Source organism: Setaria viridis, chromosome 3, assembly GCF_005286985.2.
Source record: "Setaria viridis chromosome 3, Setaria_viridis_v4.0, whole genome shotgun sequence".
Taxonomy (NCBI): Eukaryota; Viridiplantae; Streptophyta; class Magnoliopsida; order Poales; family Poaceae; genus Setaria; species Setaria viridis.
In genome coordinates, this window is record NC_048265.2 from 24440543 (window position 1) to 24501490 (window position 60948).

Here is a 60948-nt window from a genome sequence, read left to right on the forward strand (position 1 = left end):
GTCACTGGTGAGTCCCTTGTCACCCTCGTGACCTTATCCTATGGCCCCGCGGCCCCACATCGCCGGAATCGAGCTCCTCGAGCCGCCGGTCGGCCAACGACCCAATTGCAATCTAAGTTTTAGTTTCAGGGACCTTAAGTGCAAAAGTCAGGGGTTAGTTCGTAAAATGAAGGGTCTATCTGTTGGGAAAAAAGTGTTTCAGAGGGTTTTCTTGCAAAAAGTGTTTTTCCTTTTTTGGGTTTAGTTTTAGTTGAAATGGCTGAAACATTGGAAATCCGTATAAAATCATAGAAAAATGATAAAAATGCGAAATAATTTTTGTTAGCTTCTTGATGCTCATATCTGACTAGTAAAAATACTTGTTCTTGTGAAATATGTGTTTTTGTTGCTTATCAAAATGCATGTTGTTTAATCTCCTTATTGTGGAATAAATAGTTTTCGTACTCTTAAAATCCTGATAAATTCACAGTAGTATATTTTTGTGCTGAAAACCATTATGTTAAGTTTGTAGAACTAAGCTGATAATAGAACTCTAGTTATAAATCATTCTTCATATCTGCAGTGTAACCATGTTTGGTTTTTAGTAATTTCTGTAGTTGTCAAATCGATCTGAAATTTTGACAGTAGATTTCTTGTGTAGGGGGAAAGCTCCTGTAAATCATTCATATTCATATACTAGCAAATGCTTCCTGAACATTTATTCATGTTGAAAGCTAGTTTATTTAGTAAAGATAATTGCTACTAGGATTTGTAGGCTCACAAATGATTGTTTATGCTCTTCATCAGTAGCATGATCATCCCTAAAAAGTTTGCTAAACAGTTCCAAAATAGCACAACCTGTTGTCTTTTGAATAATAAATTTCTAAGAATTTTATATGTGTATACAATCACCATCAATATAAAATCTATGTTTTATTTCCAACCAATCGTCTTTTGTGAACAAAAGAAATGTTTATAAACTTGTCTAAGTGAATGTGGCCAAAAGAAAAGAAATGTTTATAAACTTATCTAGGTGAATGTGGCCAAAAGAAAAGAAATGGTTATAAATTTGTCTAGGTGAATGTGGCCAGAGGAAAAGAAATATTTATAAACTTGTCTAGGTGAATGTGGCCAAAATAAAATACACCCCATGTTTCTATAAAGGTTAACGAATTAAAACGAATGTCACTAAAAAATTATAAAAGAAATCTTATGCATATGCATCTCGTGTAGAAGCTAACCTCGCCAACGGAACGTACGAGCTCGTCCTGGAACACAAAGAAGGACAGTAGGAGGGTGAGCTAAATATGATCGAGGCAAACCAAGGCTCGAACCAAAGTTCGGAAGATCCCAAGGCTGATTCAGGGTAGGAAGGCAAGCCCCGGAGCATAACCCTCGTTTCCAAATTTTTACAATATTGTTGTTACTTATGTGTGTGCATTAAGTCCATATGAGTTGTACTAAAACCCTAGTTGCATGCTCCTAGTACCCATGTTTTGAATACTAGCATGTTAGGTTTCTTAGTTGCTATGCTAAATAGGGACACGATAAAAGTCGAGTGATTCCTGTCACTCACGAGATATAGGAGTTGCCTATTTACTTATGTTGGAATCATAAGGTCGATGGGCGGGGCTTTGTGCAATGTTTCTGAATTTGTTGATGCCCCGTCTGTATAGAGAAAATTGCTAGTGTCGAAATGTGTCAGTGTTCGTGGTCAAATTTTTGAACGTACTAAACACATGCTGAGAATATGGTAATCGGTAAGCCTAGTACCTGTTTGAACCAGGGCGTGGAATTTTCCCCCGCTCTCTCTGGAAACGATTCTCTTGATGCATCATGTGGGTACAAGTACGGCCACGGCACGACATCGTTTCGGGGACTGGTGAGGCCTTGTATCCAAGGGAAGTGGATCCTGGACACACATCGAGGATCAATGGGAATCATTGATAATGTGTGGATCCGTGCGGTATGCACATGTCGTGTGTTTAGGTCCACCTTGCAAGGTTAAGAAATTCGATTCAAATCGTCTGTTTCTCGCAGTTATTGAGACTGCTTGACCACTATGCTGCATTGAGTAAAAAGATGAACAAGGATGATGCTTAATATTGAGGCTTGATTAAGTGGATTGTTCTACGATACGTGCTTAGAATAGATGCTTATCTAGAATGGTTAATCAACTAGAATTTGATGCTAAAACTTGAAAGCAAGGACCCACTTTAGAAGCTTTTGGCAAAAATAACCCCTCAGCCAAAAAGCCTTGCATGTCTACGAGTCGGTGGATTAGATACCACCTGTCGGGTGAGCCTTGCGAAGTATTAATATAATCAGCCTTGTTTGTGGCTTTGTTTTCAGGTAATGAAATTGATGAATGGTTGCTATCGACGTTAGATTATTGTTTCTTTCCGCTGCACTTGAACTCTGAACCACTTTATGAATTTGAACTCGGTTTGTAATAAATAAATATGGACCTCTGTGATGTTTTCATCTAGATTGTTGTAATCTCAAATATATGGTTGTACGAGTATTTGTATGCTTCTTTCAATCTCAAATATATGGTTGTATCGGGTGAAACCCGACAGACAGCCATCTTGATCCGATTTAAGTGTCTGATTGCATTTATGGTGATGTTTAGCACACTTAAGCCGGATTTAATTTGGGTGGTTCTCCCACAATATTTTTCCCAAAAAATTATAACAAATTCTAATTTGTACCCGAGGATTAACATGGCAACCGTCCACGTTCCAGCACCGTGTAATGTCACATCCTCCACAACCATGCAGCCAATTTTCCTTGGTTCTCATGTAAGCATGGTTTTACTTGAAACCAATTTATGCTATTCCCTCATTTAGTGCACCCCCAATTTGCTGTAGCTTCGCCACTTATTGTAGTTGGAATAGTGCATTGGAGTTTGGATAGGTTGAAAAATCAATATGGAATGATTATTAACAAATAATGTGATCTTATTTCACTCTCTCTCAAAAGCTATGAAATCCTTGCTCACCATGCCCGAATTCAAACCAAGCATCTTTTTTCCAACAAAGGATCGAAAATATTAGTCCAGCCTATTCACTTTTCCTAAATCGTAAAATACATTCTCACCTCGCCAAGAAACGCAAGTGTCTCTACTATTCCGGTAAGACATGACCGAAAAAATCCAGTCTCATACAAAATATATTCACAGAAAATCCGGTTTCTTAACACATTCTTATTTTTACCTAAAAATCAATGTGGCAGCTGTCCATGTTCCAGCGACGGTTGGTTTGGGAGACTTGTCCGGCGAAGTAGCGGTGGTTTTGTTATAAATGCGATGGCCCTCCACTTCTTCTTCAGCCGGCCTCAAGCATAGGAAAACCTTACATCTCCTCCTCTCGACGCAAGAAAACCCTTCTGCATCTCTTCCTCTCAGCGCAAGTACAATGCTCTCTCCCTAGTCTCTGTATCAATTTGTGCGTGCATTCGACTTTGCCCCCTCTTTGATCAAACTAATTTCTATGTGCATTTCAGGATCGTCGGCATAGATGCTCCAACTCTAGTGCTAGAACTCACCGTCACCAAGGCCGTGCTGCTCCACCTTGGTATTTGGAATAGTGTTGCCAACCGGGTGGTGGTGGCTTATGTCACCGAGTAGCACCACCAAGCTCCTTGGCTCACCGTGTTGGTCTGCATCGGCACTTCGCTAGGCCATCACAACTTCAGGATGGCGCATGACACCTCCTCCAAGCTTATCTTTGTCGTGCTTCCATCCTCCCAGGATGTGGACTGCCTTCACGGTCACACCCGGCAGTGGTGGAAGGAGTTCGTCATCTTCCACCGCGTCAGTCACTTCAACATCTTAGAGGGCGACTGGGAGTCCTTAAGCAACCCTAGGGAGATTATGTAGATCATTTATCTTTGCAATGTTATCGATTGTTTATCTCTGCATGTTCTAGTACTTGCAAATTAAGTATAGTTCTTTATTTCTCTACCAGAATTCACTGAGATTTCATTGTTATTCACTTGCAAAAGACCGTTACATTATTAGAGATCGACGCACCTCTTGCCATTTTCCGTCCCCCGACTTTTGATGTGACCCTTCAGCTTTCCCTTGGCAGTTGAGAGCTATTAATATACTGGTACCCTCCTCCTGTGCTAACTAACCCCTCCATTGCCTTGCCTCCAATCTCTTCCTCTAGAAAACTACCATGGTTTCTTCTCCGATTGCTTCTTCTCTTCCTTCCAACTACTGCTCCGACGAGGATGGTGGCCCTGTCGAGGATCGTGGGCCACCGTATGATGAGTCTGACCCCTCATACGAGCCCTCCATTGAACTTGAGTCTCCCAGGTACTCCTATGATGAGGAGACTGAGTACGAGAAGGAGGAGGAGGAGGACGATGATGAGACCTATGTTGAGGAGAACTCGAATGAGGAGGACGAGGAAGCGGTGGCGGAGGTGGTGGAGGAGCAAGCGATGGTGGCGGCCTACCACGTGGAAAGGGAGGCCAAGAAGAGGAAATGGGTGGAGGCGGCTATGGCGTGGGCGGTGGAAGCAACGTTGGCAAAGGTTGTGGTTGAGGAGAGGTCCAAGAAGCGGGCTGCTAAGAAGAGAAGGGAGGAGGAGAGGACCAAGAAGCAGGTTGCCAAGAAGAGAACAGGGGAGGAGGAGGTGGACTCAGAGATGGCCAAGAAGAGGAGGTAGGTGGACTTCGACGTTGACGCTGGTCCCTCCAATGCTGGTCCCATGACTCCCGCCATTGTCGGTCCTGCGCCAGAGTGATCGAGGAACTCCTCGGAGGGGTCGTCGTAGATTACTCCGATTTGGTCTTTTCTTCTGCATGTACATAGATGTTCTTTTGGATGGAAAGATTAATGGACTGTTTCCTTTTGGATGGAAAGATCGATCCCCTATTTTCCTGCTCTGTGAATCTAGTAGGGAAATCCCCTATTTTCTAGTCCGAAGATCAATCCCCTATTTTCCTACTCTATTTGCTCTATGATGGGACATCGGCAAAAATCTATTCATCTTCCTTGGTGCTTTGGTTTTCCCTGGTCATGATGCTGCGTCATAGCCTGCCATGCCATGTCTTGTCATGTGATTTTTTTTATTCTTATCCCACCGCACCACATTACAGCAAAAAAGTCAATGTTTCCCATTGAATGTCCCCTGAGATGAGTTCCAAGCTTTTCCTAGGGAGATTAATTAGATCATTAACCTTTGTTATGCTATTCTCCTACTCACATAGCTCAAGAGGCTAAGATGGATCAAATTTTATGTTTCATTTGATGTGATTGTAGTTGGAATAGTGCATTAGTTTTTTTGAAGGTTGAGAATCAATATGACACAAACATTAACCAATAATGTAATCCTATTTGGCTCTCTCTCAAAACTAAGGAAATCATTACTCACCTTGCAAAGATTCAAACCATTTTTCTGACAAAGGATCAAATATTTTGGTCCATCCTATTCTCTTTTCCTCTTATGGATCATACGTCTGTACATATTTTTCCCAAAAATTGTAACGAATTCTAATTTGTACCTGAGGATTAACGTGGCAACCGTCCACGTTCCAACGCCATGTAATGTCACATCCTCCACATCCACGCAGCTGGTCTTCCTTGGTTCTCATGTAGGCATGGTTATTTAAAACCAATTTATGCTATCCCTCATTTAATTATATGGGTCGTTCTCCTACTCGCATGCCCCTAGAAACAAAGATGGATCAAATTTTATATTTCATTTAATGAGAATGTAGTTGGAATAATGCATCCATTTTTTGAGAGATTGAAAATCAACATGGGATGATTATTAATAAATAATGTGATCCTATTTGGCTATCTCTCAAAAGCAAGGAAATCCTTGCTCACCTTGCCAAAATATCAAACAAGCATCTTTTTCTAAATAAAGGAACACAAATGTTAGTCCGGCCTACTCAATTTTCTGAGAATGAATCATACGTCTGATTGATGCTAATGTAATGCATAAGAAGAACCTACAAATCTTTCTTGCATGGATTACAAAAGGATTAAGGTACCATACAAGTTCAAATAACATCTTCATGATTTATCTTGCAGTGAGAGCACTAACAGAAAAGGATTAAGGTTGCATCTTCTCCTTCCAGGATGATTCCATTGCATCGAGGTGGTGTTGGATGTCGGTCCTTAGCACCTCCAACGCCCTGACGAACATCGGCAACTCGTCCGCCTCGAGAGCTTCCATGACCACCTCCCACCAGTTATGTTTCCCCATGCTTGTTTGAGCTGCCAAGATCTTCGATCATACGGCAGCCTAACACGTCCTTTCCACCTCGACCAAGAAAGTGGTCTCCTCCACCTCCCACTTCATTCCATCAACCCTGGCGGTGGCCTCCCCTGCTATTTCAGAACAAGCTGGAGACGACGAGCTATGGATCTTAGGGAAATAGGTGCGGAGGATGGAGTCGGTGGCGGGTGCTCCGTAGGCTTGGATTGCTAGTGGGGAGAATGCGACGATGACGATGTGGGCGCCGAACTCCTAGGAGAGGTCTTTTGCCATGGAGAAGAGTGTGTTGGTGCGCTCTGAGAAGCTTGTCTGGCTCTGAGCCATGTTGGTGGATTTAGTCACCAAGGATGAGCAGCTCGTCGGGCGGCGGTGGACATTAGAAAGATGCGGGAAGAGAGAAAGGGCAGAGAACAACAGGGAATTTCTTTTGTGCCTTAAATAGGTAGCAGAGTATGGAGGACTATCAGCTCATATAAAAAGATACACAATGTAAGTTCCACTGTTCTGAAATAGTAATGAACAAACTATGACCGTTCTTATTAGATCTCATTCTTAAGTATACATACATGATACATTCCCACAGATCCACACTCGTACAGTGGCACAGGCGCAGACACACACAACAATGAAATCATACAAATTTTAAATACTAAACTGGTGCACTGTCACCAAGCACCGATAGGCTAAAACCACTGATCCAAACGATACAAATAAAGTCATCTCTATTACTCGAAAGTGTCACAACATGTAGATGCAATGCATCGGACACGAACATGGCAACGAGGACACAACGAACATGGTCATGGAAATGGATATGGCATAAGCTTATTTCAGCATACCTGCGGCAACACGTAATGCAGCAAAATGAGCGTCTTCCAATGCACGATGCCTAGCCCTCGAGTCCATGGTAACATGACCTGAGTCACCAATGCCAGATACAGGTTGCACGATGTCACGAATACCACAAACCTGCTGACCAAGATGGTAGAAAGGGTAGACAAAGTGACCATAGCGACGCACATGAGTGTGACTGTGGTCCTGCAGCCAAGCGAACACAGATTTCTTCACCTCCTATGTTTCATCCTCGTTCGCTTCTTCCATTTCGTACAGATCATATGGATCAATGAAGCCTGGCTGCTGCGGAGGTGGCACTGCATCGAAGTTGCCTGCTCCGTTTGCTTGACTAGCCATCCTCCTTCAGACTGATCATCAACACAGTGCACCTTCTCGCAGCTCACGCCTCACGGGATTACAGTAGCCATGAAAATACATGGGATTTTTGGAATATGCAGGCCTATACTGATCAGGAATCCTGCCACAAGTATAGGACGGAATATGCAGGCCTTCATTCATGGGTAGGCATGCAAAATATTTGGTGGGTACATGAGTGCGCTTTGGTTAGGATAAAAAGAAGGAAAATCTTGACATCCACATGAGTTAAAAAAACAGACCCGTAGGCATTATAGTTGGAGAAAGTAGTTATTCCCCTTTGTGGTCAGCGATCGGAAATGCACCCAGGTTCACTGAAGCATGGGCCTCTTCCAGATATTTGTCTTTTGTCTATGTTGTATGCAAGATAAAACGCACCCAGCTTCGCTGACAAATGGGTCCGATAGCAAGAGCACAATCTTGTGAGTGACCTCGCAGCAAGTGCAGCTTACCAAATTTTCATTTCACGCCTAGGAACTTGAAAGTGGGATCTTCAAATTCTGTATTCCCTCGCCTCCCCCCAAATAATAAAAACATGGATACAGCAGTGCCCCTCCAAACTCCCGCCTTGTATTTCCAAAATCAGCACTCTCCTCTCTGCTGGCTGTAAAGTCCAACTAGATCTGCGGTAGTGGCTGACCTTGGCGGTCGCGGGGTACCTCAGCGATGGCGGCAAGCTCCACGGGCGGCAGGCATCAAGGTGCGGCGTGGTCGGCGGCACTCGTGGAGGAATGTCTCAGCGTCCTTGTAGCGGCTGCGCCACTGCATCTTCGAGCTCCACAAGTGAGAATCTCATTTCTTTTCTCTGTTGTCCCCTCCAATTTTATGAATCTACATCTGCTTCACTGGAGAGCACTCTGCTCAAGTTTATTTCTATCTAGAGCAGAGATTAGTTACACCTAGATGTGGCCACGTCCCCCATGCTCCTGGAGTATTTCTTTAGCAAACAGTAAATTTCATGATGTATTGTGTTAGATTTGAGATCCTTCTCCTTCCTTGGCTACTCTAGATCTATTTGCAAGGCCGGCATTTGCATTTCTATAGTCATGGTACATTTTGTTCCTTATATCTAAGACAACTGACCAAATACATATTGTGCAGGGCCTAGTAGCACGTTCCTACATTGCTGAAATTCAATCACATGTCGTGGTATGTAACTGAATAAGTGATTATCCTACTCCTATATTCTTTACTTTATTCAGTTGCTTTGTTTAAGATTGAAGTTTGAGTTCTGCTCCTTTCATTTGTAGGCTGAAATATTGAAAACAATCCTTGGGGTGCAGTACCAAATTCTGGTTCTCATGATTTGCATTCAAGTCCCTTCCTTGATTATGTGGTCGTGCAGCCAGCCTTAGCTACAAGCTCAATATCTAAAGTTGCTTCGGGAGGGCTACAAGAAGCTGCAAAACTAAGACAACAAGTTGTTGAACAAGAGCAAATGTTGAGTGACTTGAAGATGAAGGCATAAGCTTCAGATGCAGCAATGAAAATTCAGTCTCAGAAGATTGAGAGTTTGAAGAAAGCAGTAATAGAAACTGAGTACCTCCTTCGTCAACTGCTAAACTTCATAGGGTAAGGTCAATATATTTCTTAGGCATCTGCTCATGTCCTCGCAGCTGCTTGTGCTGGTTTGTGAGTATTGTGGTTTGTGCTCAATGCGTTTCTAGGCCAGGTTTGTTCTTGGTCAGAGAGATATCATGTGTAGTGGTTTGTGATCTCTTAGGGACAATATGCTTGTGCTTGTTCTTTGGTCATGAATAATAATGTGTGAAGTGTGATGAGAAATATTTATTTGTATGTGCGGTATGGAAAGATTATTTGTGTAGTCAATTACCGAATTGATTTGTATGTAATATTAAATTAGATTATATTTTAATTAAGCGCTACCTGGGCTACACCCAAAAATAACTTGGCCCAAAATTTTGTGGGCTCACCCCCTCGGCCCATTATTTCGTGGGTCTAGACAAAGTTATGACGTTAGAAATGTTTGGCAAAATCCATTAAGAAATGGGACTAAACAAAGTTATGACGTTAGCATATGTTGCGCTTGATCCAACAAGAATTGGTTGCGCTTGATCCAACAAGAATTGGGCCTAAACCAAGTTATGGTGTCAGCAATTATTGGGCTTGGTCCAAGAAGAATTGGGCCTAAATCAATCTATGATGACAACAATTATTGGGCTTGGCACAACAGGTTGGGCCTAAATCAATCTATGACAACAACAATTATTGGGCTCGGTCCAACAAAAACTGGGCCTAATTCAATCTATGATGAAACAGTTCATCACAATCATCATGCCATGTCAGACTGTGGTCCGACGTGGCGTGGCATGCTACGCAGGAGCTAGTTTATGAGGACTTGTGGGACGAACTTTCATTCTGTTGGGGATCGGTAAAAAACTAAACACCCTCGAGCACCCTTCATGGGTAAAAACTCTTTAACCTCGCAAGTTCTTAACCAAGGAATAAAACTTAGTTAACCTCACAACTTGTTATGGAAGCCACTATGGCAGTAAAACTCTTACCATCTCATCTTCTTTGTTATTTTAGGGACTCGAAGCTGGCGACTGTTGGCTGATGACTAAACTCCTATGGAGCTAACCCTCGAGTGCTCGAAGTGCACGAGGTTGGAGGTATGGTCTGGTGTGAAGATGAAGTCCTGAGGTTGGAGGAGTGAACGTGTGGGAAACATGACTATATGGAGGCTTGAGAAACATGACTATGTGGAGGAATTCAATTTGTTCACATTACTCCCAATGACCTTTATTTACGGTATATCCTAGAAATGTAGTGATTGAGGAAGGATATTTTCGGGATGTAAAGTGGCTCATGGGTCACTATAAAGGGGATCCCTACCCCGTTGTAAAGGGAGACCCATTGTTTTCTGAAACTTCCAAGTGTTATCTCATTCCATTTACAAATCTATTTGGTATCAAATTTCCTTTGAGACCAACACATTCGTTATTATCGTAGTGACGCACCGAAATAAGGAACGTCACTAGTCGCGGTTTATGACGCTCGACTAATGACGAAGGGTTTTTGTCACTCCCACATCATAAATCATGGTTTATGACGCAAAAAATGTGTTTATGATATTTTTTTGGTTCGTCATAGGTCGGAAGATTTCTTGCAGTGGATGTTCATTTCTTTTTTGCTATGCCAAAAAATGGTATTGATTTTTTGTTTGTGTGTGTGATACAATATAGAAGCATATATGCTCACATGATTCACGCACACACACTAACTTCTATAGATGCACGCATGCACACACTGGCTCTATGAAAGCATATGGGAGACAAGGTCGACAAATCTTATGAGTGATGAAATCATCATATGTGCCTCATAGGCTCACAAAACTAAAAGAAGACTAACTAGCTATCACTACTAGAGAAAATACCATCACCGCTGGCTCCAAAACCCTCTTCACGGCCAGTTTAGGATCCGTCATATGAAATTCGGTAGTGATAGGGGTACCGGCAGTGATGCCGTTTTGGAATTGGTGATGAAGCCTAATTAAAAAAACAAGAAAAAATCCCCCGCCGCCACTCCATCATCGGATCCGGCCGCCGCCAGATCCCAGAGTGTCACGGCGGGCTGGATCCGGCTGCCGCCGAGCCCGGAGTGCAACGGTGGCCGTGCCTGATGAGGATATTGCCATGCTCGACACGCACGAGTCATGGTCTTCCCTAAGTTACAGTTCGTCACCAACTCGGTCATCGCGTTCGTTTCGGATTCAGCTGACACCCCTGCACGGTTTTGGCCATATCTCCCTCATACGACACCAAAATGAGGTGTTCTTTGATGCGTTGGAACGGGGATGACGACGCCATTCTTTTGGTTCTAGTCCTAGCTCTAGAAAGTTCGTGGATCATTCTGTGTGACCACGACAATGTGCTGCATCACCAGTTTGGGCTAACTTGGCCTTGTATCGTGTCGGGCCTTAAGCCCAAGTTGTGGGTGCCCCCTTCCTGGTCGCCCCCAACCCTAGTTCGCCCCTTTTGATATAAACTCAGTAGCTGCCACCTTAGAAACTTGGGTTTTGTTTAGTTCTAGTTTTTCCATTGAGAAACTAAGATTGATTTGTTGTAACCGTGGCGACAAGTCCTTTTACAGTGATCCAGGGCCCCTATTCTTGTTCTCCTCGACTGTGTCGATTAGTCCTTTCGAATTGAGAGCTTGAACCCTTCTTTACATCATTCATGTTTGCAATATCAGATTGCGTGTTTACACTTTCTTGCTTGTGTCCTTAAATTCGCTTGCAGGGAAAGCCTTCTCAGCGAGGTCAATCAAGTTGTGCTTGGTTGATAACCAACGGAGCAGCGGTGTAGCGGTTGCAGGGATTTGAATCGTGTCTGATTAGAAGCCCAAATCATCAATGTCGAGTCTCCACAAATCGAATTTATCATTACCTTTCGGAAGATCGGACCGGTGCTACGTCAAGTGGTATCAGGATTCCAGGTTACCCGTGAGGTATACTATTGTGTTTCCCCTTTAGATTCAGTTCGTGTCCAACACGTCCACAAAAAGCCCAAAAATATTTACACTTTCTAATGTCCTATCACCTTTTTAGCCTTTGCAATTTCCATTTCATATTTGCTTTGTTAAGTTTGTGTTCGTAGTCGAGTCTTGTTGCTGGTTTAGTGTGTTCGTGATTGTAGTTTCAACCGCTTGTCGCTGTTTGATTGTTTCCGCCACTATCCCATCCACCTTTACCCAAACAACAAGTCAAGACCCCATATTACTTGACTTGTGCCGCTAGCCGCCTTGTGTGAACTCTCTCCACGATATCCCTAGATAGGTTGCAAGCCGCATTGTGTCGCCTTTGCATCGTAGCCCTTCTTGATTCATCTGGTGAATACCTAATTGCTGCATACCAGGGACGTTCGTGCCCCTATATTGCTTGCTGAGAAGCTTTGCTCAGCCGTGATCAGTGTTGGATGGATAGGGACACTTTGCCCTAGCCGTCGCCGCCCTACCAGCCGCGTTGTGCCTCTCCGAAAACCCTATTTCAAGCGACCTTCCTTAAAATAGGCATAACTTTTTGCTCAGAACTCTGATTGAGGCAAAAAAAATTTCAATGGACCTTCCTTAAAATAGGCATACCAAGGAGCTTCAGTGTTTTTGTGATTCTTACCTTTCCCAAAAAAAATCAGGAAGTGGGAGTTTTTAAGCCTCTAAGTTGTTGCACGATTTTCAGCAAACGTGCCTGTTTTTCTGTAGACCACATCACACCTCTGTTTAAGGTGCAAATTTTTGTGGTTCCATCTTGTGTGATTCCTATTCAGAGAAAAATATAAAAAAATAGTTGAGAAAAATAAAAAAGTGGATTCCTACTAGTCCTAGAGGGAAAATTAGGGAAAAGAATTAAAACAATTGTATGAGTTGTTGGTTGCTTGTTCTTTGAGTTCTATCCACCATCGCTCATTCCATCTTGTTGTGCTACGTCTAGGGACATGTCTTAGCTAGCAACTGTGACTTGTACTTTGGATATTTATTGAACTTTGCTAATCTACTTCGGCTATTATTTTTCCTTGCTACCATATTGTGCCTGCCCAAAACTCCACATATACTTCTGTCAGCACAGGTTCACCTTGCAACTGTTACACCCAAGCTTGACAACAGATTGTACCACCCTGTTGGCTTTGGTAAGAACACTTGCAAGACGGTAGTAAGCCGTTTGAGATATTGCTTTCCACTTTCGCCACCACCCATTAGTTGCTAGTTGATAGGGATAATACTTTTGTGTTGTCTTTTGCTGTCTTCTAACCATGTCAGGGAAAGGGAAAGGAGTAGAGTCCCCTTCGAACTTCAATGAGTGTGTCCAAGGATGAGCTTACGAAGCTTCTTGCTGACCAGGGCACCTACATCAATGGGAAGTTTGATGACTTGATGCGCAACATTAACATTTTGGTTACCCAGATTGAACATGTTGAGCAACGACCTACCCCAGTGCCGCCACGCCGACCAACCCCTCATGTTGATGGTCTGGAAGATGATGATGACGCTGATCTTAATAATTATGCACGTGACATGGACTGTCTTTGGCGTAATCATCGTGGTAATAATAATTCTTTTGCTAAAACTAAATTTACCATGATTCCTTTTGCTAGTAATGTTGATCCTGAGGCTTATTTAGATTTGAAACTTGCTATTGAACAAAAATTTAATTCTCATTTAGTTCCTTCTAAGCATAGAGTTAGGCTTGCTACTAGTGAGTTTACTGGTTTTGCTCTCTTTTAGTGGAATGATCTTTGCAATAATAATAATGCCAATGCTGTACCTCAGACTTGGAATGTTTTAAAATAACATATGAAATCTCATTTTGTTCCTCCTTATTACCAACATGATTTGCATATGAAACTGCAAACTTTAAAACAAAATGAAAAAGGAGTAGAAGAATATTATCAGGAATTGCTCATTGGTCTAGCACGTTCTGATATACATGAGGATGATGAAGATACTTGTGCTAGATTCTTTGGTGGTTTGAATTGTGATATACAGGATATTCTTAATTATAGAGATTGGAATAGGTTCAACCAATTATATCATCTTGCTCTTAAAGCTGAAAGAGAAGTACAGGGACGTCATCAGCAACACACTTTCAGGTCCAACCCTGGAAGACCTTTTCTGCTGCCCAGCCGCCAGCAACACCGTCTGCTACTACACATGCTTCCAAGGTGAGCAATTTGTCTCCTGTGCAATTCCAACCGCAGAAGAAAGCTATGGCCCCTGGTGCGTCATCGAATAGCTCCAACAAAATTGTGTGCCACCGCTGCAAGGGCATTGGACATGTCATGAAGGATTGCACAAATCGTCGTGCTTACATAACCACCACTGCTGGAATAGGATATGTAAGTGCTAGTGATGTTGAAGATGAATTGGTTCTTGCTACTAACATTGTTGCAGATGAAGCGAATAACGAGGAGGAGGTTGCCACATGAGGAAGAGAAGCTCCAACGCCGCAATTTGTTTCACATGTTTCTCATCATCAAGGATCATCGTGTTCTCACCATTATTGATAGAGGGAGTTGCAACAACTTGATGAGTTCAGATCTGGTCGAGAAACTTGGTTTGCCCACACATGCGCACCCGCATCCGTACCATCTACAATGGTTCAACAATAGTGTTGACGTCGGCTTTTGACACGTGTCAGGGTCGGCGTCAAAAGGAAAAGAAAGTGGCTTATGCGACTAAATAAGAAGTTATGGCTAGAGAAATCGGCCGGTAAAGCTACAGTGGTTCGGCCGATTAGCCGATGAGATTGATAGGGTCTGGCTGATGAGAAGCCAGAACAGCTCGACCGACGCGTTGATATGGGCCTAAATGGGCCAAGGCGGTAATGAGGTGAAGATAAGATTGGCCCATAGAGGCTTGGATGGTGTCCGACTCCAGTGCGGGTTGTATCTGTGTGTAAATATTTGTTACTTTGAATAAGATATAGAATACTGAGTCGTAGTTGATTAGGAAACGAGTTGTAACAGGGTATAAATAGGTACCTCGTGAGGCTGGCGAAGATTATCAACAAACATCAATACAAATCTACTTTTTCACGCAATTTTACTTTCAAGTTGGCAACTTCGCCAAATTCTTTTTCTTTTCACGAGTTTGTGCGAGTTGGCAGGACTGCATCAACATGATCTCCGACCAATTTGTAAGTTTCGCATTTTGAGTAACATCTAAGCTTTAACTTCAGGCGCATCGCTATTTTTTTTTAGATTTATTCACCAGTTATCGATATTTGCTAGAATTATAGGTTTTATCTGTTATTTTAGTTTTTATCATCAGTTATCCAGCTTGAGGCACGAACTATCGGCTATATTAATACATTACTTATTATCATACAACTGATGAGATCCATTTCAAGTGTTGTCTCAGTAGCATTGTTTAGGTTACTCTAGCAGTTCCCTTTACATTTGTTATGCGATTATCGGCTACTTCATTGCTGGTCATCCTTGCATTACATCGGCCAATCCCCCGATACGTTTTGTAGAGTAGATCGGAACTCCAGCCGATCGAATCTCTTAAATCTGACATCAGTTATTCCTTGTCAATCAACAGGTCGGATTCACTAGCACGTCGCGTGAACCGCACTAGGGCTATAACCCGAATAGGAGTTAAGTAGATTCTCCCAGGTCGTGTGCTCGACACAAGAGTCGGGTCCACTGTCTGATTTTTTGTGCCAACGCACTTTTGGCACGTCTAGTGGGACCAAAGAAAGATCCAACATGTCAAAACAGAAGGCTACTGAAATCTCGGAAGAAACATCATTGAAGTCACTGAGGCAGATGTCAAAGACGACCAGAATGATGAGATGGCAAAGGATGTTGAAGAGTTCAAGAAGGCATTCTTGCAATCCTACAGTCGTACCAGGAACGGGGAACCCGTCAAGAAGACCGCCCTCCCGACTGCTTGCCAGATCACCATCCCTGAAGACTCAGGGAAGATGTCCGAGATGATCCAGCAGTCTGTTTATCAGGCTATGATTGATCAATCCAAGGTGATGACTCACACTATGTACAACGCCGTCATCAGCTCTATGGCCAATGGCGTGGCGCAGGGGTATCATGGGCCAGCCAATGCCCCTCCTATCAGCACACCGGTCAGAAACTTCTCGGCGACACCCAACATGTTCCAATCAGCTCCTCAGTCGATGCAGATGCAAAATGGGAGATACAGTGCTACATCACCCATGGGCTATAGTGGTGCACCGCCTTCCCCAACACGAGTACCGCTTCAGCCTACATCTGTTCCTCCTGTGCAATCGCTGTTGACGACATCGGTGCCATGGGGAACAGCAGGAATACCTGCCAGTTTGGATCCACCCACTGGTTACGGAGTACCTCCAGGATCTTACATTCCAAGATCTCCATTGTAGACATCATTTCCATCGGCTTCCCGGCCGACAGCCCCGCAGTATCAACAGACTTCACCGGAAATTGGTAGGGGGCAGGCGTTCCGGATCCTTTCAGAGATGCAGTGCCAATAGTATTGTATGACAAGGCAGCAGATGCGCTATGACACATTGACCATGTTCATCAGCAGCCGTTCGCTCCTCAGCCGACTGTCCAGCTGCAAGCTCTGCAGCACGCACCAATCTTCTACCCGATCACTGTGCCGCAAGTTCAACAGTATATGCCGATGGCTCAGCCGATCGTCCATCAGCAGCAGCAGCAGCAGTAGGTGCATTGGATCGCAAGAATAGCCGACATAATACAAGATCAGTTTGGGCTGAAGCCAAAGGTGCAAACCTACACGTACAGGACGCCATACCCACCCACCTACGACCTGTTGCTGTTCCCTCATCGGTACAAGTTACCTGACTTCACCAAATTTTCAGGTCAAGATGACACGTCTATGGTGGAGCACGTCAACAGATTCATTATTCAGTGCGGAGAAGCTGCTGCACAAGATGCTCTAAGGGTACGGTTGCTCTTATCGTCCCTGCCCGGATCGGCCTTTCAGTGGTTTATGATGCTGCCGCCCAACTCCATCATTACTTGGGCCGATTTGGAGAAATAACTCCATAAGTACTTCTTTGCGGGTGTCCACGAGATGAAGCTGTCAGATCTAACTAGTCTCAAGCAAAGAAGCGATGAGTCAGTGGCCAGCTATATACACAGGTTCAGAGAGGTCAGGAACAAGTGCTTCAGTCTGGTCCTGACTGATGGCCAGTTGGCCGATACTGTTTTTCAAGGGCTCCTACCGCACATCAAAGAAAAATATGCTTCTCAAGAGTTCAAGAGTCTGAGCTAGATAGTACACCGGTTGTTAGTCAAGAAGTGCGCCCCTTTGACCAACGAAGAAATTTCCAGAAAAAGGTAGCGTACGTGGGAGGATCTGATTCAGAAGAGGAGGCGGAAATCGGCTTGGCGGAATGGGTCAAGGGAAAAAAGACAATCTCATGTTTTGATACGTCTAAGGCCGATAAGATCTTTGACTTGCTGCTACAGGAAGGACAGATCAAGCTCTCACCATACCATACAATCCCATCGGCCAAACAGCTTAAGAAGATGAAGTACTGCAAGTGGCACAATGCCACATCTCACGATACCAATGAGTGCAAAGTCTTCCGTCAGCAAATACAGTCGGCCTTTGAGCAAGGGAGACTTAAATTCGAAGTCCCCACAAAGCTAGCAAAACCGATGAAAATTGACCAACATCCCTTCCCAACCAATATGGTCAACGTCGGCGGTAGGAACGCGCTCCAGACCAAGGTACTGACGTCAGAATCGGCCAAAAGGAACGGGGTGGCGGACCCAGGAACCAAGTCTCGGCCGATGACGTTAAAGGAAAAGGCCGACTAGAAACAGAGGACGGGATCTTGGTAAAGCCGCGTTGGCCTATCACATCTCGGGAGCTACTCAACAAGTTCCAAAGGCAACAGGAAGACGCAAGGTGCCGAGAAGAAATGATGCACCGGCATGAAGACCATTGGAGGTGTCTGTTCTTCATCCACTATTGGGAGAGCAACCTCAGATTGTCGTCGGTCGATAACTGTCCTGAATGCAATGGCTAGTACCGCGGCAGCCGACCATTCAAGAGGTCATGCTCCGGAGATAGAGGACAAGAGCCGATCAGCAGAAATAGGCTTGAGCGAGATGACAAGCGCGTTTCAGTGCGTGATCAGCTGGGGGGCAAAGCTAATACACTCAATCAGCTGGGAGAAATATACGATGTAAGGCTCTCTAACAAAAGTCCGTTGGGCCGAAAGCTGGACTGGGAGCGTACGAAACTGCCGGGTAAACCAGCGAACCCCAGAAAGTTTGACCAAATCCTAGAAGAGATCCAGTGCTTGCGCCAATGGGAACATCAAGAGGAAGAACAAAGGCAAGCATTGGACAAAAAAGGAGTCAGGTCTCAAGTTTGGCACCCTAGAGGAAAAGTCGATGACGAAGATGATGATCAGGATTCGGCTGTCGACGTTAACATGGTATTCATCTTGCCGATAGAGTTCATGACCCCCACTGACCATGACGACACGACAGAGGCAGAGGAGCGGATGGCAAAATTGGCTTTGCAGCCAATGACCGCCACTTTTGAAAAACCCGAGGATGAAAAATGCCAGCATCTCAAAGCTCTGTTCCTCAAGGGGCAGGTCGACAGAAGACCACTCACCAAGCTGTTGGTAGATGCCGACACAGCTGTGAACATCATGCCATATGCCATATTCCGAAAACTTGGCAAAGGTGAAGAAGACTTGATGAAGACAGACATGATGCTCAAGGCCTTCGAAGGCAACATCTCTCCAGCCCGGGGGGCACTCTGCGTCGACCTCACCATTGGCAGTAAGACCCTACCTACCACCTTCTTTGTCATTAACGGTAAAGGGTCCTACAATATGCTGCTCGGACGAGATTGGATCCACGCAAATTGCTGCATCCCATCTACAATGCAACAGTGCCTCGTCCAGTGGATCGGTGACACAATTGAAGTGGTCACCGCCGATTCCTCCTACAGCATTGCCACAGCCGACACGCAACAGTGAAGCTACGAACACGTTAGATGCATATCTGGCAAGACCTGGGACACTGACTTATTGAAGGTGTCCGATTTTGGTCTACAGCCGATCCAAGCAGTCGGCTCAGAAGAATCGTCTTGATGGACGAGTTCATCCAAGAAGATGGGAAGCTTGGGCACGGGTTTACGTCGGCCGATCTGTTAGAGATGGTAGACCTTGGAGACGGTAGTAAGCCAAGGCCAACGTATATTAGTGCTAAGTTAGATCCTGAATATAAGAGTGAGTTAGTGGATTTGTTAAGAGAGTTTAAAGATTGCTTTGCTTGGGAGTATCATGAAATGCCTGGTATAGACCGATCAATTGTCAAACATCGGTTGCCAATAAAACCAGGGTATCAGCCATATCAACTACCTACACGATGTTGTAATCCAAAAATTTTACCTGATATAAAGGCTGAAATCACAAGATTGATTGAAGAAGGGTTCATTCGGCAATGTCGATATGCTGATTGGATTTCTAATATTGTTCCTGTGTATAAGAAAAATGAAAAACTACGTGTTTGCATTGATTTCAGAAATCTTAACCAAGCTACGCCGATGGATGGATACCCTATACCGACGGCCGATGTGTTGATAGATGCTGCTGCGGGACACAAGGTTATCAGCTTCATGGACGGTAACATCAGATATAATAAGGTATTAATGGCCAAAGAAGATATCTCCAAAACGTCCTTCAGGTGTCCTGGGCATCTCGGTTTGTTTGAATGGGTAGTGATGACTTTTGGTTTGAAAAATGCTGGAGCTACATATTAGAGGGACATGAATTATATATTCCACAAGGTTATCGGTGTCCTGGTTGAGATTTACACTAATGATGTTGTTGTCAAGTCAAAGGGGTATCGAAAGTATCTGGCCGATTTATGCAAGGTACTGGAGTGCACAAGGAAACATGGGTTGAAGATGAATCCGAACAAGTGCGCTTTTGTTGTATCGGCTAGTCAGTTTCTGGGTTTCATGGTCCACGAGCGTGGTATCGAGATCAACCAAAAGATTATTACCGCCATCAACAAAGTTGTAGCCCCACAAAACAAGACTAAGTTGCAATCCTTAATTGGCAAGATCAACTTCATCCGAAGATTCATATCAAACCTGTCCGGATGAATTCAAGCGTTCAGTCCATTGTTAAAGTTGAAGCCCGACCAAGAATTTGTTTGGGGTGAGGAACAACAAAAATTGTTAGAGGACATCAAACAATATCTAGTGTCCCCTCCCGTATTGGTTCCTCCTCAGGCCGATAAGCCTTTCAGATTGTTCCTATCGGCCGATGAGTGAGCTATCGACTCGGCGTTGGTCCAGGAGTTCGCAGGAAAAGAAAGGGTGAATTATTACGTTAGCAGAAGACTCTTGGACGCTGAAACCAGATATTCTCTAGTGGAAAGATTGTGCCTTTGCCTTTATTTCTCTTGTACTAAACTCAGGCACTATTTATTATCGGTGGAATGTGTAGTCGTGTGCAAAGATGATGTTGTCAAGTACATGTTGTCACTGTCGATCTTGAAAGGAAGGATTGGAAAATGGATTCTGTCCTTGTCAGAATTCGATCTAAGGTACGAATTAGCCAAGGCCGTCAAGGGTCAGGTAATGGCCGACTTCATCGCCCAACATCGTGGACCAGAAATTACTGTCGTTGAGCCAGCTCCGTGGACTCTGTATTTTGATGGATCTTTATGTGGGGTTGGATCAGGAATCGGCATAATCCTTATATCACCTCGGGGGGCAAGTTATGAGTTCTCTCTGTCGATTGAGGCTTCCGCTACTAATAACCAAGTAGAGTATCAGGCTGTCTTAAAGGGCGTCTAGTTGTTGAGGGAGATCAAGGCTGACGCGGTGGAAATATTTGGAGATTCCATGCTTATCGTAGATCAGTTGACTGGAAGGTGTGAGTGCAAGGATGATATTTTGAGGATTTATTATGAGGAATGCCTCCAATTGCTCAAAGAATTCAAAGCCGTAACTATCGAACATATCCCTAGAGATTACAACGAGGAGGCCAATAGACTTGCTCAGCACACTTCTGGTTACCGGCCGATTCATGGTGCCTTGGCTCTGGAGCTGGCGGCTGATGACTAGGGGAAGGAGATTGCCGACTATTTGAAAGATCCATCCAAGAAGGTTGATCGGCGGATACGCTTCCAAGCCACAAAATATGTGTTGCTTGAAGATGAATTGTTTTATCGGATGATTGATGGAGTTTCGCTCAAGTGCCTTGGTGTTGAAGAGGAAAAAACTTTGATGGGCGAAATTCATGAAGGAGTATATGGGGCCCATCAATCGGCTTTCAAAATGAAGTGGATGATTAGAAACAATGGATATTACTGGCCAACAATACTTGAAGATTGCTTTAAATATTATAAGGGCTGTTAGGACTATAAAAAATTCGGCAACATGCAACGAGCCCCGACATTAGCTCTGAACCCGATAATAAAGCCATGGCCATTTAGGGGCTGGGGAATTGATCTCATTGGCCAGATCTATCTGCCGTCAAGCAAAGGGCATAAATTCATATTGGTGGCGACCGACTACTTCACCAAGTGGGTTGAGGCGGTTCCTTTGAAAATTGTGACATCGGCCAACATGATCGAGTTCGTGAAGGAGCACATTATTTATCGGTTTGGTATTCTTCAGACCATCACGACCGATCAGGGGTCAATGTTTACCTCAGGGGAGTTCAAGGAATTCGCTACCAATATGGGGATTAAGCTATTGAATTCTTCTCCGTATTACGCTCAGGCCAATGGTCAGGCCGAGTCATCCAACAAGGGGCTTATTATGCTGATTAAACGGAAGATCGAAGAACAACCGAGACGGTGGCATATGACGTTGAATGAGTCCTTGTGGGCTTATCAAATGGCTTGCCACGGTGTCACCAAGGTGTCCCCTTATCAGTTGGTGTATGGGCACGAAGCAGTATTACCTTGGGAATTGAAGACTAGGTCTAGACGTGTGTCGCTTCGAGACCAGTTGTCGGCTGATGACTATTCCACCCCCATGAGGGGAGAATTGGAAGATTTGGCGAATCATCGGCTAAGGGCCTTGATAAGCATTGAAGAAAATAAGAAAAGGATCGCCAGATGGTATGACAAGAAGGTCAAGGTCAAGAAGTTCTCCCAAGGCGATTTAGTCTGGAAATTGGTCCTGCCGATAGGATCCAAAGATCCCAAGTACGGTAAATGGTCGCCCACTTGGGAAGGGCCATATCAGATTAGCCAATGCGCTCCAGGCAATGCATACATACTGGAAACTTTTGAGGGAGAGGAATTTACAAGGGCTTTGAATGGAAGATATTTGAAAAGATACTACCCTAGTATACGGGTGGACGCTTAGCTGATACTGTAGCATATCGGGCTTTCACGGCTGATGTGTGCCGATTCATGTTCACATAGCCGATGCGAGGGGCATTGCCATAAGATTAAAAGAGACGAAAAAGTATATATATAAATAAACCGAGTACGATTCGGTACACCGACTGAATATATGGCCTACATGGTACAACTCACCCTTAGATAAAAAGTACCAACAAAATTATAGGTTACAAAGGTTTAACAGCGTTCTTGTTGAGCTTTATTCATATCAATCTCCTTCTGGAGTTGACCCAATTCGATTTGGAGTCAGGCGTTCTTCTCCTCTACTTCTACCATATCTTTGAGAGTAACTTGACGGGGCAGCTGATGGCTCCTTTCGACGTGTTGCCGAGTTTGCCATCTAGAAGCTTTGGCCTCGATGTCTTCGACAATCTTCTTGATGTTCGCGGGAAGGTGATCTCTGAGTTCCTCGCAATGAGTTTGGATCAGGTCTTTGTCAGCCTGAGTGACCGGTTCACCGGAGTGGAGGATCTCGATGGCTCGTTCAAGGTCGCAACTGAGTCAGTTTGGCTGCGAGAAGAATGGATGATCAATGGACAGAGAGATTGGTCGAGAGGTAGGAGATTAACCTCGTACCTGATTAACAGAGGAGGAGGAGGCCATCTCGGTCGCTCGATCGAAGACTTGGAAGTATGTGCAAGGAACGGGTAAATGGGTGTTTTGCGAATGCCTTCGAAGGATGCGAGGGGTTCGTATTTGTAGAACAAAATGGCGATGGACAACGGTAAAAAAGGGCATTTAAAGAAAGTAACCGTTGAGTCAGAAAAGCTGCGTGAGAACCGTTGAGACTCGCATTCAAGGCAGAAACACCAAAAGTATCATCGTCACACAAAATATTCAAGGGCCGATAGAGTTCACTACAGCTATCCAAGGAGATTGTTTATGGCCTCAATCACTTGCAGACAAACTTGCTCGGCCGCATCTAACACTCGCTGATCGTCATCGGCCGATCCTGGGACTTCTGGCGCATTGCGATGAAGATGGATGGCCTCATGAGCAAGGGACTATCTTTCTTGTTTCAGATCAGCGATGACAGTTGGGAGATCTTCAAGTTTCTTTTCTTTGATGATGATAGCTTTTACGACCAGTTCCATCTCCTTGGCGAGCTCTGCTCTACGCCATTTGAGCCGATCTATTTCACTGATGATGCTTGGACGAGAAGCCTCGAGGATGCCGATCCGCCGATGTACCTCTTGTGCATGGTGCTTGTAGGATTCTTCTTCTTGACGCACCATCTCCAGCTTGGCATGATCGGCCATGTGTCGCAGGGCTCTAAACACCGAAACCTGCATGGTTTCAATATATGCCACGGGCATGAGAGCCTCTTCTATGTCTTCTGGTACTTGGCCTTTGAGCTCGTTGAAGATCCGACGTATCAGTTCAGCATCTTCCACCAATCGGCCAATGTTTTCCGGAAGAAGGGTACGCATGCTTTGGAGCTTGGCACAGACATCTTCTGGTACCGAGCTCAGGGTTATTTGGCGCGATGGGACCTCTTCATCATCTGAGACCGCGACTGCAAAGGAGAAGAGATTGTTGTTTAGCGTGTCTTGCTCCTGCAGGGATGCAGAAAAATGTTTTAGCCAATAGTAATAAAAAATCGGCTGGCAGATAAAGAAGGTGCTTACCTCCTTCAAAAGAATCTCTTCTACCTTGGTTGGCAAAGTCGTTACTCTCATCTCAGAATCCTATGGAGGTAGCTCATCAGAAGGGGAGGACTCGATGATGATCGGCTCCCTAGGAATAGCCGGTAATGTACTTGGACCAGCCTCTTGGAAAAAAAAAAGGGAAGGCATTTGTGAGTATAAGAGAACACTGGATCTAAGTGTAAGTGTCGGTTTTCATACCTCTAAGATGCGCGCAGCCGGCGGTGGCACAAGGAGAACGGTTGATGCATCTGGAGCATCATGTGCTGAGAATCGGCCGATTTTAGTTATAAGAATTGAGGAGACTAAGGGAAGAGCGTGTGCTTTACCTCAATCTGAAGATTTGTAGGTGTCACAATTTTGGCTTGAGGATTGGCCGATTGAGAAGTAGTCTGTTTTAGGATAGGTTGTGTGGCCTGTTAAGAAGAAACAAATTTAGTATTGGTGATGCATATGAGGGAGTCAGAGTAGAAAGATTACTTGTATGGCTTCTACCAAGAATGATGCAATCACTGATCCAGCTTCTAATGCTGCCAGGGGGTCGATGTCCTGTGTGGCCAATGGGTCATCTGCTTGGACTAATGCTGCTAAGGGCTCAACTGATGTTACTACCGATTGATAGACTACCCGAGTCGACGCTGATTTAGTACGGGCTTGTACCCTGCGACTCATCTTCTTTGTGGTAGATATTTTGAGCTTATGCTTCAATCGGCCGGTGGCTACGTCTTCTAGTGATGGGGCGTGATAGCCGATGAGAGGGTACGGCGTATACGGATGATGGACCTCTATCAGTCTGCCGCTCCGACTGTGCATTAGAGGTACTTGGCTATCAATCTGCTCAGAGAAGAAGGACAATGATGTGAAAGTTCTGCGGCATGTGAGAATGATAAATAAGGAATCGGTGGGATTGTATTGTTACCTCTGCATTTGGATCAGTGTGAGCAGGGTCCAGTTGATTGCAATACACTGCAGGGGCCACACAGAAAAGGTATTGTTTCCACTCGGCCCACCACAGTTTGAATTGCTGAGTGGAGAAAGGGACCACCAGCCAAGTGCTCTGATTCAACATTGGGGAAGGTCTTGGTCTCAATCTGTTCCTTGAAGATTTCGCTCATATATAAGTTGAGCTAGAGATTGACAAACCACCAAGGGCCACCAGGATTCCCGATAGGTTCTCCGGATGATAACTTCACGGTGACGTGATGCAACATATAATACACCGACCCTAGCAGGTGCTTTCCCAAAGGGACTGCGGCGCCTCTGATTAATGCTTCGGCCAAAGCCTGTGTATTGGAAGTAGGACCGGTCAATTTGCCACAGAAGACATATTGTTCCAGCCACATCATCAAGAAGGTCGTGTGCTCCTTTTCCATAATGGGTCCGGTCCTCATATTCTTCTCGATATAGCCTTTCCATCCGCAAATGGATTTCGTCTCCAACCGATGGGTAGGTTTGATCAAGAAATCAAAAGGCGAGTCAGTGGAGGAAACATCAAGACCAGTCAACATCAGAACATCGGCTAGGGTTGGAGTCATTGGCCCATGGCTGAAAAGAAAGGCATTAAGAGCGTCGGACCAAAAGTAAGATGCCGCAATTAGCAGAGATTCATTCTTTTCCATATAGGATAAAGATAGGTTTATGCAATGGCCGATTTTCCGTTCGTTCCAGAAGACTCTGTTGGAATCTGACATCCTGAAAAACCAATCTCTCCATTTAGGGGTTTGATTCGGCCAAAACTTGAAAGTATTCGCCCAATTATCTAACTCATGGTAGATTGCTTAAAAGGGATCCTGTGAGTTTCTAAACTGATCAAATCAGTGGGGTCAGGGTCTCCCATAGGACCAAGGCTGATGAATCCAAGGGTATCGGCCATAGGGATGGTGATTCTCTGCCTAAGTTCCTGAGCAAATGTGAAGAACGACTAAGAACAGACCTAAAATCGTGAAAGGATGAGGAGGGCCAAGAAAACTTACCTCAAGGACAAAAGCCATGGTAGCTGTGGGTGCCACCATTGGGAACCTGGGAGCCGGTGCGGTCGGCGAAGGACGCGAGCAAGTCATCAAAGCGCACCGGGATGTGCCGAGAAGCAGCACGAGCGAAGTCGTCGTGATACGCTAGGGGATGATTCGCCGGAAGGAAACCCTTTTTGCTCGGAGGAAAATGAAGCGGCGGAAGAGATGAATATCTATGGGATGGCCCAGGAGAAGGGTAAATATGGAATTTTTACCACGCCGTCTGCGCTAATTTTGAAAAGAGCGATTGCCTGCAAGCACTCTGTTCAAAGAATGCAATCATCAACGAGAGGATTTCGGGAGCAAAGAGGATTTTGGTGCATTTATCGTTGTGTCTCTCCTAGAGGAAGGAATCGGAGTTGAGAGAATTTCGGAGCAAAAGATATGTTTCACTCCGAAACTGGGGGCATGTGTTGACGCTAGTTTTTAACACGTGTTAGGATCGGCATCAAAAGGAAAAGAAAGTTGCTGATGCGACTAAACAAGAAGTTATGGCTAGAGAAATCGGCCGATAAAGCTACAGTGGTTTGGCCGATTAGCCGATGAGATTGATAGGGTCTGGCCGATGAGAAGCTAGAACAGCTCGGCCAACATGTTGATATGGGCCTAAATGGGCCAAGGTGGTAATGAGGTGAAGATAAGATTGGCCCATAGAGGCTTGGATGGTGTCCGACTCCAGTGCGGGTTGTATCTGTGTGTAAATATTTGTTACTTTGAATAAGATATAGAATATTGAGTCGTAGTCGATTAGGAAACGAGTTGTAACAGGGTATAAATAGGTGCCTTGTGAGGCTGGCGAAGATTATCAACAAATATCAATACAAAATATACTTTTTCACGTAACTTTACTTTCAAGTCGGCGACTTCGCCAAACTCTTTTTCTTTTTATGAGTTCATGCGAGTTGGCAGGGCTGCATCAACATGATCTCCAGCCAATTTGTAAGTTCCGCGTTTCGAGTAACATCTAAGCTTTAACTTCAGGCGCATCGTTGTTGTTTTGTTTAGATTTATTCACCAGTTATCGATATTTGCTAGAATTATAGGTTTTGCCTGTTATTTTAGTTTTTATCATCAGTTATCCATCTTGAGGTACAAACTATCGGCTATATCAATACATTACTTATTATCATACAGCCGATTAGATCCGTTTCAGGTGTTGTCTCAGTAGCATTGTTTAGGTTACTCTAGCAGATCCCTTTACATTTGTTACGCGATTATCGGCTACTTCATAGTTGGTCATCCTTGCATTACATCGGCCAATCCGCCGATACGTTTTTTAGAGTAGATCGGAACTCCAGCCGATCGAATCTCTGAAATCTGACATCAGTTCTTCCTTGTCAATCAACAGGTCAGATTGACTGGCACATCGCGTGAACCGCACCAGGGCAATAACCCGAACAGTAGTTAAGCAGATTCTCCCGGATCGTGTGCTCGACGCAAGAGTCGGGTCCATTGTTTGATTTTTTGCGCCAACAAATAGTCGTAAGACAAAGGTAACTAGATCAGCATGCGTGCATTTTTTCTATTGGCTCATATAATAACTATGCTGATTTTGATATTGTACCTATGCACACATGCTCTCTTTTGTTAGGTCATCCATGGGAATTTGATGTTGATGCTTTACACCATGGTAGAACTAATAAATATGCTTTTATGCATCAAAATAGCAATATTACTTTCCTTCCTTTATCTCCTGCGGATATTAGGAAACATCATAACGAGCTTGCTGAAATTATTAAGAATGATCATGCATTAGTTCCATCTCATGCTACACATCATGGGATTAAGTTAAAAGAGGGTGTTTATCTTGCCACCACTGCTGCCTTATGTGATAAATCATGATTCACCTTGCTATACTATGCTTTGTCGATATGTTTGTGTTACCGATAATCCTATGTCTCGTACTTTGCATCCTGCTGTGCCTAACCTTTTGCAGGAGCTTGATGATGGGATGGAGTCGAGGATGACTCCAATTCAAGAAGGGGAGGATGATGACGACATTGCCATACTGGACATGCTCGAGTCATGGTCTTCCCTAAGTTACAATTCGTCACCAACTCGGTTGTCGCGTTCGTTTCGGATTCAGCCGACATCCCTGCACGGTTTTGGCCATATCTCCCTTATATGATATCGAAACGAGGCGTTCTTTGATGTGTTGGAACAGGGACGACGACACCGTTCTTTTGGTTCTGGTCCTAGATCCAGAAGGTTCGTGGATCATTCTGTGTGACCACGACAAGGTGTTGCGTCACCAGTTTTGGGCCAACTTGGCCTTGTATCGTGTCGGGCCTTAAGCCTAAGTTGTGGGTGCCCCCTTCCTAGTCGCCCCCAACCCTAGTTTGCCTCTTTTGATATAAACTCAGTAGCCACCACCTTAGAAACTCGGGTTTTGTTTAGTTCTAGTTTTCCTTTGGGAAACTGAGATTGATTCGTTGTAACTATGGCGACAAGTCCTTTTATAGTGATCCAGGACTCCTGTTCTTATTCTCCTCAACTGTGTCGATTAGTCCTTTCGAATTGAGAGCTTGAACCCTTCTTTACTTCATTCATATTTGCAATATCAGATTGCATGTTTACACTTTCTTGCTTGTGTCATTCGATTCGCTTGCAGGGAAAGCCTTCCCGGTGAGGTCAATCAAGTTGTGCTTGGTTGATAACCAACAAAACAGCGGTGTAGCAGTTGCAGGGATTCGAATCGTGTCTGATTAGAAGCTCGGATCGTCAACGTCGAGTCTCCACCAATAGAATTTATCATTACCTTCCGGAAGATCGGGCCAGTGCTACATTAGTGCCCCAGTCGTAGCTTCCTCATGACCCGGAGAGAGAGAGAGGGGAACCTGCCACCACGCCGCTAGCTGAGGCCGAGCCCTACCACACGCTCGTTGGCCGCCAAGCTCCACCGCGCGCCGCTAGCCACGCCTGCGCCCATGCCTGTCGGCCTCTGAGCGCGCCGCGCCCACTCCCCTAGCCTCCAAGCATGCCATGCTCACTCCTCACTGCAACCGGCAAGTGAGGGGCGCGCGGAGGGGGGAGGGGAGGGTTGGCAGAGATCTAGCTAGGGGAGAGGAGAGGGAGGGAGGGGTTGAGATCTGCCGTGGGAGGGAGAGGGGAATCTGCCAGCAGCGGAAGGGAGGAGAGGGGGGAGAGGGGAATCTGCCAGCAGCGGAAGGGAGGAGAGGGAGGAGAGGGGGGGATCCGGCCGACCGGGGAAGGGAGGAGAGGGAGCGCTGGAGAAGTGGGGGGAGAGAGGGGCGGCACTGGAGAAAATGTGGGGAGAGACAGGAGGTGTGCGGGTGGGGGAAGGGGTCGCGGAAGGAAGGGGGCACGTGGATGCGAGTTGCTAGTAAATCAGATTTCATAAAATTTCGGTTCTGAGGGAGCTATCACAGCCAGCTCGTATTACAAACTTGCGGTGATGTTAAATCATCACCTCCAGTTTCATTTTTTACCGCCGGATTATGTAAAAAACCAGCGGTGATGAGTTATTACCGTCGGATTGCCGAAAACCGGCAGTAATGGGGCGGTTGGGATGGCTCTTTCTCTAGTAGTGTATGACTATGCATATGTATAGCTTCCACTGGGTACTCATTGTTATCATGGTTGATCGAAGCATGTTCTATATCGACTCTTTGAGGAAACTAAGAGAACATTACCAAGACCTCGTAGTCATGCTTAACAAAGCATGGGTTTGCTTGTGTCAACATAAGGTCCCAGCGTTGGTAGGGGGCTCACACTGGATCCGGCCCTGCCAGGCCACCATTGCTCTCTAGACTGTAGTGCATCATCATGGAATTGCACAATTACACATTTATGTGCATGAGCAAGACACAAGACTGAAACATGGATCACGAGCAAGATCTCCAAAATGAGTAAATAGATGTCACTGGAAATGTGAAAATGCAAAATGAAAGACCAGTTCTATATTTTCTCAAGACTATACAGAGAACAAATTATGAATACCTAATATCATGGAGTAAATCATTAATTGACCACAAAATCCTGCTCATCCATAACTCTTATCTGTTGCTTGCTATGTCTACATGGACTCTCTACTTCAATTGGTCTCTGGATACCTGATAGTGCATGATTTCATTTCTTTTTTGCTACGCCAAAAATAGTATTGATTTTTTTCTTTCTGTGACACAATACAAAAGCATATGCTCACATCATAAACCCACACACATGAACTTCTATAGATGCACGCGCATGCACTCACTGCCCCTATGAAAGCATCTAGAAGTTCTAGGCCGACAAATCTTATGAGTGGTGAAATCATCATATGTGCTTCATAAAACTAAAAGAACTAGCAAAAAATGAGCACTCCATGAGCACGTTACACCGGAACAAACTTAGCTAAAAAAGTGCTTGAGTAATCCCTTTGCATTTACTCCATTCACCGCATCTAGCATTCCAGCTCCCATAAATTACTTTTATTTTAATTTCTCACTGGCATGTGCTTACTCTTGCATTATCATGGTAAAATTTATCAAATGCATTTACTTTTTTTTCAAAATTAAGTTCCAACAATTCTTGGTCGTCTCAACTTCATTTGGACTAAAATTATCCTTGTAAAAGAGTCATAAAAGTAAAAGCTTACTACTCGACTTCTTGGTAAAGCAGTACTATTGGTTTGTGGTGATTCTAGGTTCTAGCATGCCACTAGATTGGGATTGCGATCCACAAGGATACGTGCGGTTATTGTGTAGAGCATCCCTTGGACCATGCATGACCCTGGCTGCAATTTTTCATCATGCCTAGAGTAGGACAATTTCTATTACCCAAAAAAAGATCAATCAAAGAATGGAGAGTTTGATACAGCAAAATATAATGAATAAAAACAATTTCAGGAATAGGATGAAGTGGTTACTTTATGTAAAACAACATATCATTGTGGTATGCAAAGTATGAAGTGGTGTCTTTCAAAGGTTTGAACATCATCAAGATCCAAGGTAAAGATAGTAAATCACATAAAGCTCATAGAATGATCACCAAAATAGCTATTATACATATGTGGGATTGATTCTGATCCCCTCTATATTAATTATATATATATATATATATATATATATATATATATATATATATATATATATATATATATATCAAATCCAACATAACTATCGTATGGTAGCCAGACTATTCTTTATCCAAAATTCTGTGCAACAACATTGGAACAAATTAGATATAAAGGAATTCAAAGAACTCACTACAAAAGGGAAAGAGAGGCTACACCTACAGATACTTAAATTTATTGCATCTGAATATATGGCTATGGGTTGAAATTCAATGAACCCACTAAAGTAATTAAATATTCCTCAGACAAAGTCATTTGCTTAAATACCCCATGTGCAAAAACCAAAATCACACAGTTATACCCTTTTTTTAAATTACGGTCATCCGTTATCAATCCATGACACCATGACTTGCATGAGAATGACTATGCATCATAGTACAGAAAGCAGAACTTAGAACATCAACAAAATCAGGAGTCATCAGGACTAGAATGAAGGAACCTGGATTTTGTAATTCGAATTCGCTATATGAAAGGAGACAGCAGATAGACAAGGATGAAAGAGAGAAAACATTGCATCTCTGATATTTATATATTTGGTGTGATTTTCAAGGTTCCAGCACGCCACAAGATTGGGATACATGAATAAAAATCCAACGGTTATTGTGTAGAGTATATATCCGCTGGACCATGACCCAGGCTGCCATTTTTCATCATGCCCTAGGACGGGATAATTTCTTCCCAAACAAATGATCAAACAAAGAATACTATATATTGAAAGTTTTCATGCATTACAGAATGGAGACTTTCCTGATACTCAAGCCAAATGTCACGAATAAAACAATTTCAGGAAAAGGATGGAGTGGCTTTCTTTATTAAAAGAAAATACCATAGCGGTGTTATGCAAACACATAGCTTTCAGAAGTTCAAACGTCATCAAGCTAGATCCGAATTAAGATAGTAAGTTCATGATTCGCGTAGAAAAAAATCACATAAAATTCATATGCTCAACAAGATGGGCATTATATCTATACGGCCGGGATAGATTCCCCTATATTGATTATCTAACCCGACAGAACAGTCATATAGGTACCGATGACTCCTGATTATGCATGAGAATAACATGTCCAGATTTCCATGCAACAACTTTGGAGAAAACTGGAAGAAATTAGGGATAATTAATAAACCAACTAAGTGACACATTTAGATCGTTATCGTATCGATCCATGAGACCATGCATGACTAAGGAAACAAAACATACAGCATCATCAAAATCAGGAGTCAGGACTAGTAGAACGAAGTAGCCTGGATTTTGTAGTTCGAATTCACTATTTGAAAATTGAAAGGAGACAAACAGATGTAGACAATGAAAAAAGAGAGAAAATGTTGCATATTTATGTATGCCATCATTAATAGTTTGCATCCATTGCATGATGGATCCATGCAAGGAACAGGCACGATTCAAATCGAATATTAAATCAGCAGTGAACCCAAAATCCCTCCCAGTAATACCACCTCACATTACTATACCCCAACCAAACCCCAGGGGAAAAAAAGAAGAATGAGAGAGAAAATCTAAAGATAATTTAGTACAAAGGAATCAGGAACCCTAGCTAGTAAACCTATCTACCTTGCTTGCTTACTTGCTCCCAAACACATGCATGCATGAGCATGAGCAGCCTCCAAGACCACCCTCGCTCTCTGAAGCCTTCAAGCCGGCCAAGCAAGCTGCTGCTGGCTTGAAGTGCTTGTGCTGCTCATCACTTGAGGAAAACATCAAACCAGAAGAAGGGCTCGGGCTCTTCCCAGAGCAGCGCCGCCGCGTAGTCCTCCTCTTCGTCGCCGTTGTACTCCCAGCCCGCCTCCGCGGCAGCCTCCTCCGGTGTCCCCGCCTGCGGCTCCAGTAGCGACGTAGAGGATCCCACTGCGGGCGCGACCGCCGGCTCCTGCGGCGCCTCCACCATTGGCGGCACCGTGGTTATCACCGTGGACGCCGTGGCCGTGCTGGCGTAGTACAGCGGCGGGGTCAGCTGCTGCTGCGGCGGCGGCGGCAGGAGGTGGTACTGGAACTGGTGGTGGTGGAAGGCCGGCGGCGTGGGGGCACCGGCGCATCCGGAGTGCTGTTGCGGCGGCGCCGGGCGCGGCAGGAGCGGGCGGAGCGCGGGCGGCGCGGACGCGGACGATGAGGAGTGCGTGTGGGAGCGCGGCGCGGCGAGCGGCGGCGGCTGCGGCGGCGGGGAGGTGAGGTTGAGGTGCGCGCGCGGGCCGTAGAGGAGGAGCGCGGCGCGGTCGTAGGCGCGCGCGGCGTCCTCGGCGGTGGCGAAGGTGCCGAGCCACTTGCGGGAGCGCTTCCGGGGCTCGCGGATCTCCGCCACCCACTTGCCCCAGCTCCGCTGCCGCACGCCGCGGTACCGGAACTTGCCGTTCTCCGGCCCGCCTTTGAGCGCCTTGCCCTTCCGGCCTTCGCCGCCGCCGCCGCTGCCTGCCGCTGCCTCGGCCGCGGCTGGGGGCGGGTTGTTGGGTTCCATGGGGGCAGGCAGCGGCGCTGGTATAAGAGGAGAGAGAGGGGGGATGGGGAAGAGAGAGAGGAAGGGTGGTGGCGCTGTGGCGTGTGCTTTGGGGCGAGAGCGCTAGGGATGGAGACCGAGGTGGATGTGCTTGGTGGAGAGGGGCGGTGGTCAAATATATATAAAGGGGAGAGAGAGTGCAGTAGCATCCAGTGGACGTGGTGGTGGTCTGGTGGAAAAAGGAGGAGAGAGTAAAAAAAAAGCTTGCGTTTTCACTGTGGGCTGTGGCCAGTCGAGGCCATGCATGCGGTAAATGGTTGGAGTAATTGCCTTCTTGCTTGCTGCCTGGCTTGTGTGCGTGCAGACGTGCAGTGCAGTGTTGCATCAGGCATCAGCTCATGCATGCAGCGTCTCTGTGCTGATGACTTGATCAGTTGATGTGCCTAGCTATGACGATCTCGGTTCAATGGAGAATCATCCATCACTTCGCTTCGATCGGCCATCCAACAGAACGAAATTGCCGCTTGCTTCGTGTTTCCAATCCCGCTCGATCTGTCATCGTCTCATCGACTTTTGGTTGAAGTTTTCTTGGAAATGACTGCACGCAGCGGTCAACTCCATTTCCCAGTGCCATCAACGGATAGGAGTAATGAAGCCTCCGGCTTGACATGTCAACATCCAAATTCATGATCCCGCGCGATAGGCGGAAGCGAATCTTCAGTACGGTTCTTTTGGCAGGGCACCAGGAACGGCTCCTGGAACCGCTTTAGGTGGAGCTGTGCCGAAAAGCTTCTTTGCAAATGTTTTCGATGGCTAGCTTCTTTGCAAATGTTTTATCGAGAAGCAATTGTGCCTCCGTGTGGCTCGTCCCCCAGGCCAGTCCCGATGTTTACATAATTGCTCCTGAATTTTGCCAAAATTACATAAAAAATGCCACCGCACCACCTATCTCCAACCGGCCATCTCTTTGAACCGCGACTCGCTCCCTCTCTTGCAGAAACGGCGGTGCCCCATGAATTCCTTCCGGCACCTGACGCCAACGCGCAGGGAGGTCACTCTGGGTGGGAAAAATAGCGGATCGACCATGGCTAACCTCATGGATTGGGGGCGCCAGAGCCTCCGCATCTGGGCCAGATGGCGCCCTGCGTCTAGGCGGACCGGCGGCAGCCGGCCAAGGGCCGGCGCGGCAGGCAACCGGCCAGGGAGTGGCTCACCAGGATGGCGGCTCATGGGCCAGCAGTCTAGTGGCCACCTCGACCGCGGGCGCAGGAGCATGGCCCGACGGCCCCCTTGTGGTGTAGGCGCTGACGTGCTTCCAGGATGGGTGTCCATGGCGAGCGGCGGATTGGTGGAGCAGCACATTGGCAGTCGCGGCTCTCGAGCCAGAGTGGCTCTCTAGCATCTTGGTGAAGCGTCGCCGTCAGCGCCGACGTCAGCCGAGAACTAGAACACCGAGGCAAGGGAGGCAAGGGCGGTGCCAATTCGAGGAGCCTCTGCTCGCCGTGGAGGAGGACGCGGTGGCCGGGCACCTAGACCACAAGCGTCGGTCCCTGCTGCCCCTGCAACCGTTGACGTTAGCAATGACGATCCAAGGTAAGAAATACTTGTCATATTAGCAATTCGTTGAGCATAGATGGAATGTCGTGTCATACATCTCTTTGTGAAAATGGAATTTGTAGCATGCTTGGAATGTGTAGGTTACTTGATATTTGGTGCTTATGGTACTGATTTTATTAGCAATAGAGATGCCGCTTGGTGTGATGAGAACACTAGAATAGTCTGTGAGATTTTTGCAGACAAAGTTCAAAAAGGAAATCGTTCAAGAACTCATTTGAATAAGACCGGTTACAAGAATGTGATACAAATGTTCCATGAGAGGACCGGTATTCTGTATACTAGAAAACAGCTCAAGAACAAATGGGACAAATTGAAAATTGATTTTGGAACTTGCAAGCAACTGACCATGAGGAGACTGGCATAGGATGGGATGAATCAGAAAAGAATATAGTTATATCAAAGACTTGGTGGAAGGAAACATCAGCAGTAAGTGCAAGTTATTTTTCATGCTAGCAATGCTCCATTGTCTTGCTGCATGCTTTGTTTCCATACTGAAAATTATTTCTTGCATTACAGAAAATAAAGGGATGTACGAGATTCAAGAACGGTGGGCTCCAAAATGAGGAAAAGTTGGGAACTATATTCGAAGATCTTTGTAACACCAGTGATGATCATTGGTGTGCTTCTAGTGGTGCAGGACCTTCTCAAACAAATCTGTCTTGTGGTACTTCTACCATAACATTGATGATGAAGATGAAGTTGACAATGATGATGATAGTGAACCGGAGGAGGTGACACCTGTTGGAGGTATGCCCTAGAGGCAATCATAGAGATGATGATATTCCATTTGTATCCATGATTTGTATATTGTGTTCATTGAATATCCATTGAAGGCTACTTGAATTGATTTGCAATTATGTGAATTGTATGTGAAACTCTTTACTTGTATGGTTATTCTAAAGTTGTCCCTAGTCGGAGTTCATGTGAGGACACACATGAATATTAGACTAGCACATGTATTAGTTGATGACTATGTTTCACAAGTCATGGACATGGAGATGTTGAACTAATAATGTGGACACATGTGGAGACATGTGCTAGGACTGACCCAACACGAGAAGTAGTTCTCTCTTTAAACAACATATACGCTTTGTCCTTAGACCTGAGACTGTCGCATGTATTCTAGATGTGGATCGACCTACTTAGGGGCTATCAAACGCTACGCCGTAACAGGGTAGTTATAAAGGTAGCTTTCAGGTTTGTCAAGAAGCATGCTATGAGACATGGTCAGTCAAGATGGGATTTGCCCCTCTCTGATTGAGAGTGATATCTCTGGGCCCCTCGAGTGATCGGATCCGAAAATGCATGGCCATGCTACGTACGGTTAAGAGTTAACTTACAAAGGGATTCCGAATCACAGGATCGAGAAAGAGCGGTCGGCTTGAAGCTAGACCAAATATCGTGAGGCAAAGGGAATAGCATGTATATTATGTTGTGATGGTTCGTCTGATATGATCTTCGTGTGCGTATAGGAGTTGGCACGTCTTGCTAGAGGCCGCTACCGACTATTGGGCCGAGTAGGAGTACTCGGGCCATGTCTATACGTATCCGAACCTATAGGGTCACACACTTAAGGGGCTGGAAGCCCAATTCGGATCTGATCCGAGTTGGATTAGGTTTAGGAGTACTAATGGGCCTCGGATCCAGAGGCCCATCAGGAACCTCTATAAATAGAGGGGTGGGGGCGCCCTAGGGTTCACACCTTTTGGCGAAATACACCTGCCGCGCCTCCCACGCCCTCGCCTGTTGCAACTCGCGGATCTAGCAGTCCGGCTTGCGACGCTTCCTCCCTGCACGTGTGGATACCTTGGAGGTGTTGCGCCTGCAGCACTTGGACGAGCCATCGGCGAGCCGCCGACGAGCCACGACGAGCCGACGACGAGCCGCGGCACCGGAGGCGATCTTGCTGCACGTGGACGAGCTGCTGAGGAGCTGCTGGACGTGATCGACTACGTACGACTACGTTGATCGACTACGTACGACTACGTGATCGTCTTCACTGCACCGACGCAAATCTACATCTTCCGCACCAGTAGTGCGTCGAGTGGTAATCCCGTGATCCTTATACGGCAGTTCTTCCTGGTTATACGCGGTAGAAATTTTGATTTGCGCTAGTGTAGCCTACCTCGTATACCTACAACACCTACTAGTGGGAGAGGGAAGAGAGGTAGAGGGGCTGATAACAAGAAGGGAAAGAAACCTAAGACAAGTGTAGGTCATTGGTTTCAAGAACAAATGAGCAAGATTGTGGAGATGAATGAGCGAACAACTGCATCTTGTGAGTCCATTACAAGGAGGGAGGACAAATCTGTTTGTTCTATCCAGGATGTCATGGCTTTGGTGAAGGACTGTGGTGTTGTTCCAGGAACAAATGAACATTTCATTGCATCTCTCGTTTTTACCAAAAAGGCTAAAAGAGAGATGTTCATGACATAGGACACACTTGAAGAGAGATTTGATAGGTTAACTAGAAAGCATGAGTGGATGATAGAAATGATGTGCCTAAGTAGAGCATTTCTAGATGCTATTTATTTGTTGGCAGCCAGTGTATCCTTCCAATTAGGACTTTTTATTTCTGGATGTTATTTATTTGTTGCTTCCAATGGTACTAGTTTAATGGCTTGTAATAATTTGTAGGCTCTGTATGACTTTCCAATACTACTATTTTGAATTGTAATAATGGTACTATTTTAATGATTGTTCTGCACAGATCTGATAATTCTTCTCATGAGACTGATGATAATGCTTCTGAAGGTGATGAATGGACTGTAAAAACTCTTGCATTGTTGAGGAGTGCTCAAAATATTAAATTTATCACTGATGTTCTTGCTTCCAAATATTTCATGACATATCATGACAAAAATGGGACTAGAACTCCAGCACAGAGTGGCTTTGGTTGGACTATGGAAAAACTTCACACTCCAAGACAGAGCCACAAGATGTTCAGGATGGATCCACGCCTATTCTACCAGCTGCCTGATATGCTAGCGAGTACATATGGTCTTGATTCATCTGTTCACGTGAATTCTATAGAATCACTTGCTATGTTCCTTCTTGTGTGTGGCCAATGTATATTAAACAGTGCTATAGATGGTATATTCAACCATTCATAAGAGACCATCAGTAGAAAATTCGAGGAGGTATTGAATTGTGTGGTGGCTATGTGCGAGGACTACATAAGACCTATTGATCCTAATTTCAGTACTACACACCCAAGGATCAGTAATGATCGTAGGATGATGCCACATTTCAAAGATTGCATTGGTGCACTAGATGGTACTCACATTTTGGCAACACCACCTCCTCATGACCTTATTAGATATATTGGCCGAAGTGGCCAAGCGACACAAAATGTTCTTGTTGTTGTTATTTTGACTTGCGATTCACATATGCATCTATTGGGCAGCCTGGATCTATGCATGACACCAATGTGTTGTTCAATGCACTAAGGCATGATTATGACAAATTCCCGCACCCTCCTGTAGGTATGTTCATATTTCGTTATTGTTGTCACAAGTGTGTACATTGACATATTTGGAATGTAGCTCATATAATTTTCCATGTGTGCTTAGAAAAATATTACAATGTTGATGTCGGTTACCAAATAGACCTGGATACTTGGCTCCATACAAGGGCGCAAGGTACCATGTGCCAGAATGGAGGAGGGGTCCTGCTCCAAGCGGTGAGCATGAGCTCTTTAACCATTTGCATTCAAGTCTTCGTAATGTGGTAGAGCACGCTTTTGGAGTATTGAAAATGAAGTGGAGAATACTTCTCAAGATGCTGACTTTTCCATTGGAGAAGCAAATAATGATCATTGCCGCAACCATGTGCCTCCATAACTTCATTCGTGAGAACAATGCACAAGATAAATATTTTCGCAAATGTGATCAGAATCTTGATTATGTGCCCACCATACCATCAAGATATGTAAAACATCTTCCTTCCCAAAATGCAAGCAATACATTAACTTCAGAATCGAATGGTCGGACAATGGATAGATTTGATGAAGGGCGATCTTTCTTTCTAGATCATCATGAGCATCTATGTTGGCTTGTATAGTTTATGTGAGGATTATGCCTCATATTTTGTAAAACCACTACTATTATTGCTGAACAGCGAGGGAGTGAGCCAGAAGCTCTTGTGCTGCTGCCCTGGTTACTACTGTTGTTGGCTGCTAGCTACAATACTGCTCATTAGTTAAGAAAAGTTTTCTATTCATTTTTTTAATTTACATGAACTAAAATTACAAATGGAAGGAAAACATACAATTCAGCGTAACAATCAAGTCGTATATCAAGGGGCATATTGGACATTTGACATCTCCAATCCATTCATGAAAAATAGGGTGAAGTGGTTTTGCCAAACGTTTTCCAAAACAGCTTTAGCTTCACCAGAGAAGCCACTCCACCAAAAGAGCTAGAGCTAGAGCCATTTTCAGAGGAGCCAAAGCCTTGCCAAACGAGCCCTTATACGACATGTGAAGTTTCATGTTTCAAAATACATGTTTTTTCCAAAAAAATCTGCATGTCAATGGTTCTACTTTTTTTACTATATCACTATGTGCATAATTACAAATATTGACAATACTTATAAAACTGGTGTTACTACATTTACCAAAAAAATACTATTTGATTGCATATATCACTATAAAAAAATGACATTTTTCGTCCCACAGCTGTTACCGGTCCCAAACCCCCATTTAATACTAGTTTCGCAACCGGTACCACTACGTCAGTATTAGGGAGCCCTTTAGTACCAGGTCATTTACCCGGTACTAAAGGATCCTCCTGGCTATTCAACACATTTTTTATTATTTTAGGTGCAAAATAATTTACTAAGGTATCTTTATTACTGGATAGATGACCCGAAACTAAAGGAGGTCTCTTTAGTACCGGCGAAGTGATATCGGTTATAAAACCAGTACTAAGGGGGGTTTAGGTCCAGTAAAGTCACTTTCTCTAGCAGTGTATTTGGATGTTTATAATACTTTTTAATAAAAATTGGTGGTCAACGTGTCAAAAAATTCTAGATGTTGTAGGAATCTCTTGAGACTATCTTTGTACACTAAGGTCATGTGTAGATCCATCATAGATTGGGAATCTGGATTGTAAAAGCTAGATTGTGGGACTGTGTGATTCATACATTGTGAGTGGCTGGAATGCTGCTTTATATTGAAAAATATATAATGCCCTTCATTTATTGCATTTGGGATAATTTTGAATACAAGGTGATCGGCATTTTTATTTTTTTATTCACAGGATGGTAAAAGTTAGGTTCTTTCAGCTAGTGGGATTTTACAATTGAGGTAGTTGGATTGTGGAAGCTAAAGCAAAAGTTAGCATGTTTGGGTCCAAAGCTTGATTTCAGAATCTAGTGGGATTCAAAAGGGCCAAAGTATATGCACATAATTAGCTTAGACTAATTGTAGTCAAACTTCATAAAACTTTGATTTTGTTGAAGTCCTATTCTGACAATATGGATGGGCAGTGTTTCTAGCACATGTTCTTTTGTGCAATGAGGCTTCAAGTATAAATCAAATTCTTAGGAAGTTTCCACGATACTACTGCCTAGGATTTTGTATCGTGAGACCACCTCCATCATGATCTAGGACTCTAGGTTGATGTCTTTCCCAGAAAAGGAAAGTTGCCAAACCATTGCATGCATGCTGCACACCTAGGCATGCTGCGGCTGGAAAGACTGCAAAAGCAGGTGCACATACGGACATAACAAATGACCAAAATCAAGGACAAGGCTCCTGGTAGTGGCCTCCAAAGCCCGTCACTTTGGCGTCCTACTGACTCACATACTCCCCCACGTCCTGACTTACATACTCCTCCTGACTTAGATCTTGTTTGGATACGAGCTACTAAATTTTAGGAGGGTCACATCTGATGTTCGGACGCTAATTAGAAGGACTAAACATGAGCTAATTATAAAACTAACTGCAGAACCCCTATACTAATTCACAAGACGAATCTATTAAGCCTAATTAATCCATCATTAGCAAATGTTTACTGTAGCACCACATTATCAAATCATGGACTAATTAGGCTTAATAGATTCGTCTTGCGATTTAGACTCCATCTGTGCAATTAGTTTTGTAATTAGACTATATTTAATACTCCTAATTAGTATCCAAACATCCGATGTGATAGGTACTTAAAGTTTAGAAGTGTGTTCCCAAACACCCCATAATAATAGTGAACAGCATTATTCTTTGGTGATAGATTGATAGTTAGCGTACCTATCGACAGGAAGGTAGCTATGATAATTCGCTAATTACCTTTATAATCTGTCGGTCCAGTCTCTGTCTTTAGAGGTGTTTTAGAGATGTTATAAAGATAGGTATGCATGTGTGTTCATAAAAATGAGTATGTGTGCGTATATATAAGCGTTTGTGTCAGTATTGTGTTTTTGAAAAAAAAAAGAAAAAGTATCCACGAGAGGTTGAACTAAGATTGCAAGGAATTGGACGTTTTTTAAATCCCGTGGTAGTTGAAATTTGACTTTGACCACTAGTTTTATAATTTTATTTGTATCGTCTAAAATTTATGAAACCATTTCCTAAACACTTCGATTGTACATGAGTACAGTTTACTCAATCATATTAGTGTTCAAACTGAACTCTAAAACTTTGATGGCACAATCTTATTCATGAATCAAAAGTTGTTGTGTCAAAGTTCGGTTGAAAATAGTGATATGCTCAGCTGTTAATGTGGAACCTGCTCATCCAGATTCGAGTACTCGATTCAGCATGGGTGCTTACATTTTCTTAGATTTATCTCAGGATTTAACCGACACTATTCTTTTAGTGGCAGACGACATGCCCGATGACAGCGAGATGCTAATGGTGACTTCATCAGTGTTGAGAATTTGCCGGCTCACTACTTTAAAGATGCTCATAGGAGTAGAATTGTGTACGCATGTTCGTAGGGGTAATATGCATGTGTATATGTGAGCGTCTGCATCATCTATTGTGTGACTCGAAAAAAAAAGTTCGACTGCAAATAGGAAAAGCCGTGAGCACTGTGGGGTTTGTTTATGGGCGTGGTAGTACGCGGGAAGACCCAGCTCGTCTGTTTTGTTCGTTACGAATGGATGTACAGTTCGAGTCACGCGACAGAAGCTCGTGGACGTAGCAAAAGGAAAAAAAAAACTTAGCCAAGAAGAGACAATGGGACGGATGCATCGGGAACGAGCAAAGAGGTTTGTTGTTGAAATGTTGACGAGTGAGAATATAGTCCCAGGATAATTAAGGCATGCAAATGTACTCCGTTCCAAAATAAATGTTCATTTAAAAAATTTCAAACAGATTAATAGTTAGAAATATCTAGGAGTATGATGTAAATAGTGCTGGCTGTCTTGTTTTCTGGATCTGAATAACTAGAAAAATAGTATCAGATTGACTTTAAACACTTCTTCATACACTATTTTATTAGTTTGAGTGTTGTTCTAATTAGATGAGGTCTACTAGAAGCAAAAAAAAACACTCTTTGTGGCACAGAATTTGAAGACTAAAAATATATTTATTTTGAGATGGAGGGAGTAGGGTGAGAAACGTTTTTTCCTAGAACTTGTGCCAATTCCAATGCTCTCATGTTGAGAGCACGTCCAGATTCTTTGGTTGTTTTTTAATGAATCACATAGTATAGACACAAACGCTCACATAAATATATGCGCACTTGCTCCTACGAATAGACGTACGCAACTCTACCCCTATTAGCACCTTCGAAACCTCGCTGTTGATGAGCACGTCGCGTACCACTGAAAGAATACCACCAGTTAAATCATGAAATAAATCTAGAAAAAATACGAGTACCCATGCTAAGCCGAAGACTTGTTCCCGGATGGGCAAGTTGCACCAGAAGAAACTTTACCCTGAGCTACGTACGCCCATTATAAGTTCCTCTCTTTGTTTTGCGGAAAATCCCATTACTAGGGCTATTGATTTTTTTCTCTAGTATTTTGGGGCTACAAAAATAAATGAAATGGTTACAGAAATATCAAAACGAAGCTAATAAACAATGGGAGTGGAAAGGAAAACAATTTAAGGCTCTTCCACTTGTGTTTAAGATCAATGTTGAGTTTCATGAGCATTAAATTGTATGCCACATCAAATTTTTTCTAACTTGGCAAGGTTATTATGAGGAGAGAAAGGGGGAGTTTCATCGTATGTGAAAGGAGTTTCATCCCCATGGTACTCATCAAGCATAGTTATTAAGTTCTCAAATCTGGATAACTGTACAATGAAATTATGCATTGAAGTTTCATATATTTCAGCAATAACTACCGAAGGTAAATTCTTGGTTTCGATTCCTATACGCAAACAAACCTAACCCAGAGATTGTATTTATCTTATGTTGTACTTCCTCCATCCACTTAAGGAACGTTTTGTTTTGAAAATAAAGTAAAACTTTAGAAAATTTAACTGACCATTAATCAATTGTATACATTCCAATGTACAAAAGTCTCTTAATTAATATTTGAACTGATATTATGATTACGTTGATTTCATATCAATTGACAAGATAATGAAGAGAAATCAAAATAGTCAAAAAAAATTAAAAATATCTTGATGGACGGATACTCCATAGGTTCCAACATGTAAGATGTTGTAGTTTTGTCCTTATTCAAACCTTCCTAACTTGATTTATTTGTAAAATATAGTACAAATGCAAACGATCACACCAAACTTGCATTTACAATTAACATGAAAAAAATTGCTTGCAGATGTCAAAGCTATAGAAGTTTGACCATCAATAATCTTGACACGACTTATAATTTTAAGTGAAAGCAAAGGAGTATTCTCTAGTTTTTTTTAAAAAAAGGAGTATTGTGTATCAGTTAAATTCCTAATTTGGCCAAAGCTAAAATATTTTTAAGGAAAAAAATTAAAAACATAGAAAATGGCCATGTGTGTGATCCAACCCCATAAGAGTTTTTGTTGCTTACGGCCGGATGGTATGTTGTCTTTTTCTCAGTTTCACCTCCTCAAATTACGTGATGAGCTTACTTGGACTTGTTTTAGTTTCTATTATGTAGCATCGGTTGACAAGATCTCGTGGTTTGAAAGGATAATGCTAGTGATGTTGTTTACAACAATATATATATATATATATATAGATATATATATAGATATATATAGATATAGATAGATAGATAGATAGATAGATAGATAGACACACACTTGAAATATCTTTTTTATTTAAAATGTTATATTTTATAAATTTTCTAGCCAAAGTGACGTCTTATAGACCGTGTGAAACTCTGTCCTATACAACTTATATATTTTTTGGAAAGGGCAACAAGAGATTTGCCACAAGTTACGACTTATATTTTTAGTACAACGAGTTTTGTTACAATGTTTGTTAAGTACCAAGGGCTACTTCCAGGTATTTTTTTACGGATATCCAGATTAAGGATATCCTAAGTCAAAGCAAATAGGACCAGGGCTCGCCTCATCATTGCCCGACTAACCAGCCGCATCATTGCCCGACTACCCAGCAGTACCCGAAGCGGAGGCCCAGACATCGAAAAGAATAGGCCGATGACCTAGCCTAAGACATCCCACAGAGGCCTAGGTGTAATGATGGGCCAGGCCTATCACGGCCCCAAGGCGCAGCTAGGTCTGCCTGATGGGATGGTTGCAGACGCGCCTGCGTGGGCCGAGGCAAGGGGACACAGGCCGGCAAGTCGGCGCACCATTTTCCGTGCCTGGGAGGGAAGGACAACCACATCCAGACGAAAAACCTCCAGTCGGCAATGACGCTGTAGTGCTGACTCGGGCCATACCTGGTCAGGCACGCCAGTTCCCGTTCGCCATGATAATGGCGTCAGGCGATGTGACTGGGAGCAGGCGCCGCCCCCAGATATGTGTAGGGGTCGAGCTTGATAACCAAGGTGGTCTGGGTATGAGCCCACACGGAAGGTTTTCATGGAGATAGAGCCAGGAGACGCCCCGACTGAAGGGAGGGACCCACCACGGCTAGCTAAGGGGAGGCGCCCGACAGCGTAGTAGACCCACGACAATTGGCAATGTAACCCTCCCATGAGCCATGTATATAATGGCAGAGGGAACGAGAAGGGGATTCGACCCCCAAGTAGAACACACACATACACATCATTTGTAACCCCCTTCTACAAACTTGAGCTCCCGAGCCTAGGATTAAAGAATCCGCATCACGAACTGGACGTAGGGCAAGTTGTCCAAACCAGTATAAACATCCTGTGTCTCGTAAGCTAACCCATCCAAGGATTCGCGCAGCAAATCTTCACTAGTTGACGTTAACGTCGACACTTTTTTCTTTAAATTTTTATGACAGTTAGATATGAGGAATTTAATAAAAGATAAATTAATTGAGCTCCTTTACAGTGGTTTAAAAGTAGCCACCTGTACTTGTTGGTACTTTTGTCTCTGATTTTTTCTCCACCATCTGATATGAAAAAATAATTAAAAATTTTAAATTTAAGGAAAAACAATTAAAAAATTTAAATTTAAGGACTGTCTTTTGTACTTATCCCACCTATTTATTACTTCTTGGTACTTTTCTTTAGGTATCTCTATGTACTTCCTATCTAAAGGCACAATTTCTCTGGATGGACGGCTCATCATTGTAGAAGGTATAATCTTGTAATTTCTGTGGATCGCATTGCAATCTACAGTACTCACTCTATGTACTTCCTATCTAAAGGCACAATTTCTCTGGATGGACAGCTCATCATTGTAGAAGGTATAATCTTGTAATTTCTGTGGATCGCATTGCAATCTACAGTACTCATTTCTGTGGATCGCATTGCAATCTAGAGTACTCTAAGAAAATGCTGCTGCTGCTTAGTGCTTTCTTGCATGCTTCCAGCAATATATGGTATGTATGGGGCTAACTGCAAACCAGAATCCAAAGGTTGGATTCCCCATGAAGGAAACTACGTACTCTCTTCCAAGAAAACGAACAAATTAAAGCTCATACATGGCTCATTCTCTGGTGCTGACGTTGGCTGCAACTGCTACTGCGAACGAACAACCGTGGAAGCATATGCATGGAGCTTTGTACGCTAGATCGATAGGCACTGCTCGCTGGGGGTCCGTAGCTACCAAGGCACCAAGCTCGAGCTTGTCACTTTACGGCAGTGTACTTCCGCGTGAAGGAGGTACATTATAGCTGTTATGTAGAGCCATAGGTCGACTTTTTATTTTCTTCCTTAGAGAGCAAGGAATCAAATGGGAAAAAAAAAGGGCTACTCACTCAATTTGTAACGGAGAGGGTATATGCAAACCATGTTTATGCCTGAGTGAAGGTCTTTCATTTTTTTGGATTCTTACCTAGGTCGTTAATCTTTATCTTTACCTAATATAATATTAAAGGTAAAGCTTCAGTAAAAAATCTTCATACGAAAACCGGTGGTAAACCGGACTCCCACGTGAAAACTCGGGGTCAACCGGTTCGGCTAACAGTTTTTATTGTTGAACCGCGCGGTGTGAATAAAAACATACGCTATGAATAAATTGAAAAAACAGGCGCTGTAAATAAATTCAAGAAAAAAAATTCAGCAAAGCTTCGAACCTAGGATTAAGACCGAAATAGCATCTAGCTGCACCACCACAACATGTGCTTCCTCTGTGAGGAATGTAAGATCTTTAATTTTTGTTTGGCTCGGTGTGGGTTGATTTAGTTCTCTTCTTTGCTGTTTATAGCCTTCCAGAAAAATAATCTTATAATTTTTTGCTATATCAATAGAAATGCAGTTCTCTTCTTTGCCTATTTATAGCCTTTCAGGAAAATAATCTTATAATTTTTTTCTATATCAATAGAAATGCACACGTCGGGTGCTGTTCGTTAAAAAAAAAATCTTAGGGGGGCTGTTAACTCTTGATAAGACGGTGGTTAAAATTGGCCCGATCCAGCAGTGAACTTGCATTATTTCAATACACCTTTTTCAATTAATTAATTATTATCTTTAATTTGAGACGGCAGTTAAAATCAGGTAGAAGAATCAAACCACAAACTTAAAGGTTGAATTATCAGCACTTTGCTTCTCCACTGCGCGAGTTTGCCTGCTGTTCGTTCTTCCCGGCGACAAGTGCAACGATGTAAAAGCACCGGAAGACCTATTGGACTCCGAGATGCTCACGCATGGCTCGATTCTCAACTGAATTCGGCAAACCATCAAGAAGAATAGAAGAAGAGGATGGCCGACGAGAAACAACAGAGGCTGTTCTTCGACTTCATCATCAGTGACACCTCTGTTGCCGACATTCTGCAAAGAAGAGGCATCTTGGTTTTTCAATCAAGAACTATATCAAAGACATCGCAACAAAGAGGAAAGGAGCATCGGCAAATCAGCACCAAACATGGTAAACATTCATGCGATTCTTACCCTTTTGGTGTGTTACCATGGCACTGCCTGCCGTTTTCCTTTTTCTGCACCAAGCCCTCTGTCCGTGTGCTTGCACGGGAACGAGCGGATGCACGCGGCACGCAGAGGCCTGGCTCTTGCAGCGACGCCCGAACTGAGCCTGACGGCGGTAGGTCCCACCCTGCCGCTCACCGACGACTGTGGCTTGCAGCCACGCTCGCGACGAGCGGCGGCCGAGCCCAGCAACGCCGGCTCAGCCCGAAGCGAAAGATCGCGGCGTGCCGCGGCATGGCTGCGCCAGGCTCGTGGCGGCAGCCTCGCCCGTGGCACGCGGCAGCGTCCGCCTGCTCGCGCCCCTGCGGCTGCGGTGGCGGCGGCGCATGCCCTCCCGCGGAGGTTCCGAGGCGGCCCCGGCGCTCCCACGCGGCGCGGACGGCGGCACCGGAGCCCAACCATGACAGTGGCTACGGCCGTGAGGCAATCGATGCGCGAGGATGAGGCAGCGGCCGAGCGGCGGACGGCGGCGATCTGCTCGCCATGCCGAGGGTGCGGCGGCCGGTTAGGGTCTCATCCCTAACCGCTCCTCCTTTTTCTGCGGAGTCGGCAGGCCCATTTTGGGCCAAGTCGACAGCCCCAGCCCAGGTCGCGGCCCGTTCCTAGCGCATGGGCCAAGTGGGTCCAAAGTGGCTACGGGTCGAAATTAATTTTTCGGCCCTATAGCAATTGCCTTATTTTTCCTAAATTTATTTCAGCAGCAATTTACATTAATCCCCATACAATTACAAGTCATTTTGCTCTAAAATTTTGATAGAGATTTCTGAGTCTGTTTAATTCTGTTTTAGTATCAATCTTTAACAGTAATTGTACAGTAGAGTGTTTTTACTCCTATGCATTGATTATTAGACCAGAAATCTATATCAACTTTGTTAATTTGCCAATTTAATTAAATTGCATTTTAACCTATGGAATCCTCTTTAATTAATTTCTTAATTAATGATGGATCCAATGCAAATTAATCAATGCATATCTTGATATTATTTGGGATTGAACACAAGGTGATGGAGTCTTAGACATCGGCTGCAATATATTCACTTTGAATATATTAGCCCAGAGACCATGTCTACTGCAGCGATATATTCGCCCATTACTGAGAGGCCTACATCATGATTTGATGATTACCTACAAAGTGTTCTTCTAAGTAAGTGTTTGGAAATGTAGAATGGTCTACACCTATCTGGTGATTACCATCATTCACATTATTCATTGTTGGTTATACACAGGGTAGTAGAGCCTTAGGGAATGGCTGCAACTTATTCTTTGCGAATTTGTTAGCCCTGAGACCATGCCTATAGCAGCAATTTATTTTTCCTACTAGTGCATGGAGATTATCTACAAGTGTATACCAACATTGACGATGACACTATTGTCGAGGTTCATACTTGTGTGCTTACCTCCAATTTTCCAAATGACAAGATATGGATTTCAGATTATTTTTGCATTATGATTACAACATTACTATACTGATTCTTAATTTACCAATGTGTAAATAAATGAGACCTATGGTTATACATCTCATGAACTATTGGTAGCAATGAGTGAGCCCTAGGTGGGGATCCTCCGCTCCTTGTCAGATGAAATATGGTGTTCTCTTTTTATTGCGATTCATTTCCATAAGGAGTTCAAGCATGAATACCTATTGGAAGTGAAATTACGTGCTTTGTGACTTGATCTTAAAAGAGCATTATGAAGAACAAAAGGAACTCACATAGTTAAAATTATGAGTTGAATCATGTATGTCTCCGGTATCTTAAAACTGTTGTAGACTACAAATCTTGTTGTTCATAATATTTGCTCCAAGTTGAAGTTTCACAAAATTACCATTGGCCTAGGTTGAAAAGCTTAATGAACTTCTTTTAAAGCATCATCATTAGTACCACAATGGTACGGAGCTTATATTTGAGTAATGTTGAGAATAACAAGAGTTTTGAAGGTTATGCTTCTAGTCATCCAATGAACTCATTTGGTAAGTGGGAACGCAATAGGAGGCGAATATCCATTGCACAAAAAAAATATAGAGAATTGTACCATAATTCCCTAAAAAGATGCAAACTCGCATAAATAACATAAAATAGTGCATCATTTTGGTGATTACCTCCTATCATATCACAAAGACTAAATTTTGGCAATGATCTTGCATCATTTTTCCCCACAATTGTATCACCGACTTCATCTCCTGTGAATGGTAATTATTGGTATATTTAATGATCACAAATAGTAGGATTACAGAGGAATCCTAGTAGGAGTTTGTATTTTTCCTTCCTTGCAGGTACTGGGGATCTATCCTCGACAAGCCCCCGAGAGCTTCATAGTCGAATGCAGCAGCCTTCGAGTACTTTTCAGATCCTCGTCGAGTAGTTTTGTGCTCTTCAAGTACTTTGTCTTGCTGAATCTTCAAAGTTCCTCAAAGCTGCCATGAGGCTATATGGTGTGCTGCCCTTGATCGTCTAGATTTTGTAATCTTCATCTCTGGAATGTGATATGGAGGGCGGCAGAAGTCGCACCCCATACGGGGTAGCCCCCGAGCCTTAGGTTGAATCGAAGAATCAGGCTAAGGGTCAATAAAATCTTAAATCTTTTTCTTTCATCTTGAAAAAACTCAACTATTAGGTGTAGCTTATCAGCCCTCGAGCCTTGGAATGATTAAATAATCAATCCGAGGGTCTTTAGTCTTCACACCAGTCATCTTTTGAGTAGTTTTGCGGCGTGCAGCCCCTGAGCTTATGCAACAGGTGAGCTGTAGAAGCCACATTGAGTAGTTATTTAGCACTTAGCCCCTGAGCTTGGAAGCTAACTTAGCCATTGGAGATATTTTGAGTAATTGGTGCTTAACCCCCGAGCCTGAGAGTTAGCGGAGCCATTGGAGGTACACTGAGCATCCTGGAGAGTCGTCGCTGAAGCTTACCTACAAAAAGAGATGCATACATTATGTAGCATATTTGTAGAATTTGGAACTACTGAAATTTATTCAGTGATGAATATAATGTAAATATTGTGTGTCATGCTCTTGTTTTGGCCATATTTTTCCCTGAGTAGTTAGCCTGTTATGTTTAGGCTCCCAGTCCCTGTTTAGCCATTGCCACTACGTGTGATATCTTTGTCTCATGTACACATACTAGCACTGCTGCTATGGAGATTTTTGTCTCGAGTCCTAGCGTTTAGGCATGACAGAAGATCCAAGTCTTTCATGAATTAAGGCATGTTCTGCTCGAGGATATTAGCGACCATTAAGAGAAGAACAAAAATAAGTAGTCGACATTGAGACAAAAAGAGAGCGCAATTGTGCATAAAGTAGTCATTGAGACTTTTCTGCCTTTTGGCGAGGAGAGCGCGTGTTGCCGCGCATAAGATTTGTACCTCCTTAGGGTTTAGCCGCTGTGAGCCTCCAGCACTCAGTGCACCAAACCCATGGACGTAGCCTCCGAAATTCGATGTACCAAGCCTGTTGGCGGAGCTTCCAGAACTCAGTGCACAAAATCCGTGCCTATAACCTCCGTAATTCGGTGTACCAAGCCCATGGCTATCGGTTAACATGCACCAAGAATAGTTGGCGAAGTGTAGCTCTGAAGGGTAATTCCCGTCGAGCGGCATACACAAATAAGTAGTCGAGCGGAAAAATTATATGAAGTATTTAAAAAAGTGACTTAGCTTGATTCATGGACGATTGTTGACAAAGCCGTGACGGTCGTTGATGAAGCTGCGACGATTGTTGATGAAGTCGACTAGTTGGAGTCGATTCCGACTAGTTGTCGATGGCGTGATGCCTGTCCTGACTAGTTTTTAGTTGAGACGAGTAGTTGAAGTAGTTGCTGGTACGTGTACTAAAACTCCAAAAAGTAGCCTTGCACGGAGAGTACTCAAGCTGATAGTTTCCTTGATTCGTGCACGAGCAGTAGATGGAATATTGATTGGCCTTCATCGCTTCAGTATAGGATTCGGCAACTGGAGGCAATTAGCTTAAGATGCATCATCGGTGACTTCGACTCGAAGACGGAAAAATAATTCCGGCGGTATTTTTCCTGTTCGCGGGCATGGAGCAGTAGCGGATCATCAACCTTGAGTGATGCATGAAGCCATGGAGGATGATCAGCTGTAGCAGTGCGACCAGTGCTGCAGCTTTTTGCATGCAGATCAGCTGATAACCGATTGATCTCCCGCAGGCTTCTCGTATCTGCTTCGAATTGGAACTCGGTGACTTTCTTCTCGTCAAGTAGATTGATTTTGAAGATGAGGTCCTTCAAGCTCGCTTGATGATCTCGACGATCACCCCTACCTAGTGCGCCAGATGTTGGTATTTTATACCTGGCAACCTACCGAGGGGTATCCTGAGGTAGTAGATTGGTTGGTGGGGGATTGCCGGACCTAGAACTCGAAGGTAAAAGCGAGGACACAAGACACGGATTTATATAGGTTCGGGAGGATGAATAGGTCGTGCATGCATCATGATAAAGAACTTATAAAAAGGAAATGAACAACAACCTTTGCATGAATAACGTGTTAACTAATGAAGTTCTCACAAATTCCTTGTCAATCACTTAAGGGTTATCTAGCTGCCATAAACTTCAGCTGTTCACTGTCAAAATTATTCGGGCTAGTAAATGATCTTTGTTCTAGAAACATTATATAAGATAGTGGTTCAGAATTTCCTAAGTGAGGTGCTGTAAAAATAAAATTTGGCCAAGTGGAACTCGAGTTGTGATCAAAATAGTAACCTACGGCTTGCTGAAAATTCTAGATGCGCAACTTACAAAGATTGAATTTTTCAACCCCCTTCGGATCAGTCCTGTCCAATGTCATAAAAACAAAATTGTAGACCACATAGCAGAGAACCTTCTGGTAAAGTTTCATTACTTTTGGATGATTAGCTTAAGAGCTATGGATAGATTTGTGATGCACGGTTACAGAAAATTTCAGACTAGACCACAATTGGGAAATCTGAGTTTAGGACCATCTTAGAGGCTGTTTGAGCAAAATTTTTGAATAAAAAAGTTGTAGCCAAATATCTGATGAACATTCTGGTAAAATTTGAAAATTTTTGGATGGGAACTCCTCGAGTTATGAGCCAAATATCATAGCTCGGCCTGCTGAAAAACAGCCAGGACAGAGATGCAAGGATAGAACTTTTTGGTCTAGAAACCACCTGAATTGGTCCCTGAGTTGAATACCAAAGTTGTAGTACACTAAATTCCTACCAACTGACCAAAGATGAGAATTTATGGACGCTTGAGTCAGGAGATATGAATTTTCTCCTAAGTGACAGTTTTTGCCCACATTGTTTAACTGCATTTTGAACTTTAACAATCCACACATATTTTACCTTGTTCATCTTCTTGTGAGCAAGCTGAAAAATTATGTGACTAATGGAAAAGTTCACCCTTGCAGATGGTGTAGGGAACGTGTCAGAACCCTGGTGGTTTTGCACCTAGCGGCAGCAGGCAACAAACACCACCACTACCACCCCCGCCTTCTATGGAGGCGATACTAGCTGCCCAAACGGAATCGCTGCGGCATCTTGTTCAGCATCAGCAGCAGCTTCAGGGTGGGCGAAACATCCATCAGCCTCGGGTTGCGAGTTACGAGGATTTCTTGGGCACCTAGCCCCCGTTGTTCCACAAAACGGAGGAGCCTTTGGATGCAGACGCTTGGGTTCGCATTATCGAATCCAAATTCACTACTCACGGCACCTTGTCCTGATGAGAACAAACTGAAAATTGCTGCACAACAACTTTGAGGCTCAGCATGTCTATGGTGAGACCATTATCATGCGATGCTCCCAGCTGATCATGTGGTTTTTTGGGACGAATTCAAAGCTGCCTTCAGGGGTCATCATATTCCAGAGGGCTTGATGGAGAGAAAATTGAATGAGTTTCCGGCACTAACTCAGGGCACGCGTAATGTGCTCCAATATGCTCAGACCTTCAATGACTTGTGTTAGTACGCGGGTTATCATGCTGACACAGATGAGAAGAAGGGGGACTATTTCCATAGAGGTCTCAACACCAAGCTCAGGGAACGGCTGAATCCCATCAAGGTGAATAGTTATAATGAGTTGGTGAGCTTGGCGATCTTGCAGGAGGACTGCATCATAGCTCATCGTGCAGAGAAGAAGAGGAAGGCTCCAATGCCATCAGCTAGTGCCCCGACTCCAAAGTTCCGGCTGGTTCCAAATGCTCCACCCTGAGTTCCTCATAGAACCCCTCAGCCTGGACATTGGGTCATTAGGCTACCTCAGCAGTAGGGAGCTCCACGTCTCCCTAACTTCTAGCAGCAAGGCCCAAGGCCCAATGCTCAGCAGCCAGCTCGCACTAGCAATGGGAATTGCTATTTCGTCTGTGGGAGTCCCAATCATTTTGCTAAAGAATGTCCATAGAACAGGCCCCAGAACCAGGGACAGGGCTCAAATCAGAACAAGGGCAAGAGCTAGAAAGTCCAGATCAAGCAAGGGAGGCTTAACTTCACCACTCTCGTTGATCTTCCCAAGGATGCACTAGTAATGACGGGCATTTTCTCTATCCATAACCGACCTGCGGTGATATTATTTGATTCTGGTGCATCGTATAGCTTTATTGGGATAAAATTCAGTGCTAAATGTGGATTAGGTTTCTGTCACACCAAAGGGTCTTACATGATTTCAACACCTGGTGGTAAAATTGCTTCCGATCAAATAACACGTTGTGTGCCACTCAAGTTGGGTAGAAAAGTTTTCTAAACTAACCTTATTATTTTGGGAATAAACTGGATGACTCAGCATAAAGTCATGCTAGACATTGCAGCACGGGCCATCCAAATAAATTCACCTACACATGGACCTTCAAGACTTCACCTGCTAGCCCGAGAGTGCATAAATTCCTATGCCTATCCAGCAATAGAGTCCCGACTGGAAGATATTCCCGTGGTATGAGATTATGCCAATGTTTTTCTGGCTAACTTGCTAGGAATGCCACCGGATAGGGTCATTGAATTTGCCATTGAGCTGCAACCAAGCACGACACCAATATCAAAGAGACCTTATCGAATGCTGCATGTGGAACTAGCAGAGATGAAAACCCAGCTTCAAGAGCTATTAGATAAGGGTTTCATTCACCCAAGCACGTCGTCTTGGGGCTGCCCAACTCTTTTTGTGAAGAAGAAGGACGATAGTCCGTGAATGTGTGTAGACTACCAACCTCTCAATGCGGTGACTATCAAGAATAAGTATCGACTACCCGATATTGATGTCCTTTTTGATCAACTCGCCGGAGCCAGAGTATTCTCCAAGATTGATCTCTGCTCTGGCTATCATCAAATTAAAATCTAGCCATGTGACATCCCTAAGACTGCTTTCTCCACGCGGTATGGACTATACGAGTTCCTAGTCATGTCCTTTAGGCTCACAAATGCTCCAGCCTATTTCATGTATCTCATGAACTCGGTATTTATGCCCGAGCTTGACAAGTTCATTATGGTTTTCATCGCTGACATCCTCGTATACTCTGAGAACGAAGAAGAGCATGTTGAACACCTCCGCATTGTTCTTCAACATCTTAGAGATCACCAGTTATATGCCAAGTTCTCCAAGTGCGAATTCTAGCTGGATAATATGAAATTCTTGGGGCACACTATATCTAGTGAAGGCATAGCAGTTGTGTTGACGCCAGATTTTGACACGTGTAAAATCGGCATTAGGGGAAGAGGAGATTGGAAGATGCGGCGAGATACAAGGGCGATGATTAGAAATCGGTCAATTGGTGCTACAGTCAAGGATCGGCCAATTGATGCTACAGTCGAGGATCGGCCGATTGATCCTTGGAGTTCCGCTTCGCCCGACCCCTGAGGTTTGGGATCGGACGCGCCCGACCCCCCTAAGGGAGAATCTCCGCCTCGCCCGACCCCTGAGGCTTGGGATCGGACGCGCCCGACCCCAAGGGAGGATCTCCGCCTCGCCCGACCCCTGAGGCTTGGGATCGGACGCGCCCGACCCCCAGAGGAGGATCTCCGCCTCGCCCGACCCCTAGGGTCTGAGGTCGGACGTGCTCGACCCCACAAGGGAGGATCTCTGCCTCGTCCGACCTTAGTCCCCAGAGTCGGGATGAGTTTGAGCCCTCGACGTGTGGGTCCTGATCGGTTACCTCCATGCCAAAGAGGCGATCGGCCGATTAGGAAGTTGGAATAGTTGGGCCGATGTGGGCTTAAAAAAGATTATGAAGATGAAGAAGGGGTCAGCCCATGAAGCGCGTGAAAATAGTACGAATCGTACTTGTAAATATTCGTTTTCTGTTTAAATTTAGGGATAGAGTTCTAGTCGGATAAGAGTTTTTTTTTGTTTAAATTTAGGGATAGAGTTCTAGTCGGATAAGAAGTCGTCTGTACGGGGCTATAAATAGCTACCCTTGTAGATCTGTAAACAACAATCAACTCAATACAACAAGCTACTTTTTCCTCGTACTTACTTTCAAGCAGGCGACTTCGCCAATACTTTTCTTCTTTTCATGAGTTCGTACGGGTTGGCGGGGCTGCATCAACTTGACCTCCGGCCGATCTAGTAAGTTCCGTTTATCGAGTAATTTCTAAGATTTAACTTCGGGCGCATCGCTGTCGTTTCGTTTAGATTTATTCACCAGTTATCGATACTTACTAGAATTCTAGGTTTTACCTGTTGTTCTAGTTTTATCACCAGTTATCCAGCTAGGAATTGATACTTTCGGCTTTTCTTGTACTTTGCTGTTTAATCTACCTATTTCCTGCATAGCCGATTAGATCTGTTCCTAGTGTTGCTACTGTAGCGTTGTTTAGATTACTCTAGTAGTTTTCTTTATAAACGTTGCTTGGTAATCGGTTGCATCATAGCCGATTTCCTTATTACCGCAAATCGGCCGATTCGCTGATAAGCTTTCTCAAGATCGGAACCTTAGCCAATCGAAACCCCTGGGAACTAACACGTTTATTTCCTTGCCAATCAACAGGTCAGATTTGCTGGCACGCCGCGCGAACCGCACCAGGGCGATCACCCAAACAGGAGCTAAGCAGATTCTCCGGGGTCGTGTGTCCGACGCTGGGAATTTGATCAGTGATTTCTAGCGCCAACACACTTTTGGCACGCCCGGTGGGACCAATACAACCGCCACCATGTCGAAAGCTGCTGAAGTCTCCGAAGATAACGTCATCGAAGTGACAGAGGCAGATCTCAGGGACGACCAGAAGGAAGAGCTAGAGAGGCAGACAGCATACTATCGGAAGGCATGTCTGCAGTCCTTCAGTCGCACCAGGAGCGGGGAGACTATCAAAAAGGCTCCGTTTCCAACTCCCCGCCAGATCACAATCACCGAGGACTCGGACAAGATGTCCGAGATGGTCCAGCAATCCGTCTATCAAGCTTTCATCGACCAGTCCCCGGTGCTTTCTAATACGGTGTACAATGCCATCATCAGCTCCCTAGCCAGCGGTGTATCTCAAGGGTACCAGGGGCCGGCATATGCTCCGCCGATTACGGCTCCGAGCAAGAATATACCTTATTCGGCTTCTCAGCCGATCCAATTTCCAGTTGGGGTTTCTGGCGCTTCCTCATCATCGACCCCTATGGGGTTTAATGGCACGCAACACCTTCATCCACGTCCCATCCAGTTGTCCTCTGCGCAGTTTCCTCCGGTTAATCCAGCGCCTTGGGGGGCACCATCAGTGACGGCCGTTCAGGATCAATCGGCCAACCATGGAAGTCCCCAATTCCAGGCATCTTTCCAGGTGGCCGCTCAACCAACCATGCCGCCGTACCAGCCTGTCGCACCAGAGATGAGCAAAGCAGCAGAGCTCGTACTATATGAGGAAACGAGCGGCTCATTCAAACGGCCGACCCTGAACACGCAACCGGCTATGACACATCAAATGCCACATGCTTTCACTCAGCATTAAGCCATCCCGCCGCCAATATACCAGCACATACCAGTTCCTCAGCCGACGGTTTACCAGCAACAGCCGGACTGGTCGGCACGAATAGCAGAAGTGATTCAGGAACAATTCGGCTTGAAGCCGAAGGCGCAGACCTACACCTACAGGACACCGTACCCGTCTACGTATGACTTACTGCCGTTTCCCCATCGGTATAAAGTTCCTGACTTCACCAAATTTTTGGGGCTGGACGACACCTCAACCGTAGAACATGTGAACAGATTCATCATCCAATGCGGAGAGGCAGCGGCACAAGATGCTCTACGGGTGCGACTTTTCTCGTCATCCTTGTCTGGGTCGGCCTTCCAGTGGTTCACAACCTTACCGCCCAACTCGATAATTACATGGGCCGATCTGGAGAGGCAGTTTCATAAATACTTCTACGCCGGGGTACATGAGATGAAGCTGTCCGATTTGACCAGCCTCAGGCAGAGAAGCGACGAGCCGATATCCTCATATGTGCAGAGGTTTCAGGAAATCAGGAACAAATGCTATTCTCTAGCTCTGACTGATGCACAGCTGGCTGATATAGCCTTTCAAGGTCTCCTGCCTCACATCAAAGAAAAATATGCCTCTCAGGAGTTTGAGAGCTTGAGCCAAATCGTCCACCGATTGTCTGGTCAAGAGGTACGCTCTTTCGATCCATGGAGGAACTTCCAGAAGAAGGTGGCATACTTAAAAGAGGTTGAGGCCGAAGAAGATGCAGAAATCGGTCTTGCAGAATGGGTTAAAGGAAAGAAGCCGATATCATGTCCGTTCGGCAAGAAGGAGCCAGAAACGTTCGGATTTGACACCTCAAAGGCCGATAAAATCTTCGACCTCCTCCTCCAGGAAGGACAGATCAAGCTCTCGCCATACCATACTATTCCTTCTGCCGAACAGCTGAAGAAGATGAAATATTGCAAGTGGCACAACGCTACTTCCCATGACACTAATGAGTGCAAAATCTTCCGGCAGCAGATACAGACGGCCATTGAGCAGGGCAGACTTAAATTTGAAGTGCCAACAAAACCAGCCAAGCCGATGAAGATCGATCAACACCCCTTCCCCACCAACATGGTTGACATGGGGAAGAACTCAGTCCAAACCAAGGTGCTGACATCCGAATCGGCTAAAAAGAGTGGCGCCATATTGATCTTTGCTTGATCCATATTTGCAATTTTAGATTGCGTATTTACCGTTCTCTTGCTTGTGTTCTTTGATTCGCTTGCAGGGAAAGCCTTTTCGGCGAGATCAATCAAGTTGTGTTTGGTTGATAATTAACAGAGCAGTGGTGCAGCAGTTGCAGGGTTCGAATCGTGTTTGATTTGAAGCCGGATCATCAACGTCGAGTCTCCACCAAATCGAGTGTATCTATACCTATCGGAAGATCAGGCCAGTGCTACATCAAACGGGGAGTGGTATACCCAACTGAGCCCAGAGTGTCCCACAATATGGAAGGAAAACCCTCCCAATGTAGGCACTCTGAGTGCACCCATTCCATTCATGTCCACCACGACATAAACGAGGTCAGCTATCTGGAGAACAAAAATCAAAAGAACGTGTGAGAACTAGATAATCACTTATCAAGAGTGAAAATAGATTTCTGGAAAGTTAGAAAAATAATCATAACTCAAAAATTATCCATCCAAAAATTCTCAAACTTTACTAGAAGGTTCCTCAGATATTTGCTACAAGTTTGGTATTCAAGATCTTTGCTAAAACAGCCTCTAAGAAGGTGATAGATTCAAATTCACACGGTGGTATAATTTGGAATTTCTGCAATACATCACAAATATGACCATAGCTCCCAAACCACTTACCCAAAACTTTTGAAATTTTATCATAGGGTGCGCTGTTAGGTTTTCTACAACTTTGGTTTTATGACACTGAACAGAAAATGAGCCTAAGGGGGTGGAAAAATTCAATCCTTATAAGTTGTGCATTCTGGGATTTTCAGCAAGCAGTAGGTTACTATTTTGATCACAACTCGAGTTACACTTGGCCAACTTTTATGAAATTTTTACAGCATCTCACTTAGGAAATTCTGGACCACTCTCTTATAGAACATTTCTAGAACAAGGATCATTTACTAGCCCGAATAATTTTGACAGTGAACAGCTGAAGTTTATGACAGCTAGATAATCCTTGAATAACCGGTAAGAAATTTTGCGAGAACTTTACTTAGTTAACATGCCATCCATGCAAGGTTATTTTTCATTTTCATTTTGCAAGTTTTAACATTATGCATGCACACACTATTCATCCTCACAAAACCAACAACTGCCAACTGCTTGGACTTACGGGGTTAAAGCCGGTGGTAAGGCAACAATTATGACTCTCCCTACAATATCTAGTAACAAATCTAACCGTTCGTTAACTTAACGTAAGTGCGGTTAGTGTACCTACAGAAGATCACATATACAATTTAATTTGAACCTTTCGTGCCAGCACTCACGAAAGTGTCCACAATCATTACCATTCACTATAGAAACGGTACCTGCACGATTTCCGTTGTACGAGCAACGTTCATACGCTATTTGGCGTATTCACTTTTTATGTGCTGCCATCATATTTGCATATGATGCCATTGGTACGTTACAACAATGCGCTTCCTGGAGAAACACTAGATGTAGTCCCGGAGAGACTCGTCCAACCCCTGGCGGCAGCTCCGGAGGTCCCAGGAATTTCCAGGGTGCACGTACGTGCCCTGGAAGTTCCCCACAAAGATCTCCTTCAGGTTGTTCCAGTTACGGATCCGACCCGAGGGGATGTGTTCCAGCTAGGCTCGCGCCGAGTCGGCTAGAAACAGTGGGAGATTGCGAATGATGAACAGGTCATCATCCGCCCTACCGGCCTGACATGCCAACCGATAGTCGCTGAGCCATAGCCCAGGGTTCGTCTCCCCGGAGTACATGGCCACGTTAGTGGGCTGCCTGAAGCGTGCTGGGAACGGCGCATTCAGGATGTGTGTGGAGAAGGCCCTGGGCCCTGTTGGGTCGGGGCTCGGGCTGCGATCTTCTTCGCTGTCGTAGCGGCCACCACGGTGGCCGTGATAGCCGCGGTCCACTCCATCTTCTCTATCCGCGCGGGAATGCCTCCTCGCATCCAGAGTGTCGTGGGCATCGCAAACGGGACCGACACGCTCATGGATGGACTGAGCTCCGCCTCCTGCGGGCGGCGGTGTCCGTCGCGTGGGCGCGGCCCGGTTCTCCCCAGGGGAAGGCTGGTGGACGGACTCCCCACGCCTCTCGGGAGACACGGTGGGCGCTGCCCTACTAGCGTTGTGCCCGCGTCGTCAGGACGCGGAGCTCTCCGCCTGCTGGACGGCGGCGCACTTGAGTAGGTTGCGTACCTCTTGGTACGCCTGGCGCTCCTCGGGCATCGCAGGCTCGGGGAGTCGTCGGAGCAGGGCCGCCGCTGCGGCGATGTTTTGGTTCACGCGGGCGAAGAGTTGAGGGTGATCTTTGTCCGCACAAATGCACTACTGGATGTCGCACGCCCGTTGTCATGCCCTGCCTTCATTGCGGGGGCGCTC

General features: G+C 44.5%; 1 protein-coding gene and 1 long non-coding RNA gene across 2 annotated transcripts; both read right to left on the reverse strand.

The window, feature by feature from the left end:
* Positions 1-32732: 32732 nt before the first annotated feature.
* On the reverse strand, positions 32733-33500 carry LOC117846827 (uncharacterized). The gene has a single exon (XM_034727920.2). The coding sequence runs from the start codon at positions 33498-33500 to the stop codon at positions 32733-32735; it is 768 nt and encodes a 255-aa protein (XP_034583811.1).
* A 13504-nt stretch (positions 33501-47004) lies between these two features.
* LOC117850195 (uncharacterized) lies at positions 47005-48164 on the reverse strand. The gene is made up of 2 exons (XR_004639201.2): positions 47475-48164; positions 47005-47354 (listed from the first exon to the last, which is right to left on the reverse strand). It is a non-coding gene; the product is annotated as an uncharacterized lncRNA (long non-coding RNA).
* Positions 48165-60948: the final 12784 nt, after the last annotated feature.

Bases quoted from the DNA above. Each gene is read 5' to 3' on its own strand.
- LOC117846827 (XM_034727920.2), bottom strand. From the start codon at position 33,500: ATGGAACCCAACAACCCGCCCCCAGCCGCGGCCGAGGCAGCGGCAGGC.